The sequence below is a fragment of the Tachypleus tridentatus genome, chromosome 1 (assembly GCF_004210375.1).
Source record: "Tachypleus tridentatus isolate NWPU-2018 chromosome 1, ASM421037v1, whole genome shotgun sequence".
Taxonomy (NCBI): Eukaryota; Metazoa; Arthropoda; class Merostomata; order Xiphosura; family Limulidae; genus Tachypleus; species Tachypleus tridentatus.
This window is the reverse complement of record NC_134825.1, coordinates 14,649,061-14,719,803: the sequence shown is the minus strand read 5'-3', so window position 1 is coordinate 14,719,803 and position 70,743 is coordinate 14,649,061. Positions and strand designations below refer to the sequence as shown.

The 70,743-nt window shown below is 30.6% G+C and overlaps 2 protein-coding genes across 2 annotated transcripts in view; one reads left to right on the top strand and one right to left on the bottom strand.

Moving 5' to 3' along the window:
• The window catches only part of LOC143225567 (crustacean hyperglycemic hormones-like), a 4,860-nt gene extending 3,287 nt beyond the window's left edge, over positions 1-1,573 (bottom strand). The window contains exon 1 of the mRNA XM_076455298.1: positions 1,567-1,573. Within this exon, the coding sequence (XP_076311413.1) occupies positions 1,567-1,573 (7 nt within the window). The remainder of the gene's footprint in view (positions 1-1,566) is intronic.
• Positions 1,574-11,303: 9,730 nt separating this feature from the next.
• On the top strand, positions 11,304-27,417 carry LOC143225523 (crustacean hyperglycemic hormones-like). Its single transcript, XM_076455171.1, has 4 exons — positions 11,304-11,332; positions 12,513-12,589; positions 26,213-26,423; positions 27,211-27,417. The coding sequence occupies exons 1-4, from the start codon at positions 11,304-11,306 to the stop codon at positions 27,323-27,325; spliced, it is 432 nt and encodes a 143-aa protein (XP_076311286.1). The 3' UTR covers positions 27,326-27,417.
• Positions 27,418-70,743: the final 43,326 nt, after the last annotated feature.

Genomic DNA, 70,743 nt, shown 5'->3' with positions numbered 1-70,743 from the left:
GATGTTATTAAGTCGTTATGATACAAAAATGAAACACAGATAACATAACTTACAAAATAAAATTATAAATTTCTAATACATCGTTTGATCCACGTATAATAGGACTATATTCCTTTCTGCAAATGGCTGATTTTAATTTAAAATGGAAGATATATTTTTAAATTCTAACGTTCACTCTAGAACTAGTAACTGTAAGAGAAATAACAAGTTCTCAAACATCATTCTCGATATCATCACCTTGAAGATGAATCTGTGAACTAAACAAAAGTAATAAGAGAAATGAGTTTAATATTTTATAAGTCATAAAACAACTATAGATCTTTATGTAATTAAAATCTAATGATTGTAATTTAGCTATCAATTGTAAAATAGAAGGAATACATATGTTACTATTCGCTAAGCTTCGTGCTCGACGGCAAATATGTAATATCAAACTCTTAATTATTAGAAGTTAATAAATATTATACAGAGGCTCCCAGAGGTAGATTTTGTTCGATGCTATTTACTTCTAAAAATTGGATAGGGAAAATTGAGATTTAAAGACTCAAATCGTGTCAAACAATTGTTAGAAACCCTCAAATAATTTTTTTCTGGTAAAACAGTTCAACATATTAAGGATGTCTTTCTTCATTGCTACTTAGCAGTTTCCAAGTTAGAAGTACTTCAATTGTTCACAAAACGATACGAGATATGTAATTATAGTATTAGAAACATATGGGAATTAGTGGGAAGTATGGTATTGAACTAGGACGTGAATGTATTAATAATGACATTTAGAGATCAGTGAAGAGAAGATTTCTTCTAGGGTGACATTTTTCTTTATTTTTTATAATTCTCTTGGGTCTTATGAATTGAGCAATAAGAGGTTAATCTGATGACAGATAAGTATAAAAATTTAGAATATCTAACTGTCTTCTGATTCAGAATCTTCCATTCACCAGCGTCATGGTGTTCAACAAGAACCCTGTATGGTAAGTTTGCATTTTTCACTTTCGTTAATTGATACAATTGTACATAAGTGTATTATTTTACATTATAATTATTCAAAATTTATTAGAAACCAGTTTGATATGAACTCTTTGGTGACATAACTACTGATATTCTATATTCTCGTTAAAGCAAACTTAACGCTTAATATTTTGGTAAAATTACTAGAAACATTTTAATTAACACTAAAATAACACGCTTAGGATTTAGACCTTCAAACTTTACAAAAGACACTTTCGTTTATTTGCAGATGCCAATAACCATGTTTTTATCACTTCCATCTGCTGTATTAGTAACATTGCTTCTAGCTACTTCATGTTCTTCCCAGTTAAGTGAAAAACGTGGTTTTACTGACCAAGGATGTATGGGAACTTACGACAGTAACAAGCTTGCTCGGCTGAATAGGATCTGTGAAGAATGTTATAATGTTTACCAGGTTCCGCTCATTCACAAATCCTGCAGGTGATTTTTAAAAACTGGTTATTATAGAACTTTAATAACTTGACAGAGTCTCAAAAAGTCTAGTGTATACAGCCTTCGACTTTCACTCTGGGGGTTATGATTTGAAATTGCTCTTACCTGACATGCTCGTCCTATATGGGTTTTTCTCGATAACCACCAAGGTATAAAATATCTATCCTTACAATATTTTGGCCCATATACTTCGGACTAAAGTCATAAGAACTTAATACTAGGTGGAAATAAATAAAATCCATGCATGTTTTGTGACTTGTAACAGTAAAATAATCTGAAGTTTGATCAATATTCAGTATTAAATTCCATACTAATCTTGTTATAATATTCTATTGAAACATATAAGAGAAATATATTAAGAGATATCAGAAAAGGAAGTAAAGACAGTTTTATAGAGATGATGTCATGTTCAACAAACCTCTTCACCACCAGTGTCAAAACAACTACAGCGCTAACTCTATCTGGAAAGGACGGTTAAGTTATGTTGCTATTTATCTGTTCTTTCACAATTTACAATTTTAATTTTCCACTGTTCTATTTAATGATATATTTTATTATTTAGTTGAAGATTCTATAATGAATTCAAGAAAGATTACAACAAAATTAATAAAACGTTGACATATAATTATACTAAAGAATATATTTGAAAAATGAACCCTATCCTTATTCTCTTACAATAATTAATTTTTCTTATTATTATACAGGATATAATTGCTAGATGTATTAATCTTTTTGTTCAGATCAAACTGCTTCAAGAACGACATGTTCACCGACTGTATCAAGGTTCTACTTCTTGAATCTGAGGAACAACAATTAAGTAGCATGGCGGGAGAATTATTTGGAAAAAGGAAGTAGTATCGTCTTCTCAAACGGAATACATTAATATGATAACTTGGAAGCTTCTGATGAATTCATGAAATAAATAAAATATAAATAAAGATATTATTCCAAGGAATGTTAGCTCTGTTTCATACAACTAAATCATATGATTTTTATGTTGTGGGATTACAAGCTATTATATTATGAAAACAAAGTTCCAAAAACAATTTAATTTTTTGTAATATAATATCTTGGAAAAACATTAACAAATTCATTGAACATTGAAACACAAATATCAAAAAATAAACAACTTTAGATTATCATCAAGAAGAAATAAAAAGATACCGAAATAAATTGAAGTCCACCATCAGAGATATTTTAGAATATGAAAAAACTTAAATTACTGTGATCATACTTTTTAGGTCTTTCTTTACCAAGTGGAAATAAATGTGAGGTATCCTAACTTTTTCCTTAGTTAGAATATGCATTTTTTGTAGAATTTCTTTTACAGGAGATCGTGAAAAGTCTTTTCTTCAGTTTTAATTGTTTATTTATATTCCTATAATCTCTCAGTATTGTTAAAATTGAGATTAAGTATCTATATATCCAAAAATGTTTCAAAAATACACAGGCTTTCATAGGGTGTCCTAACTTTTTCACACGACTGTAACTAACAAGGAAGATAAACATTCTGAATTTCTTATAATCGGTAAAGAACATTATGTAATCAAATTAATAATATTGTAATTTAGCTATAATCAATTATAAGTTCATAAAGGACGTAAAGAAAGGAAAAAGAATCGTAAAGATAACTCTCGTTCGCTTTTATTTGCTTTCAAAATTACATAGAAAAAATAGATATTTACATTTAAAATGTCAAAAACAAGTTTGATTTTCCTTTTTTTGAATTTTGCGCAAAGCTACTCGAGACTATCTGTGTTGGCCGACCCTAATTTAACAGAATTGAACTACAGGCAAGTCAACTAATTCGTCTTCACCCTCCACTGCCAACTCTTAGGCAACTCTTTTACCAACTAATAGTCGGATTGACCGTCACATAATAATGACCATACGGCTGAAAGTGCGAGCAGGTTTGGTGCGATAGGGATTCGAATCCGCGACTCTCAGATTACGAGTTGAACTTCTTACACCTACCTGGCCATTATGATATGACGTTCAATTCCACTATCCATTGGTAAAAAAGTAGCCCAGTTTGACGGTGGGCGGTGATTATTACCTCGTGTAGCTTTGTGTGAAATTAAAAAAAAAACGTCAAAATTACTGTGACGATCGCTACGACAAGTTAAGACTGTTACGACTTTTGCTGGATGTCTATTTACGATGTGTTTGTTACACGGAATTCAAATCTATAGAGAACGTTATCCACAATTTGAGTTTAACTGTTTGATACTTACTGCTAATATCTGTATAAGGTTTAGGTGCAGGTTTGTAAATTATCGCTACTCTTTATTTATTTCTCTGGTGATTGTCACGAGATGTTTAGTTTCTGAAGTTATTGTAATCAAATGAAACATACCTAAAGTGTGATAATATGTTCTGGCTCATAAAATTACTGAGTCTAGACCCAAAGGAATAAAATCAAAATTGACGGCCAAACTGGTAGATACATTTGTGTCACTGATAAGAAGATGAGAACAAATATTCACTCATTTGATAGTTAGTGCTCAATTTCGGGCACTATGATGTCTAAAACATGGTGAATCTGTGTTTTTGGTCACATCTTTGTTAACATAATGTATTTGTAACATGATATCACCACTTTTTATCACGACATACTAATAAACCACAGCAAATACGAAAGTGACAAACGATAGTAACCAACATTAGCTATAGGATTGCAACCCCATTAGTCAGAACGGGCCTGTACTTTACAAAACCAACAATATTCTTTAAAATTTAAGGTGGAATTTTCTATCTCAAACAGCTTTCCTTTTGCCTTTTACTGATAAATTACGAACGGCTGGCTCATAGTTCTCGTGTAGCTTGGCGGAAATTTAAAACAAAGCAAACAGAGCTTTACATAACGAAGCGACTGAAACAACTATGGTGCCAGAAAAGGCATTGAAAGATGTCTCAAGTACGGTATTGAATTGCGACGTAAATATAATAATAATCACAAAATCACACCTTGAAATGGGAAAATATCTTCCAGTAGTAATTTTTCCAAACTTTTCCAATTCTCTTAGGCCCTTTGAGTTAATTCATAGATGAATGATTTGATAATATGAAAGTATGAAACCAAAATATATTTATCTGTTTCACATTCTGGTTGGGAATCAGCGATATTCTGTAATGTAATTTTAGTAAATTTATTGTTCAATAGATTGGCAGAATTACTCGTTACAGCAAATGAAAACAAAGTAACTTATGCTTAGATTCTAGAAGTTTAAACTTTATGTAAGGATAGTTCTTAAATTTTTTTTAAGAGTTAAAGTTGAAAATTTATATTTAAAGTTTATTCATCGAAATCACCAAGTAAAACATTAATAGAAATAATACTGAATAAGATATTTGGTGCTGCCATCTTTACTATAAATGCTCACATATACCAGTGTAGTATACTGTAAAATTCAAACAAAGTAATTCTGAATGGAATATATATATAAATACTTAGTAAAATATTTCTGATTAAATAGATTCACGTATTTAACAAATACGTAGCTAGAAGTTGGAGAATATAATTGAAGAAAGAAAATGTGATTAATCTGTTAACAACAAATGAATAGAGTAATTGTTAATATTTATGAAACAACTATATTTTATTAAGAAGAGCACAAAGATAATAATATAAAAGACCATCAGGTTATAATGAACTGTCAGTCTTGTATTTTTCTGTAAAATATATCCTATTTCCTATAATACTGAATAGATGACAATTTTTAACTTCAGAATCTGGTTGTAAGAAAAGAACACAAGAAACTAAATGATGTGTTAAAGATTACGTAATATTACACTCTACTCCAATACAAGTGTCAGGTATGATAAAAAGGAAAATTTAGGTGAAGGTAATAGGCAAACACAATACACTACAATTTAATAGAAAGTCATTTTACTGAAAATAGTACAGAGTTAAAGGTTTCTGTTACGTACAGAAGTCAAATGATATACAGAAGGATCACAGTTACCAACAGCACTCGAAATAAAATATAATATAAAGACAGATCTAGATGATACAGTAAATAATCTTACGAAACTCTTCACCAAGAAAAGAAATATACGTAGATAATTTATCTTTGATGGTGTTTGTCAAAATTCTATCAAATCTATCTGATACACATAAAATTATTTTATTGATGTTACTTCGAAATTGACATTGTTATGTATTCATGACGAAACTATATTTTATAAAGGTAAGAGTTTCGTTTTCTCCAAAAGCACAGGGGCATATCTGAAGACTTACACTACAAAAAAAGGTGGGATCCGATACCCGTAGTTCGCAGAACACTGAGCTTTTTGCGTAGCTTTGTGCATAACAAAAAGTCTTACATTCTCAATTACAACTTCAAAGTATTATTATTTTAAAACAAACAAAACTTAAATAATTACAATAAGTATATTTTCGTTATATTTTTCACGGGTATTCAAATTACTTCCTTCGTCATACTCGTTATTTAACATAAGAATCATGTTTGTTAGGTCGTTTAAAATATTGCCCTTGCTGGAACAACGGAAATTCTATGGATTTACAACGCTAAAATAGGGTTTTGATTCTGACGGTGCACACAGCAGATCACCTGATTTAGACTTACTGTAAAACACAAAATTTTAAATTATTTACTTTCATTTGGCATCTTCATACAGTTTCCGTTTATATATTCAATATATTTTCTTAATTTTTTTGTTTATATGACTGAATATCCAATCTTAACAGTTTTTATACAGAAAAAACGCTTTGACAAAATATATCTTTTTTGTTATTGGTTATTATTTTAAAGTTTATTAACAATAAAATATTTCATTCAATCTGGGATTCCTTCTATAGCCACCAATGGACAATCCCAATTCTAGAGACACATTATAATACAAAGTTTGAAAATCTCATTATTGTTTCCAGTTTTCTTCTATGGCTCTAATCAAAAGGGATTTCGGCCCAGCTGTCAGAGGAACTTACCAAAACATGTACCGTGTTTTATAGCTGTAAGCCATTCCCTTGATTCTAACATACATTCATCTAATTGAATATTCTATAACGAATTGTTTCATTTCAGTACAAATAATAACAAAACACATTTAAACCATAATATCAAAATGCATCACCCAAATCTGGGTAGTATTTCAGATTACTGTCTACCAACGCAAATATTATCTTTACTGTGGTACTCTTAAGTATTCCATGATTTTGCTGCAACAAGATGGAGAAAACAACAACATTCTTAGAACTTATTTCTATTAATGTAAAACAATATTGAAGCTACGGTTATATATTCATTCTAGAAATGTTTGAATTTATTGAAATATTAATAATAACGGAATTTCGGAATTTAAATAGGATCAAATGCTAATTATATAACTACAGAGTTATTATTTCCTTGTAATTTTCGGAGTAACTTATAAAATAAAATAATAAATTTCAAATACATTGTTTGTTCCAAGTTTAATACAATTGTCTCTCGTTTCAGGAAAAGGGTGTTTTTAATTTAAAATTGGATGATTTTTTTTTAAATTTTAACATTTACTGTAATAATAGTAACTATAAGGGAAGAAATGAGAAATTAAACATTATTATTGATATCATCACCTTGTAGATAAATTTAGTTTAATTTTCTAGAAAACTTAAAATCACTTTAGATCTTTATATAATGAGAATCTTATGGTATTCTAAATGAGCTGTTATCAATTATAAAAACAGGAGAAATTCACGTTCCTGTTGGTTAAGTTTCATGATTCGGCAATAATTACAAAATATCAACCTTTTTAATAATTACAAGTTCAAAAATAATATGCAGAGACTCCCAGAACTAGTTCTTGTAAGATACTATTTGTTTCCAAAAATACCTTGAAAAAACAGAGATACAGATTCCAATCGTGACAAACAAGTATAAGAAACTCTCAAATAAAAACTTCCTGCAAAACAATTCAACGGATTAAGGTTATTTTTCTATATTGCTACATGGCCACTTTTATAACAGTTTGCATGAAAGAAGTACTTTTATTCTTCACACAACGATACAAGATATGTAATAATAGTGTTAAATAACATATGGGAATTAGTTGAAAGTAGGATATTGAAGTAGGTCGTGAATGTATTAATAATCACATTTAATGTCCAGTTATGAGATTTTTTTTTCATTGGAATATTTTTTTCCATATTTTTATGATTCTCTTGGAACTTATGAATTGAGCAATAGAATGTTAATTTAAAGCTTAGAATATCTAACTGTCTTATCATTCTACATCTTCCACTCACCAACGTTACAGTGTTCTTTAAGTGTAAATCTGTATGGTAAGTCTGTTTGTCACTCTCTTTGGCTGTTACGATAGTTTCTTAACCGTGTCATTTTAAAACATTATAATTACTTAGAATTTATTTAAAATCAGAGTCTTTGGCGACATATCTATTGATATTTTATATTCTCATTTTAGCAAATTTAAACCTTAATAATTTGGTAGAATTACAAGTAACAGCTTAAATAACAATAATATAACTCACCATTAGGTTATAGACTTTCCAACTCTACAGAACATGCTTTTGTTTGTTTGCAGATGCCAATGACCATGAGTTTATCACTTCTATCCGCTGTATTAGTAACATTGTTTCTTGCTACCTCATGTTCTTCCCAGTTAAGTGAAAAACGTGGTTCCACTGATCAAGGATGTATGGTAATATACGACAGAATCAAGCTTGCTCGGCTTAATCGAATATGTGAAGAATGTTATAATGTTTACCAGGTTCCGCTCATTCACAAATTCTGCTGGTGATAATTAAGAGTTGGTTATTATAGAACATTAATAAATTTACAGAGTCTCGGAAGATCAAGTGTATACAGTCCTCTACACGCACTCTGTAAGTTGTGATTTGAAATTGCCCTGACGAAAGATGCTTGTTCCATATAGTTTAGCACAGGGCTAACCGACGAGATATAAAATATTTACCGTCACAAAAGTATTCGCCAATCCCAAATCAGTTAGAACTAATTGATAAAAAGTGGTTGAAAACGGATAAAATCCATGTATGTTTATGTGACCTGTAACGATAAATATAATGTGATGATTGATCAATATTCACTATTAAGCTATATATTTACCTGGTGTTCTTATTCTTAAATATTATATTGGAACATACAACAAAAATATATCAACAGATATCATTAAAGTAAGTAAAGACAGTATACCTAATTTGAAATAGAACCACAACCTTAACTCCATCGGAAAGGGAGGTTTACTTATGTTGCTGTAAATCTGTTCTTTAACATTTTACAATTTTTCTTTTCCACTGTTTTCTTAAATGATATATTTCTCTTACTTATTTAATGTTTCTCTACTTTCCTCAAATGTTTCCTCAAAGATTAAAACAAAATTAAGAAAATGCTTCATATATAATTATACTAAAGAAGATATGTTAGAAAAATACCTATACTCTTACAATAAATAAATTTTGTTATATATTTACGTTCTACAGAAAAGAAAAGAATAGGATAGAAGTGTTAAATATAATAAATCTTTTTTTTTCAAATCGAACTGCATCAAGAACGACATGTTTACCGACTGTATCAAGGTTTTACTTCTCTCATTCTGACGAACAACAAATAAATATCCTGGTGGGAGAATTATTTGGAAAAAGAAAGTAAAATCTAATTCTAAAATGGAACATGTTAAAAATATAACTTGATCAAATTTTCTATTGAATTCATGAAATAAAGGAAATATATTGAAATATATATATCTGAGGATTGTTGGCTATGTGTTATATAACTAAATTATATCAATTGGTCTTAATGTTGAAAGATTACTACAAAGATTACAAGTTCTATAATATAATGTTGTATTGAAAAATATTAATAAATTCCAGAACACAGAAACACAAATTATAAAAAAATCAACTTTATATTATCATCAACAAGGAATAAAATGAAATTCAAATTTATGTCACAGATATTCTAAAAATGAGTAAAATTAATTTAGAAGTAAAGTGTATATATTTTTTTCGGGACACAATACTGGTATATGCCATCCCTAATAGAAAAATCACTACATCAAATAATTTATTCAATTTTTTAAAGTTTTTTTGGTTGTTTCAATGAGAAAATTATCAAAATAAATCTTTAACTTCAACTTCAGGAATTATGAACTTATCCTTTCATATTCGTTTCAACACACGTTGTCGCCATATTTCCTTCCCATCTGGCGAATTATTCACTGATATTTCTTCATCGACGTATATAACTTCTCTTCAATGTTTTACACTTCTTCCATTTCTACCATGTTTTGTTTTCTCGTGACATTTTGCTCTTTTTTTTCTATTACAAAAATAGAACATTAGAAACATCAGACTTTTTTCACTAATAGACCAAACAAGTATTATGGCTATTATCGAAACACGTAGAAACAAACAATAATTACTGTAATATCTAAAATACAAACCAAGAGATGAAATCCAGACAATTTTAGCTACATAGTTTGTTAAGCTGCCTTTGTAGTTGTAGTTTTGAATTAAGTACAAAGCTACACAGTGGGCTATCTGTGTTCTGCTCAACTCGGGTATCAAACCCGGTTTTTAGAGTTGGAAGTCCGTAGACATACCGCTGAGCTACTGGGGCGGGCATGTCGTTGTAAGCTTATGAAAAAATAACATCGATCAGACTTCTTATATTACAGTGTATTAATTCAATCAATATTTAAATCATTTTATCCTAATCAAGCCACAATAAATGTATTTTTTATGTTAAAAAAAACATTTGTTAGCGTTTGGTACAATACCATAGAGTATAAGTTAAAGTAGGAAAATATTAATGAAACTATAAGCAGATGGATATAGAACTTATTAGCGGATAGAACTGACAATATTAAATATTTATATGAGGATTCTTGATCAAAAACATTTAATATTAGTGTAGAAGTGAAATAACTTATAACATGTCTGAAAATAATCTTAAAAACTCAAATACAATGAAACAGAGAAAAAAGTTCAGCCCTGAGGCTTTGAAAATTTACTCCAATAAATTACATACACAAAATTAGCAACCTATTTATTTTTAACTGAATTATCTTTCAAATATAAAAACATCTGAAAAAGGTGATAAGTACATGGTCATTGTAATCTGCAAGTAAACGAAAGAACATTTCCTTAAAGTTTAAAAGTGTTGAATCTAAGTATAAGATACATTGTTTTTATTCAAGCTGTAAAGTTTAATTCTGCCAAACTATTACTAAAATTAGAATGTAGAATACCGCTGGCTTGTCATCCCGAATGTGAAAATAGACAGATATTTTGACCTTTTCATTCTTCTTAGTCATCAAATTTTTACTCATTTCTTAACCCAAAGAGCCTAACAGAGATACAATTTTTTTGGAAAAACATTACTCCTCGAAGATATTTTCTCGTATCGAGGCTGTTATTTTGTGATCATTTATGAACTTGTAATTGTTAGAAATTTGATATTACGTTATAACCAACGAAGTATAAACAGCAACAAATTAAAGAAGGAGTATTTATCATATATTTACAAGTGATTAAAACTAAATTATAATATCATATTTGGCAGAAAATCTGTCTAGAAAGTGACGATATCGAATATAATATTATATTTTTCGTCATCTTCCATCCTGTTCCTTGTTCCGAAAAAGAGGTTAAATATTGATTTTGCAGAACATTGTTGATTATGTTACTGTATGGGATTGATCTTCCATAATCACTTCTTCTACATGATTATTCCACTTTACATTCTTACTGGATCGTGTCAAGCAAGGTAGAATTTCAACTTTCTTTCTATATTTTTGAGGAACACTGTCAAAGATCACTTAATTTACTTGAGTCAAAATTCCATTTTATTTTACTGGGTTCTATGGCTCATATTGCTCTCAGTGGAACAGCGTATGTCTGGGGACTTACAATACTAGAAACCGGGTTCAATATCCTTGGTTGGCAGAGTACACATAGCTTTTGGTGTATTTCTGTGATTAATTCAAGAACAACAACTACAATATTCTATAGTTTGTGAATTAAAGGTCTAACTGTATGTCTTTATCTACAGAGTTGGATATTTGATACACGAGTCTTTCATAAACCATGGGTTGATAAAGACAATGTACCAGTTCGTCAGAAACGTTAATCGTGTATTGCAAAATTCCAGCCTGTTTTCTTTTTTTAAATTTGTTGAACTTTCTGGAGTGTAAGAATCAATAACGTACGATACGTGTATGTAAAATGCCAGTACTTCTAAATTAAAATTAGAATATCCAGTTATTCGAACTCGTAATATGTGACGTACGTTACATACATGGTAGAACCGTTCAAGACAAATTATAACACGTGACATCAATGACAAAACACTTGAATGCAAGAACTTTAATTACGTTATTCTTCAGATAAATACCTTCTACTACAGGTTAATTTTGTTGTTCTCATAGTAGTTTACATCCTAGCCAGTTATGTGGCATTTCTCATGCTCTGATTGCCACATCACACAACTTGAACCCTTCTCTTGATGTCATTACATCATACTTATGTGGTTCATTTTACATTATGTTCATTATAGATCTTTTTATTTGAAAATAAAAAGGGTCGTTGTTACGTCATTCATCATGATTATATGTATTATTTTACACTATGTCCTTTATAAACATTTCTGGTTGAAAATAAAGTTGGTAAGTGTGACACCATATCATTATGTTTATATAGTTAATTTATTTTTCTCTTTGTTCACTGTAAACCTTTCTCTTGAATATGATCGTATAACCATTTTATGTTTCAAGCACTAATTCAAATTCGGAAGTGAAATATTTCTAGAGTGCGAATATATTGAACATTTATGATAAATATTTTCATTTTCATCTATAGTTATTTGTATATACACAAGATTACATTGATAAAGTTTTGGTGATGTCAGTTTAAACTTTGCCTTACATTTATAGTGTCTATGGTTTTCAAACTGAGGATCCAGGCAGAAAAGGCTGTTGTAGGTTGTTCATAAACCCATAAAAACTTAACACTTTCGTACATTGCAAATATATTTTATATAGATAACTCTTCTGGTATGAGTTTTATTTTTCAGTGCTGGTTTCCATATGGAAAGCAGTGTTTATTCGTCATCTGTCTTGAATCTCCATCCTACACCAACGTGGAAAGGAGGTAAGTGTGAGTCGATATATCAGTGTAAGAAAAGGTTACAATATCTGACCTAACTTACTTAAAACTGAAATAACACATTGACTTGTTGGAGGAAACAGTGCATTATTTACCTAGAAGAGCATCCTTCAGAAAATGTCCAAATTTGTCTCTATGGGTGTGACATCTCTAGTTAAAGGAAAACAGTCGTAGGAGAACGCAATACACATGAACCAAATACAGGCTTCACCCATCTCAAAGTTTGTGTCACTAAACTGGGTGTTAAAAGAGGAAGTAAATTCTCAAATGTAGATATCATGGCTGATCGACCTTTCCATAATAGGGTGAGGTATCCTAACAAAGACAATACATTTAGACTAGCCTGCCTCTCTTCCATACCAGACATCCCGGGAATCAAAATTCTAAAGAAGATATGATGAGGATTCTTCAGCCAATTAATATTATTTGGTTAGTCCAATACCTCTCTAAAACCAGTTCTCTCACAAAGTACCAGCAGGATTTTATAGGATGGAGAATCCCCAGCGAGATATAACGTTCTCTGACATACTTACCACTAAGTAAGAAGGATGTATGGAAATGCAAAGTTTGGACCAGCTGCTAATGTAGCTTCAGTGTCGTGGAAGAGTGACAGTTAAAGAGAAAAAACACTTGGGAATTGAAGGAATGAATTGTTCAAAGGATCTTGTAGGAAAAGAAGGAATGGATAGAGGAATTCAGGGAGACTTCAGCAATGTTCCATTGATTACGAGATCATAAATTGAAAAACATAAGTCGAAAAATAAAGCAAATTTCTATCATTTAAAAACACGTAAATTACCAAAAACACATTTTTCAGATGTAATAAAGTGAAAAAATACTAAGTTTCACGAGTGAAAAAATTATAGAGGGTGAGAGAAAACAAAAAGGTCTTGTCTAATCATTGATGGAAGTCTTTCGTTGCATTATAAGAAATCTTCTTTGTAAAGATGGCAGTTGCCTCAATAACGAATCTCTAAGACAAACGAACAAGGAGCATGGCTTATCTGTGTGAAAAGGCTTGTATTGTTTGAAAAGGTGTACCAGCCAAAAAATATACTAATCGGCTGAGAATCCCCTGTTATTCCATCTCCTATGGGTTGATTCCTTGGAGGTCTGGTATGGAAAGTAAGTAGAAAACTTTAGATGTATTTTGTTGGCTAATATGTTCTCTGCACTATCACGAGGAAGAAGATGGACCGCGTTCAATGTTTATGTTCATAATAACGATTGTGTTATACACTAAATAGGAAGCCAGCTGTGACAGTAGAGTGTATATTAGTTGAAAGTTGGTCATGTTTATATATATACAACAACGGAGCTGAATGAAGTTAAAACGTGGGGTAGGTGATAGTTTCAAGGCCAGTGCGAGCAAAAATATTTTTGCATAATGAAGGCTGCAGTTATGTGAGAACATAGAGATATTCTATCAAAAATAGTATGAAACCAGATATTTTAGAGTATATATAGTAATCTGATATAACTTTCTTGATGCGTATAGTCTTAAAACTTTTCAAAACGATGGTTAATAATCAATTTTGGGAAACCCATTACATTGTCTTCCCGAAATAAAGTTTGTTTCAGTCAAGCAAACATTTCCAATATATTGAATTCATCCAGTTAAACTGGCAGACGAACAGAAATCCTTTTTTCCCTGATCTTTTTTCTAGTTTCCGTTAACACTTCAACCAGTAAATTTCAAGTTATCTTAGCTAATTATTCTGTAGTATATTTGGTACATTTTTGTGAATCAAAACAAACCATTAACTATAAATATAACTGTGTAAATAAAACTGAATGCCAAATATGGTAAATGGTAATGACCGTGATATATAATATCAATCTTTATATTGCAAACAAAATATATAAATAAAAAGAAAGTTGAAGATGTATATTTAAAATTTATTAATCGTAACTACAAAGTAAAAATTAAATAATAATAACTGAATAAATTGTTTGATGTTGTAATCTTATGGAGAAAAAGTACGTTTGATTGGTAAATATGTATAAATACTTAGTAAAATATTTCTGAATTAAAACATGCACGTATTTAACAACTGCTCAGCTAGGAAAATATAACTGAAGAAAGGAAATGTAATCAATTTTTTAACAACAAATCAAGAGAAAAATATTTAATTTTCATGAAACAACTATATTTTATTAACACTAGCATTTGGATATAAAATAACACAAAAATTTTATAACACAAAAGGCCACAAGGTTAACAGAGAATTGTAAGAAAATACAGCGCATGGCATGTCAGTTTCGAATTTTTATTAAAACTCGGAAACATCTTGACAGAACATTAAATAAAACAGGTAATACTGAATAAACGACAATATATAACTTCAGAATCTGGTTGTTAGAAAAGAAAAGAAAAACTAAATGATGTATAAAATATTACACTATACTACACTCCCTCTCAATTCAAGTGTTAGGTGTGATAAAAAGTAAAATTTTCCTTAACGTAATAGGCAAACACAAAACATTACAATTTAACACAAAGTCATTATTACTGAAATTAATACAGAGTTAAATGCTACTATTATTTACAGATAACAAATGACGTAAACAAGGATCACAGCTACCAACGGCAATCGAAATAAAACATTGTACATAAACACATCTAAATGCTGCACTAAATAACCTTTAAAACTATTGGAAAACAATATGAATACAATATTCATTTACTTCGCAATATATATAGGATTTATATGCTTAAAACTAAAATTGTAGCACATAAAATTTTATCACACTCACACAAGAAATCAACATAAAATTAACAGATACTCATGTTGTATCAGAGAAAAGTGAATGCAACTCAAAACAATATCTCTATCCCATAGTTATTGTCACCCATTAAATAAAATAAAAGGCTTCTAAACGTTACAGTAAAACAAAACCCTTGACACCATATATATATATTTAATGAATACATATGTCAAAATATATTGTTTCATGAATTACCTTTTATCCAAGTTCTATATGTAATCAACTAAAAGATACAAGTATTAATGCCCGTTCATTGAAGTTTTCATAAATAGGATTAAATTAATTTTATTGACGGTTATGAATAATTATGTACTATTTTAAACATTCATTTTGAAAGGAATACATACATTAAATACAGGTATAAAATATCACATCTTTTAGGTACACGGATGACATTTATAGCTTTATTAATACTATTTCTTATACCTGAAGGTTTTACTTACACATAACAGAAAATAACACGAAGATTTATAACTATCATATGTTATAAGATATTTGAGATATGATATTTCTTGTTATAATATTTTATATGTTATATTAAGTCATTTTAATCAGATACAAAAGACAATTACTTGAAAATATATACAGTTAAAATTGTAAACAGTTAAATTTTAATACCCACAAGTAGCAATTCTACAAAGACAGGTAGAATACGATATTTATAGTTGTAAAATTTTTGTTGTAACTGTTATTTGATTCACAAACAAAAAAATATAATACTTTATTTTCCATTATATGAAGAGAAAGAGAACTTTTGTTCGACTAAATCTGAGTTTGAGAGAGTTCACGTTCAAAATATCAGAAATCAATAAAAGTGATTCAGCAGGGACTTTGATAACTTAGAGAATATTTGTAGCTTGAAGCACACTATATCGGCTCGGTATAACAATGTAGTTAAGGTGATCGATTCGTATTGTGATAGTTAAGTATTTGTTTGAGCTGCTACATATAATACAAAATATAAGAATTATTACACCACGGATACACTAAATGTCTGGAATTTATTCAAAGGAAAGCAGTCGCAAACAGAAAACTAAAACAACTGCAAGTGGCTGCTCTAACCGCAGAGAATAATTTTCCTTGTTCATTTTGTGGCTTTTTATAGAAAAAACCTAATCCAACAGTCTTTATTAGTTAACACAAGACAATTTACAAAGATGGTCACCTTTTCAGTTATACAAACGCGTAGATGGTTACCAGTTATTGACAGAGCACAGACAGATCATTACGAAACTGTGTAAATAATTATAGGGAAACTTCTGGCCATATGTTTTGTAGTTTTTCCTTTGTGTGTTGAAGTTCACACTGTGAAATGCTACCTAAATAGTGGTTTGCTGTATAGGCATCTGAAAATATGTAAGTTACGAAAACCGATTTATCACAGTTCAGTTACACTAAATATCAAAACATTAAAACAATAAACCTTCACTGAGTCTTACTGATTATAAACAAATTTATTAATGTATATTAATTTCCTTGTTCTTTTATTACACACTTTTATATGAAATTTGGTTAAAATATGTCAAAATTTCTCGATAGATTTTTAAGGTTTTCTGAAGTTGAAACTAAGACATTAGTAAATTTTGACACTTCTTATTGGGTATATTGATTTATAAAATATAAACTTATTTATCTTTGGTAAAGAGATTGGTTTTAACATTCACGTCCGAAACACCCGAGTCTATAAAAATAATTTTTTATTTGGTACTTGACAAAAAATAGTGTTCAAATATTAAACTAAAAATACAGGTGATGGCACTGTTAGTAAACTTAACATGGATGCAACTCCTTAGAGTAAAGATTTATCTAAGCAAATATGAAATAGGCATAATATGAGCTAAGTCTTGCTCTTCTAGTATAGCGTTTTAATGGCTCGTCTGTGAAGGCATATACAGTTTACAATGTTAAAACACACACCATAAAACATACATATTCAAGATATTGAAGATTACGACGAAAATGTACAAGCGAGTTACAAAGTTATTGTAATCTCAACTTTAAAGATATAACATATAGTTCTTACAAACTTAGGGTTAACGGTTCTACACGAAAATAAACTTATTGTTACGTGATGTAAGAAATATCTGTCTTAATAGCACGTTATAATTCATTTTGGAATTTCACGTTTTTATTACGATGTAACTACTTTTCTTATAAAGGCTGATTTGACCAAAACAAAACTCTTCTTGTTTAGTTAGATGAAAAGTAATATAAATGTGAAGCCAAAATATTCCAGTAAGTAATGCTAAACAAATATATAGTTCATACGAAATAACAATTCTGGCCATCTGTCGAGTATATAACAAAACTTTTCATTTACAGAAAGGGTCAATCAAAAATGATCAGAGAAAGGACCTGTTGGCGGTTCTACAATAAGTCAAGAGTTTTAGAAATTGAAAAATAAGTTATTGTGTGACTTTGCCTTTAGCATCTTAAAGAAACATCAACTATCTCACAATTTGCAGTTTCGTAAATAACAACTTTGAAAGACGGCTCTATGCTCAAAATTATGTTTTGATGTATATATTTGTCACGAGTAAAGAATAAAAGTTTAATGATAAAACTCCGTCAAAAGCTGAGAAGAAAATTTCGTTTCGGATTATAAGTCTACAGATTTAAAGCTGTGCCACTGGAAGTCAAGAGAAAAGCGGTTGGATTATATTCTACACTAACACTTTGGATCACTTCATATGGCTGAAATGTAAATATCTGGAGTTCGAACGATTTTCGCTCAAACAGTTAGTTCTTTGGTTTTTATGAGGTTATACAAATAAAACTAACAAAGCCAGAACTACACATATTCAAATAGTATACATCTCAAATTTGACAGAAATGTGAAACACGCACAATTTAAATAAAAGTGGTAATTTTGTTTTCAATGTCTTATGTTATAGCTTGTCATTAAACACTAGACACTTATGACGCGAAAGATTTGTCCCAATTAATATAAACATTTAACCATTAAATTCTTAAAAGCCCCTCTGTAGTTAATGGTTAAGAACCAGGTTCGGATACCCATGTTACAAAGTTATAATAAATACTGAGTCCTATATTCGGTGTGGAACTTAAAATTTCATCACAACAACAAGCATGTTTTTTTACAGTTGATATTGTCACACTTCACTTGAACTAATATCCTATTATCTTGGCTCTTTTCACGTCTTTACAAGCTCACTTTTTATCGAATAAAATATTTATTGTCCTCGTAGAAATAATAACGTCCGTAATAATAATTCACTAAAGTTTAACCGTTCTATTTGTATGGATTGAAACTTACTGTGTACATAATTATGTTGTATTAGGTTGAGGAATAATTCGTGAGCGTTTTTAAATAATTTCATTCAAGCATTACATGCAAGACTATACAATACTTCAATGCATGAACACATTACATATGATACTTTATTTCAAGTAATAAGCATATGAAAATAAACGAAATTGCAAGATATTAAACACCATCTATTAGAGCAAAACATTATCTACCAAATGATATGAAATATTTTGCGAAAGCGTTTCATTTATGAATATATTTTTTTAACTTGAAAAAACGCTCACGAATTATTCCTCAACCCAATATATTACCACGTATATTTTCAAATAAAAACACAGAAAGAAATGAATCTAAAAAGCTAGATTAAAACAATTTGTTTTCAAAATAGTTGAAATTAAATAACTTGTGGATTAGGATAGCTATAGAAATAATTAATATAATGGAGACGCTTGACTGGTACATTGAGACATCGGCAACCTTCCATTTTGGATTCCAATTTTAGTTTAATTTTTTTATGTTTCCCGCTTAACCACACCAACAAACTACAGCAACTCATAAAATGATGGCCCGGCATGGCCAAACGCGTTAAGGCGTGCGACTCGTAATCCGAGGGTCGCGGGTTCGCATCCCCGTCGAGCCAAACATGCTCGACCTTTTAGCCGTGGGAGCGTTATAATATTACGGTCAATCCCACTATTCGTTGGTAAAAGAGTAGCCCAAGAATTTGCGGTGGGTATTGATGACTAGCTGCCTTCCCTCTAGTCTTACACTGCTAAATTAGGGACGGCTAGCACAGATAGCCCTCGAGTAGCTTTGTGCGAAATTCAAAAGCAAGCAAACTCATAAAATGGTAATCGAAAGTAACCCACTCTACCTTTAAACACTCAGCTCTTTTACTTGCAACAAATCTTTTACAGAACGAACCAAAAATGTAGTGGTAGTTTTCCTGTACAGTAACATGGAACTTAGATCAACAGTTTATTGGCATAGCCCCTTCCAATAACTAAAGCTTCATCTAGCATCATTATCTATGGTTATTGTTTAAACTAATATCACTTGACGCTCTTGAACTAAGGTAATTTCATAAAACATCTAAAAAAGATTGTGCTAATCTATAATTGGTGTTAATTAATAATCATTAATAACCGTCCACACGTTTGATTCTTTATAAAACTTTAGCTATAAACGGATAATTTACATTGATTGGCCTAAACAATATTTGTGTATGAGCAAGTTATTTCACCTTATAAATTTGATGCACTAAATAAGCTATCTATGATTCAAATGCAAAAAAACAAACTATAAACGTCCATGTTTAGTCTTAGATAAAGCTGTAGTGCAAATGTTAGACCGATAGCTCACATGACTTTCTTCATATTTAATCTTTTGTTATTGAATATCTTTGTACGTGTGAATTTTATTTGCACGAAATGGTGTCTTGATTTATCAGAACTTTTAATATATTTTACATATGTTTAAATAGTGTTTCGACAAGGAAAAAGAGAATTACAAATAAAATAAATATTTTAGCCTACATATATGATATATATATGTGTGTGTGTGAAAATACACTGATGATACAATAACATAATGAATGACTTGTTTATCACGCAGGTCTATACGACAAAAAAACAAGTCGAAACCAAAATATAGATTTTTTTACAGGATATAGTTTAAATATCCGTCATATATTTCATTGCAATATATCAGGAAATTATAAATAGAAGGTGGTTCGTTTTTAACTTTGTTCAAAGGTACACACGAGCTATCGGCTCCAGCCTTTCGTAAATTAGCAGTGAAAGTGAAAGGTAGCAAGTCATCACTGTTCATCGCCAGCTCTAATGTTACTCTTGTACAAAGGAATACTGAGATAGATTGGAACATATAACGTCCTATCGGCTGAAATAAGGAGCAGATCTGGGGTAAGAAAGATTCGAAGCCGCCATGTTTAGATTAAGAGTAGAGTACCTTACCCACCTGCCATGCTAGGTGCAAAACGGTAGGAAACATAACATACATTTGGCCGATTAGATGCAAGTAACATAAAAATATTAAATTTATTGAAACTAAAGTAGGGAAGGCCAATAATATTAGCATTAAAACAGAGGCAAGTGAGTTTGAAATGTGGCTCACAAAATAAAACCCATGTAAACAAAGGAAGAGATGAAAACTGAGCTGATATTCAGTTACCATCGTGCCTGCAGCACAGCGTTATGTTTGAGAAAATATTCTGTTAGAAACCTGGCTTCAATACCTTCATGTAGCTTGGTGTTTAATAATAAACACATAAAATATCAACATCAAACTTCAGACAACATAAAATCAATTTTAATAATTCTTTTACATATTAATACATATTTTATAATTGAAAATACATACGAGTGTACGTATAAAGAGTTGTTGTTGTTTTGAATTAAGCACAAACCTATACAATGGGCTATCTCTGCTCTGCCCAACCACGGTTATCGAAACCCGGTTTTTAGCGTTGTAAGTCCGCAGACATACCGTTGAGACACTAGAGGAGCGCGTATAAACAGAAACAACGGAATAATCAACATATCCCTTTAGAATACTTAATTATGTTCAGTATTATGCATTTACGATTCACTTTCCATCTCTTTTTTCTTGTTTTTGAAAATGAACGAACATATTAACTGGTTTTATAAGCACATATTTTAAGCTAGCCTGTATATATCAAAGCTGATGATAGTTACTGCCTTTCCAAGATTAGTCGACAATAATAAATAATAAATATTTTACCCTTTATTATGTTAAAAATCATCGATTTTTACCCTTACAAATTACTTCTTTGCTTCCGCTCAAAGAACGATTCAAGTGTCAGCGTTTAGAAAAATCTATTATTTCAAATACAGTTTTTTATAATAGTATGTTATTCCCAATTTATGACTTTTTCCCACCAGTCCTAGGTTTTTTAGTCCACAGGTATTTTTAAGTGGCCGTGGAGAGTGATGCACCATTAAATTTAGAAAAAACAAAAACATTTAAATCAAAGGGTAAATATGAGTTTCACAAGTCTAATTCCTAATGCAGGTTACCGTATAATACATAAAATATTTTAGTGTGTTCCTCCTATATATGCTGTTTGTTTTACTATAACAAAAAGATGAAGTAGAACAGTAATTTAACCACATTTCAGTGGTATCTTTTCTAATCTAAAACATACACGAAACTTCTGTTATATAAGTATTAAAAGAATGTTTAGGGATTTTAAATAATCCATAACAGTAGAATTTTAGCAATAAAAGTAGACTAGAACTGGATTATTTATAAGCATAATAATGACAATTTCATTCGATCTTTCTAATTTGTTTGTAGTTACTGCCGTACCTAAATTAACGTCCAAGTAAAATCATAGAAACAAATGCTAATATATTACGTGTAAGTGAAAGGATATTGTTTGAATAGTTATATTCACTTTAACTAATAAGTATTTGAAAGTTTTACGTGAACAACATCGTATGTACAATTTCGCAATAAAATCTGTTTTGAACGTGTAAATATGATAATAAATATTCAGATCAGTCACAATAAATATTTTAAACGTCTTTCAACTTCTACTTATTAAAGGATTAAAGTCTTAAAACATCATTTAAAAACTACTTGTTTTAGTTTATTATGATACATGGAATAAAATTGACAGAATTCAATTATCAGTATGAAATAAACTGTTTGATTGAACTTTTGACATTACTTTGTTTCTCTGAGGAAATGGCTTTTTGTTAACATTAAATTGGTATAATATATTTGTAAATTCTTACTTTTATTTTAATAAAATGAGCTGAATGGAGAGTAACAAATAAATAAATTGTTTTCTGGTTGACATCACTTCAAATGTTTGTGAAATATACATAAGGAATAAAAATAATTGGTTTGATATTCTATATGTTTGAAAACCAGTATAGATTTTTAGGGAATCCAAGTTTGTATAAAATCAAATTTGTTCATAATAAACTATAAAGAGATTAGAGATACATATGTTATTGTTTAATACAATTTGAGCTACATAACATCAAACTATCAACACTTATTAGTTCATTGATTACCCACAGATGATACACCTTCCCTGAGACTGTTGTTGTTGGGATCTAGTCGTTTCTAAAATACATATAGAGAAAAAAATATTTATACTTGACCACTAAACACAAATAACTGTCAGTAATAAAATTCGTCAAGGAAAAACATACTTCAATAGATTGGCGTTGGTTTCTTAATACTAAGATAATCTAAAAACAATTCTGAAAAAAAAGAAATGAGTTGCTATAGAATGACACGTCATCACATAATGATATAAAATACTAATTATTATTTCCATAAACACTTGGGAGTACATCTGAATTACTATTGTGAATTACGACTTGAATATACTAGTAATCATAACATTTACTGTCTCGGGAGGCGGAAATATACATACTAAGGTTAATTTTTCCAGTTTATTTTGTGAGATCGTTTCAATGGAATGATAGGTGGTTAATTTAATGACTTCCATACATAAAAGTTGATATTCCCCAATTGGAAATCACTATGCTAAATTAGGTATATAAAAGATAGGATTACTTTTAAGCATGTTGTTACGTATTTTACATTTAGTACGTATCGACATTCAATTACCTTCTAAATTCAACTTTCAGGCTGTTTCAAATGGTGATACGTAACATATTAAATCAAAGACTGGTCCAAAGTCAATTATAAAAATTAATTAGAGCTATAAATAAATAAACAGATTTGTAAATTTATAACAATGAAATACCTGAACAAATTTTAGAAGTAATTCAACAAACTTACGTTTTATCTTCTTAAACATTTTTTTTTGTTACGTGTCTCCTGTTGTACTGGGTTTAAAGAACTCTTTATGGTAAAAAGAAATACTGTAAATCGTATACTTTTAGTGACGTCGGTAAAAATTATATCAAATCTATCTGATGTATATGATACAATCTAATTTAGATCAATTAGAAACTGATTTTCTCAAGTATTTATATTGGAACTATGTTCAATAAAGATGAGATTTTCTCTTCCCACGAAGGAACAGTCGTACATCTGAGGACTTATACTTCTAAAAAGTAGATCTCCATACCCGAGGTTTGCAGAACACAGATAGTTCTTTGTGTAGCTTTGTGCATAACAAAAAACACACAAAACGTTCTTTCATTCTCAAATACAACTGACAAAATATTGTTTTATTAAAATCAAACAGAACTTAAATAATTACGATAAGTATCTTTACGTTGTATTCAAATTATTTCATTCATTCGATTTTGATATTTAATAACAATCATGTTTATAAGGTCGTTTAAAATATTAACACTACTGGGACAGCGGTAAGTCTACGAAATTACACCGCCAAAATCAGGTTTTTATTCTCATCAGGAGACACAGCAGATTAACCGATGTAGATTTGCTGCAAAAGCATAAATATTTAAATTATTTAGTTTCAGTTTACATCGTATCAGTTTTTCAGTTCACATATTTAATATATTTTATTAATTTCCGTGTATATATATAGTTCTGAATATTCCATATTGACAGTTTTTATGCATATAAAACGTTTTGACCAAATATATATCTTTTCTTAGAGTAGTTCAGGTATCTGTGGTGTAGCTTTACACTAAATTTAAACAAAAAAATAAACCCTTAATTCTGATATTCATTCACCAAATTGTAAGCTATAAACTAATCTTTTTTTATTAGCAGTTAAAATTAATTAACCTAAAAATTATTTAAAATACACAAAGTTAAACGAAATTATTAAAATGCATCCCCATAAGTGTGGTGGCTATTTCTTTCACATTACTTGTCGATAAACGTAAATATTATTTTTAGTGTGGTCCTTCTAATAATTTTATGTTTTAACTGGAACAAATGGAGAAGAAGAAAAAAATTTGTAACAATTCTTCCAGAAATTATTTCTATTAATTTAAAACAATCATAAAGCTACTATTGTATGTTCGTTCTAACAATGTTGGCCCGGCATGGCCAGGCGTGTTCGGGCGGGCAACTCGTAAACTGAGGGACGCGGGTTCGACTCCCCGTGGCGCCAAATATCCTTCCCTTTTAGCCGTAGGGGTATTATAATGTGACGATCAATCTCACTATTCGTTAGTAAAAGAGTAGCCCAAGAGTTGGCGGTGGGTGGTGATGACTGGTTGCCTTCCCTCTAGTCTTACACTGCTAAATTAGAAACGGATAGCAGAGATAGCCCTCGAGTAGCTTTGTGCGAAAAACAATCTAACAACGTTTGTGTTGTTTTTTTCAATTAATATTAACGCCATTTCAGAATTTAAAACGGATGAAATGCTGATTACATAATAAGTGATGCTCTTAAGTGGATATCAAAAAATAAATAAAACATAGATAACATACTTTATACAATAAACTTTTAAATATATTATTGGATTGAAGTTTAATACGAATAAATGGCTGATTTTTAATTTAAAATGGGAAATATTGTTTTTAATTCTAATGTCTACTGTGTTACTAGTAACTGTAACAGAAATAACGAAAATCTAAACATTATTTTTGATATCATCACCTTATAGATAAATTCGGCGACTAAACAAAAGTAATGAGAAAAATCAATTTAATATTCTGTAAGTCATAAAAGAACTGTACATCTTCATGTAATTAGAATCTAATTGTATTTAGCTATAATCAATTGTAAAAAGAGAAGAAATACACATGTTACTATTGAATAAGCTTCGTGCTTCTCCGGTAATAATGTAATATCAAACTCTTTATAATAAGAAGTAAATAAATAATACACAGAGACTCCCAGAGGTAGTTCTTGTTCGATGCTATTCGTTTCTAAAAATGGAATAGAAGAAAACAGAGATTTACACTCAAATCGTGACAAACAACTATAAGAAACTCTCAAATAAAAATTTTCTGGTAAAAGAGTTCTACATATTAAGGTTGTCTTTCTTTATTGCTACTTAGCCACTCTTGCAGCAGTTTCCAAGTAAGAATTACTTCAATTCTTCACACAACGATACGAGAAATGTAATTATGGTGTTTAAAACATTTGGGAATTAGTGGGAAGTATGGTATTGAACTAGGACGTGAATGAATTAATAATGACATTTAGAGACCAGAGAAGAGAAACTTTCTTCTCGGGTGACATTTTCTTCCATTTCTTTATAATTCTCTTGGGTCTTTGAATTGAGCAATAACAGGTTAATCCGATGACAGATAGGTATAAAACCTTAGGATATCTAACTGTCTTCTCATTCAGAATCTTCCACTCACCAACATCACAGTGTTCTTTAACCAGAAATCTGTATGGTAAGCCTATTTCTCACTCTCGTGGGTTGATTTGATGGTATTATAAGCGTGTTATTTTACATTATAATTATTCAGAATTTATTAGAAACCAGTTTGATATAAACTCTTTGGTGACATATCTACTGATATTCTATATTCTCGTTACAGCAACCTTAACGCTTATTTTTTTTTTGCAGAATCACTAATAACAGTTTAATAAACAATAAAATAACTCACGCTTAGGTTTTAGGCTTTCAAACTCAACAAAACATTATTTCGTTTATTTGCAGATGCCAATGACCATGTTTTATCACTTCCATCTGCTGTATTATTAACGTTCCTTCTAACAACTTCATGTTCTTCCCAGTTAAGTGAGAAACGTGGTTTTACTGACCAAGGATGTATGGGAACTTACGACAGTACCAAGCTTGCTCGGTTGAATCGAATCTGTGAAGAATGTTATAATGTTTACCAGGTTCCACTCATTCACAAATCCTGCAGGTAATTTTTAAGAACTGGTTATTATAGAACTTTAACAGTTAGACAGAGTCTCAAAAAGACCAGTGGATACAGCCCTCGACTTTCACTCTGGGGGTTGTGATTTGGAATTGCCCTTACCTAACATATTCGTCCTATATGGTTTTCCAATGGGCTAGCCATCGAGGTATAAAATATCTATCCTTACAAATATATTGGTCAACACCAAATTATTTAGGACTAAAGTATAAAGAGATAAAAACTGGGTGAAAATAGATGAAATCCGTGAACGTGTGTGAGCTTTAACGATAAAAATAATGTGAAAATTGATCAGTATTTGCTCTTAAATTTTATACTAACCTTGTGTTCTTGATTTTCTAATATTACCTAGACACATATAATAAAACTATATCAAAATATATCATTAAGTAAGTAAAGACAGTTTTATCAAGATGATGTCATGTTCCAGAAACCTCTACTTCTCCAATTTCAAATAGAACCATAGCCTTAGGCTCCACCGGTAAAGGGCGGTAAAGTTACGTTGATATAAATCTATTGTTACACACTTTACAATTTTCTGTGGTTCTCATAAATAACACATTTCTGTTATTTCCTTGAAGATTCTGTACTTGATTCTTGAAAGATTAAAATAAAATAAAATAAAATGTTTCGTATATAATTATACTAAAGAAGATATGTTAGAAATATACCCTATTCTGTTACAATAAATAATTTTGTTATTAATTTATGTTTCACAGAAGAGAAAAGAGTAAGGATATAAGTGTTAAATATCTTAAATCTTTTTGTTCAGATCGAACTGCTTCAAGAACGAAATGTTCACCGACTGTATCAAGGTTCTACTTCTTGAGTCTGACGAACAACAATTAAATAGTATGGTGGGAGAATTATTTGGAAAAAGGAAGTAATATCTTCTGCTGAAATGGAATATGTTAGCTTGATAACTTGATCCAATCTTCTGTTCAATTCATGAAATAAAGGCAGCATATTTAAAGATATATTTCTAAGGATTGTTGGCTATGTTTTATAAAAGTAAATTACAGCCAATTTCTCTTTATATTGTGACATTACCACCTATCATGCGATGGAAGTAAAGTACCAAAAATTGAAATTTTTTGCAATGTAATATATTGAAAATATTAATAAATTCACAGAACATAGAAACACAGATTTTAAAAAAATAAACAACTTTAGATTATCATCAACAAGGAATAAAAAGATAAAGTTCAAATTTATGAGCACAGATATTTTAGAAGTTAAAAAACATTCAGAAGTACTTTGTATATATATTTTTACAAGTTACACAATATTAAATAACTTATTTATTTTTTCTTTTGATGTCGTATTTTGTGGATACTATGAGTGAATTATATACATAAATCTCTAACTTTAACTCTAACACAAAAAATTATGAACTTATCGTTTCATATGCGTTTCAACATACGTCGTCACCATATTTCCTCTCCATCTGTCTAATTATTGACTGATATTTCTTGATCAGCTTATATAACTTCATTTCAATGCTTTACACTACTTCCAATCCTACCGAGATTCGTTTGTTAAGTTACATTTTGTTGTGTTTCTTTCCTGTTACGAAAACAGTATATAAAAAAACAATATACACATAAGAAACATTAATCTGTCATTTTAACTGGCTACTATCTAGCCACGTGGAAAAAAGCAATAATCACTGTAATATCTATAAAACAAATAAACAGATTAAATCCAGGAAATTTTAGCTCCATTAGTTTGTTACGCTATCTTTGTAATCTTATGGAAAAAATAACATCAATCAATGTTACACTGTATTAACTATGTAAATAATTTAAAAATAATCAAGCCACATTAGATGTATTTTTAGATGTTAAAAAGGATTTGATAGGGACTGATATAATGCCATAAAATATAAATTAAAATAGGAAAATATTAATGAAACTATATTCACATGGATATAGAACTTTTTAGCCGATAAAACTGACAATATTAAATATTTTTATAACGATACGCAATCAAAAACATTTAATATTAGTGTAGAAGTCAAATAACTTTAACACGTCAGAATATAACCTTATAACACCACAAATACAACGAAACAGAGAAATAAGTTTAGCCCGAGGCTTCAAAAATTTACTCACGTAAATTTCATACATAAATTTAGCAACCTATTCGTTTGAAATGAATTACCTTTGAAATATGAAAATATCAAAAATGGTGATAAATACACTATCATTATCATATGCAAATAAACGAAATAACATTTATATAAAGTTTAGAGCTCTAGAATGAGAGCATAATATACTTTGGGTTTCTATTAAGCTGTAACGTGCAATTCTGCGAAAATATTAAACAATTGACTCACTAAAATTTGATTATAGAATATTGCTGGATTGTGAACCAGAATATGAAAATGGTTAGATATCGTTGGGTTTTTATACTTTTCTGTCATCAAATCATTCATCTATTACTTAACTCACAGGGCCTGATAGAAATGTAAAAATATGGAAAAAAATTACTCCTGTTTGATGTTTTACCGACTTGAAGCTGTGATTTTGTGGTTATTATTATATTCACATCTTACTTTAATACGTACTTGAGACAACTTCTGTCATAAATGTTGTTTATTTCTTATTTTTATGTATAGAACAGAATTATTTCTTCAAGCAGGTCAGCTTTAAAAGTGGATAAGCAGCAATAAAGAACAATTTTATTCTTGACTGCTTGTTGTACTTGTTTTTCACACCGTGAATTTATATCTTTATTTTTCTGTACAAGTTTTGGAACTATTAGAATCGAATAAAATATCTTTAGATAACTTTTTCTTCTGTAAGTTATTTATGAACATAGGATGTTTATCTTCCTTATTAGTTATATTTAGAAGAAAACCTGTCTACAAAGTAAGAATATCGACAATAATATTATAATTTTCGTCATCTTTCATCCTATTCCTTGTACTAAAGTAAAGGGTGAATTTTAAGAAAACTAGAAGCAACAAGTTAAGAACCAGACGTCACCTGAGAAAAACTAATTCATTTCTAAAGATAAATCAAACAGTGAATTTGAAACTGATAAATATTTTTTATTTATTATATTACCAACCTGGTATTAAATGTATCATAACAATTTAATAAAATCTTTTTGTAAACGTGGCATTAAATGTTTAATCCTTAAGAAATTGAGTGCAGATGAAATTTAATAGATTCATGGAAACGTATTTGAACATTTCCTATCATGCGTAAATTTAGAAACTACTTTTAATCTCTAAATTAAATATCATTTGTTATGGACTTTAAACTTTCACATATTTGTTAGTTGAATGAATATAACAACATAAACAAATCCCACCGTTAATATACTAGTGTTGTTTGTTATATATTAACCTGATATTTTTTTCAGGTAATATAGTTTGTATGAGCAAGATAAATAGAAAGAATAACACTGTTGTTACTAAATAATGAACGTCTGAACACTTTAAGTTTCTAAAATGTCCTTATTATTATTCTTTCAACAGAGCCAAACATTCTTGGAAAGAATATATGACAACATCGTCATTTAAATTACCACAATGGAGAAAATAGATCTAAAACGTTTAGGTAAAGAAGGAACTAAAAATATGATAATCAGCAACTTTAGTATTTTTTATTTTCTAAAAAATCGGTTCTCATAAATTTGAACTTATTTCACTTTATCTTTTATTCCTCGTTGATGACAATCTAAAGTTGTTTAAATGTTTTCTTTTATATCTGTGTTTCTATGTTCTGTGAATTTGTTAACGCTTTTCTGAGATAGTATAATACAAAAAATATTTGTTTTTGATACTTTATTTTCAAAATAATATAGGTTGTAACATTATAAGATAAAAATCATATGATTTTATTTTATAAAACATAGTCAAGATTGGAGAAGATACTAGTTCCTTTTCCAAATAATTCTCTCACCAAGCTATTTAGTTGTTGTTCCTCAGACTCAAGAAGTAGAACTTTGATGCAGTCGGTGAACATGTCGTTCTTAAAGCAGTTCGATCTGAATAAAAAGATTGAATATAATCAACACTTATATTCTATTCTTTTCTCTTCTGTAGAACATCAATAAATAATAAAAATATTTATTATAACAGTATAAGAATGGGGTACATTTTTCAAATATTTTCTTTATTATTATTATATATGAAATATTTTCTTAATTTTATTTTAATATTTCACGAAAGAAGTATAGAATCTCCGAAAAAAATAATAGAAATGTTTCATTTATGAGAAAAATGGTAAATTGTCTTCCATTATCTCCACAAAGCTAACTTTACTGGTATCTGTTGATATAGTTCTGTTTCATGCTCCAATACAATATTATAACAATAAGCACAAATGATTAGTGTAGAATTTAATAGTATTGTTCGTTAAACTTCACATTATTTTTACCTTTACGGTTTACACAAACACACATTGATTTCATCCATTTTCAACCCATTTTTATCTATTACGATTTTAGTCCTAACTAATTTGGGGTTGGCCAATAATTTTGTAAGGATAGATATTTTATCATCGGTGGCTAGCCCTTTGGAAAATGATGTAGGACGAGGATGTTAGTTTAGGGCAATTTCAAATAACAACCAACAGACTGCAAGTTGAGGTCTGTATCCACTAGAAATTTATATGCAAAAACGGCTCGTTTGGGTTGAGAAAATATTTTACATAAAAGAGCGAAGAAGGTTTCGACCTTCTTCGGTCATCGACAGGTTCTTTGTGAACTGGTTTCTAATAAATTCTGAATAATTATAATTTTGTAAAATAACACGCTTACTAAATTATCATAACAACCAACGATAGTGAGAAATAAGCCTACCATACAGGTTTCTACTCAACAAACTCTGTACCTTGGTGAGTGGAAGATGCCGAATGAGAAGACAGTTAGATATCCTACGGTTTTATACTTATCTGTCATCAAATTAACTTCTTATTGGCCAATTCAGAAGGCCCAAGAGAATGACAAAAAATGTATAAAACATCATCCTGGAAAAATTTTCTCAACACAGGACTAAAATGTTGTTATTATTAAACCTTCACGTTCTAGTTCAATACCCAACTTCCAACTAATTCCCATAACTTGATAATTACATATCTCGTATGTTTATGTGAAAGTGATTTAAGAGTGTCCCTGAAACAATGAAGGAAAACAACCCTTATCTGTTGATTTGCTTTGCAGGAAAAAATTTATTTGAGGGTTTTTATTGTTGTTTGTCACATCTATTTTTCTCAGTATAGTTTCTTAAAGCAATAGCATCCAACAGAACTACCTTTGAGCGTCTATGTAAATTATTTGTGAACTTGTATTTATTAAGAGTTTGATATTATGTAATTGGGTTCCTGGTATGGCCTAGCGCGTTAAAGCGTGCGCTTCGTAATCTGAGGTTCGCGCCCGAGTCGCGCCAAACATGCTCGCCCTCCCAGCCGTGTGAGCGTTATAATGTACGGTCAATCCCACTTTTCGTTGATAAAAGAGTAGCCCAAGAGTTGGCGGTGGGTGGTGCTGACTAGCTGCCTTCCCTCTAGTCTTACACTGCTAAATTATTTACGGCTAGCACAGATAGTCCTCGAGTAGCTTTGTGCGGAATTCCAAAAAATTACGTAATTGTCGCAAAAGCACGAAAGTTAACCAATAATAACATGCGTATTTCTTTTATTTTTACAATGAATTATAGCTATTTTGGGATACTATTAGATTCTAATTACATAAAGATCTACGGGTGTTTTATGACATATGGAATATTAAACTAATTTTTTCTTATTACTTTTGTTTAGTCCACAGATTCACCTAAATGATATCGTAATGATATCGAGAATAATGTTAGATTTTTCGTTATTTCTGTTACAGTTACTAGTACTACAGTGAACCTTAAAATTTACAAAAAAAATATATCACCAATTTTAAATAAAAAATCAGCTATTTCCAACGTATTAGAAAGTAATAATTTTATTTTATTAGTTCTGTTATCAATGTTTCATTTAGTACATCATAACGACTTAATAACATCTCTTTCTAAACGTATTATTAAATAATTTATCTCTTTACTACATTTGTGATGATGTATATGATTATTTTTATTACATGTAAATATTAGAAAAATATATCATTTTTCTTTTGCGCACTTTAAACTTTCGCATATTTATCAACGAAAATGAATATAACTCTTCACGCACAAGCCATTCTTAATATATTAGTGTTTATTTACTGGATTTCACTTTCACCTTTTTCTTTTGCATTAGTTATTCCGAACATTTAGAAGGAAAGAATAACACTGCAGTCATTATGTAGTCAGCATTTCATCCCTTTTAAATTCCGAAATGCCGTTAACATTAATTTAAAAAAACAACAACACAAAACAACCCAAACTTTGTTACAATAAATATATAACAGTAGCTTCATGGCTGTTTTTACATTAATAGATAAAAGTAGTGAAAGAAGTGTTAAAATTTTGTTCTTCTGCATCTTGTTCTAGTAAAAACATAGAATACTAAGAAGAACCCCACTAAAAATAATATTTATGTTGGTAGACAGTAATCTGAAACAACACACCACACTTTGGGGATATATTTTAATGGTTTGGTTTAAATGTGTTTATTTAAATAATTTTAATTATTTATTACTCTTCACTGCTACTAAGAAAAATAATTTGGTTAATTTAGAACTTACAATTAGGTAAATGAACATCAAAATCAAAGGCTTTCCTTCTTTTGATTTCGCGTAAAGAAACAGGAGGGCTGTTGGCGCAAGCCGTTTCCAATTTAGCAGAGTAAGACTAGTCGTCACTACCAACCGCTAACTCTTCGCCTACTCTTTTACAAACGAATAGTGGAATTGATTGTCACATAATAACGCCTACTTGGCTGAAATAGTGAGCACGTCGGGGATTCGAACTCGCAACTGTTATATTATTATTCAAGTGCCTAAACCATCAGATCGTGGCAGGCCTAAGAATCAAGGGAGTGGCATACAGATATAGAAAACCGTACCTGTCTTCGTATATTTCTGTGATAGCTTGGACCTAAATCCCTATTTGGGTGGATCTAAAGTAGAAAATATGGAAAGAAGAATGATATTTTCGTATTTTGTATCATAATGTGTCATTAAAGTTGATATTTACCTCTGGTGGCTATGGATGAAACACCAGATTCAACGAAATATTATTATTAATAAACATTAAAATAATAATCAATAACAAAAAAATATATATATATAATCAAAGAGTTTTATCTGTGTAAAAACTGTGAAGATTGAGTATTCAGCCATATAGACAAGTCAATGAAGAAATTATATTAAATATATGAATTGAAAAACTGTGAAGATGTAACATTATCATGGGTGGTCATCAAATCTCTTTCCTTTCATCTTAATTTTTATTTCTGGAAAAAGAAAAAAAAATCGCACTTGGCAAAATCTGGAGAATACGGAAGGTATCATAGAAAGTTTTTTTTCTGACAAAAATCCTTGAACAGACACAGCAGTTTTTGAAGAACAGTTATCATGATTAAAAAACAAGTGACCATACTCCCACAGCTCGTAATGGTTTCCTCTGACTTTCTCCCTGAAGCGAATAAAAGACCACTTCATAAAATACCTAGTTAACTGCCTAGCCATGTGGTACGAACTCTTAAAGAACATAAAAAAAACACGTGAACATTATCTTTAAAATTCATAGAGACTGTCGTGCCTTTTTCGGATGTCATGATGATGAAGACATCCACTGAAATGACTGAATTTTCGTTTCAGGGTCATAACTGTGTATCCTTAACTAAGCAGTAGTAATAATGACGTTGATAAAGTTAGGATCAATTTATAACCTTCTTTTTAGATCCTTGCACACTTGTCGACGGTGAAACTTTTGGTCATTCTTCAAAAGCCTTGAAACAAATTTTCCAGACACTCGACGCATGCAGAGTTTTTCAGTTAAAATCACTTGAAACGAACCAAATGAAATGTTCAGTTCATTATAAATTCGTCGATCACTTCAGATTGTTACTTTCACCTTTGTGACAGATTCATCAGTCGACGATATCGACGGTTGCCCAGAACGTGGGTGATCTTTGGCTGATTACCGACCGTCTTGGAAGCATTTTATCCACTGATAAACGTAAGCTTTACTTAAGCAGTCATCACCAAAGACATTTCTTAACATTTTGAGAGTATCTGTTCCTTTTTTACCATTTTTCACACAAAACGTGATGTAAACACGTTTCTCTTCTTTTCTGTCCATTTTGTTACAACATGGGCAAGATATAAGTCGGTTTATGAACACGTTTCTTGTAACACGGGTATAAGACCCAGAGAAATGGCTTATTTGTGAGGTAGATCTATATTTGTATTTTGTACACACCTCATAGAAGCTCACTGCCTCTGTTCTGGCATCTGTAATAGAATAAGTCTCAAAACGCTTTGATCAGACCTCGTGCATGCTTCGGTTGACATACAAGAAAACGTGAAAATTAAAATTCAGTTATTTCTTACACTTTAAACTTTTAGCATTTGCATGTATAAATTTGTCTTCTTTACCAGAAACAAGCTTTATGCTATTAAATATAAAGATAAAGTATTATTTTTACACGTTTTAGTTAGATGAAATTTTTATATTTAAACTGATGTTTCACAATAACAACACATTTTCAATAAAGTGCTAAATGTTAATAATTCCTTATAAATAGTTCAAATCAGGACTATTATAATAATGTTGAAAAAATTCTAAAAAAAACAAAAAAACTTAAAATGAATGTCCGTGAACTTCAAGAAAAACCGAATTGAAGGATAAGTAACGTGATTTTGTTTGATTTTTTAAACCTTCCTAATTTCTACATAAAACTGCCTATAAGTGTTGTATTAAGAATAATAAAAGAAAATGATAACATAAATCTCTCAATTATATAAATACTTTAATGAATGTCATCGAGAAAGATCAATTATATTTGTCTCAAAAATAATCCTCTCTGTTGAGAGGAAACCAGTGTAAATGAATTGCTTCTCTCATGTTGATCTCAATACCACATGTTACTGAGGGAAAATATAGTTCGTCGTGGTTCAAGCCACTACAGCTACTTCCTCAGACTTCTTTCCTTCTAGTGAATAATTAAAAGCTGCTACTTGGAATCTCATAACGATAGAGATTGTCTCTATAACGGAAGAAAATATCTCTCAATCCCTGATTATGTTAAATCATCTCACCAGGAAGACCTTCCACAAATCTGTCAATGATGATGTCGTCATAATCTTCAGAGACCATCACAGGTTAGCTTTACCATGCAGATGGTGCAATACTTATACGCAAGCTACCAATCTATCTGTGAGTCTTGCATTCAGCTTTTATACTCGACTCATTTTATTATTCTATTCTCCACTGAGGTGAACATTCAGGACAACTAAATTATATCTCCTTAACTTTCTCGTAGTCGTTACTTGTGATCGAGTGAGTCCAGTGTTGGGTGCTGAATTGTCTTGCCAGAAGTCCAGCTGTTCCATACTGCAGTCCAAAATATAAAAGGCGGGTTATTTGTATCCTATTTTAAAGGTATTCAAAGACGTAATAAAACTGTTTCTTAATCGACTCTTCAATCATTATGTGGTTATGAGATTCTTGCTTTTGTTGGTTCCGTGTGATCGGAATGTTTAGGTGTTTCGTGTTTTTCAGCTTTGTAAATTTGCAAATAGAGATGGAACTGTGTTTCTCATGACAGCATTGATCTTGGAACATATCTCTCTCTCAAAGTGTTGTCGCTTATTCAGATGATACAGCGGTATAGCATGTGTTATGACTTATCCGCTATCCATGGCCTCATACAGAAGTATAAACATTTGTTGTAACTAGCCTCGTACAGTTGAAGGCTCACACGTAGTAGCTGTCAGCATATGCTATAGAAAGTACGGAGAGAGACCAGCACATTTACAGCTACATACCTTTAGACCACTTGAGTTGTTCAAATAGACAGAGAGAACCTGTATTAAACATTTAAAGATATTTTCTGAAGATTTGTGTAAAATCAAATTCGTTTTCCATGTTACCAACAAATTAAAACTCTAACAACTAGATATTATAAATATATTTAGTTTAAAGTATAATACAGTTATAATAGGATGATTAAATGTACATATATCTTTTATATATTTGAAAAACTTAAACAGATTATGGTGATATGAAGCAGAGGACTTTCAAATGATTGTAAAAAAAAGAGTCACAATAAATATTTCATAGTCTGTTAAAACATAATCTGGAAATATTAACCCTTTCAGACGAAAAAAAAACCAAAAACGTAAAACATAATTATAGTCATATGATACTCTGTAGCTAAAATTAAATGAGCTGTGGTTTAGAAAAAGTAATATATAACATTTTAGGTTTATGAGAAACAGAAATAATAGTTTAAACTATGGTTGAAAGAAGCAGAAATTTATCACGTTGTAGTATAGAATAAAACAAAATGTTATGTAGTGATTTACAGAGAAAAGTTATGTTACGTATATGATTCACATAAAACTAATTTCTAACTTTGTCTGTTTTAGAAAAACAAAATTTTACGTATCAAATCACGTAATAATAATTCTTTAAGCTGTGACCAATCTTTTAAATAATCCAAGTACAGTACTGTTAACAATTTCCACGTATTAAAATTTATCCCGGACAAGCCTCCCGTTTATTATTTTAAGATGTACAATGACAAGTATCTTAAAACTCAGTAAAATGATAATTTAAAGTTAAAAGTTAAATAAAGGTCGATATGTGTATATATTATGATGTTTCCTAACATGATTGATAAACACGGTTTTCTTTTTTGAAACAAATATACTTTAATATACAAACCATAACACAATTTACAAGAACGGTTACAACAAACGATGATCTATGTAGAAAAGACTGACAAACTTACAAACAATATGAGTCGTTTTTTCTAGTCTGGATTTCGTTGATATCTCAAGGAGAGTTCACGATGAGCGAGTTAATTTCATGTCGATACAGGTACAATTCATCTAAAGGGTATCTAACTATCTCTGCGTTCTTTGTGGAATAATATAATGTTTTTACAAAAATGTTCATGTCCGAAGTTAAATTGTCTGAAATGTTCGAAATTTATACACGTTTGTGGTCAAATAGCTCACGTTTCTGACAAGTAAGCGTTTGTCACTGTTGTAGTTTCTAAGGCTTATTCAATACCAATTGCAGCAAACCAATAACATATATTGTCTCTTGCCGCGTTACGTTGGTTACATTTACATGAGTGATGGTAGTCTTGGAAACTTTATCACGCACAACGTTACTGACAATACAATAGTGTCTACGTACATATATATATTGTTGAATTTTACACTCGAGAATCTTCTATAGCTTTAACGTATAGGCATGAACTTCACAATACAAATGTAATGGCATAATTTATATACATTTGTAAATATAACTTAAATGAAACAAACATCAAATAGTAAATCTATCACAAACATTATCCTTCTGAACTCAGACTACTCTTGTCTTATTGCATAGCGAAAAGTGTGTATTGTATTAAGTAACAGGTGACAGAAAGAATTATTAAGAATGGTTTATAAGATGAAACATTTAAATTATAATGTAATTAAATGAAACATTTTCGATTGTGATGGTAGGAATATAGCGATAGCATGTTGAGATGCGGTAAAAAAGTGATAGATTCGAATAGGAAGATTACGTTGAGCTCACTTTGCACCTTTGTAAGAGAAAGAGTTATATGTGTAAACACCAATCATATCATTGGGTTACGAGTGGCTACACTAAGATAAAGAACTCATATTTAGTTTTTTTTTTCATTTTGTTAACAGTTCTAATTTAAGGACAGATATGGTTTGATATTAACAATCTAGGTACAAAGTAACAAATACTCGCCAGTTTACTTTTTAACTTCGGATAACATTTTGAAGTGTACAGTTTTAACAGTATATTTTACAAGTGTATGATAATCCCAATATATATATGTGTGTGTGTGTGTGTGTGTGTGTTTCTATTCACCTTTTTTATTGGGCCTTACTCATATAGCACGATTCAATTGGGACCAAATAACTAAAGGTGTTTGTACAATTTGTACGATTCTCTGATATCTATCTTACTAAACGACCACAATAAGCTACAATAAAACGAAACCTTCAAGTACGATTTACACACGTTTGTGGTGACCATACTTTTTATAACATGTTAATTAGACAAGAGAACTTACTTTCTGTAAAAAATGATCTACATTCAGTTTGTTATGTACCATCATGTATGTTTTTATTAACGAAGTACTCACAAAGTAATGTGCGTCTCATGATTTTAGTCCGTTAAATATTTCATTGTCTTTCGCATTAAGCTTCTAAAAATATTAAAGAGTAAATCTCATGTATTTACTTTGTGTTGTGATGCATGTCTTCTGCTTCAGTTATTTAAAGCATGTGAATAACTTTCATACAATCATCTTGGTATTTAATTTAATTTTGTCATAATAAGTTAACTAAACTAATCTTTTTATTTGAATATAAATGAAAAAAATATAGCAACAGGATTTTAAACATCTTATTCTAAATATTATATTTTAAAAATAATAAATGAATAAATTTGTATACAAAACACTGCTTGCTAAAGTAAACGTTGGATAGAAACATACCACCACTCCATACATAATGTTTATAATTAAGTTACTCGAAAAGGATGATGTTTTCTCATCATACAGTTTAAAAGGTCAATCCATTGTCTTTACCAGTTTGTTGTTATAACGGAATAGTGTGAATACCATTTAATCCTAAAGCTGTTGCGGGTCTATTAAGGTTGAAAGAGAAGTATGTCTGGAAATATTATTTTAGTGAATCAGTAAAAAATAACCGTTTTTGAGCTGTTACTTTCATACGTCTTTTAGATGTGCAAAACACATTGTTTCTTCATTTTTTCTCAAATAGAACAAAGTCCAGCCAGAGCGATTAAGAATATGGTTTTACAAATATCTTTTATGTACCAGTAAGAAAAAATGTCGAACAAAAACTATTTGATTTGATTTTGAGAAAGTAAACTTCAGACCTTACAAACCAGATAAAATCTCACAAAAGCATATGTATAACACCAGCATACTTTTTTGTTATTTTCTAGGAAACTAAGGAGTAACTTGTAATAAATTAAAATGTTTAGAGGAAATATGATAATCATTGACTCAACCAGAAAAAAAAGAAAAATCATTTCTATAATTTTCAGAGAACAATCCCGAAATGTGAGAAGATTATAAGGATAAACCAAATGAAATGTTCCTTCCATAAAATTTATTTCCGAAAGAGTATGGGATACTAACATGCTAAATATGTATAATTCAACAAATTTGAATATTTTAACGATACAGAAGAAGTAGTTCAAGAGCAAATAACCAAGAAATTATATTGCACAAAGGAATATATCTCTAAATTTCAGATAATATGTATACAAATTAGAAATCAAAATTTTAACGTAAAATCTTTTCAACAATTGATTTTCACACTTTGAAATTTAATAAAGAATTTTACCAGGTTCATGTCATGTGATGGTGCAATTATTCATAAAAACAAAAAAAGATGGAGTAAGATGCAAGATGTGTTACTTATTTAACGTACGACCTCTTTAATATTTATGATAATTATCTATATCATTCGTACTTTAAGTTCAGTAGTAATTAATTTTGCCACAACAAGATATCATACACGAGCGATTAAATTTTTATTTTTAAATTTTTCATTGAACATCATTTGAAGATTATTATTTCTTTTTCAAAAGACCTTTGTAGTGTTTGTTATCAAGATTACTAGTAACTAGAAAATATTTCAAACAGTGTGAGTAGTGATATCATGCTCGATAAACTTTGAATATCAGGAAATACAAACTTTATCACGTAGTTACACACATACAGACAGTGTAGTAAATGTTGGATAAGCTTTCATACAAATTAGATTCATTCCAAGGCACTATGTAAAATTTAAAATAGTGAACAATCAGTCAAAAGTTCACTTTAGTTATATCATGTATTATTTTTTTTAGACACAGAAGATACAATTGGTGAATAAAAAACAATGTTATTATATATCAGATAATTTGTGCCAAAAAGGACATTTATTTCCATATATAGTTTTATAAATCAGTTGAGTTTCAAGAATGTATAGCGACTATTCTTGGTACTTCTGTGTCCAGAAGGGAGTTTTTCTTAATAATTGTATATAGTTCATACATTTACTTTGCCTCTTTCAGCTTATTCTTGACTTCAGTCACATGTTTTGATACTCAATACACCAAATAAGTTCAAAGTACTTTAGTTTTAGAAAATGTTCAAAGCATGACCGCATGTTTGGAAAAGCTTTCGACTGTTTGTATTCACTGAAACAGATAACGGTTTTGATTGACTGTGAGATACTCAATCTGACTGATGATTTTACTGAAACAGGATAGTGGTTGATATGGGAGAAAACAATATTGAAATATAAGCTCAACAAGTAAATTATAATATATTTTTATAATACATATGTATTTACTGGTACTAAATCTATTTAGCACAAAGATTTAAAACTCCAAATAATCATATGTTTTAAATTTAATATTTACTATAGCTTATCTATAGTTGTAGTGTGCCACTGGATTTCAAAATATAAACATTACGTGAAATCTAAGAGATTTGCCGTTTTATTCTATAATACAATGAATTATACGTTTGTACGTACTCGAATAGCGACAGAATTAGCTGTTTCTGATTAGTGTTGATAAAATCGGTTAAAGTACAGATATATCCCAAGTTTTAATACCACCATGTTCAAATAACAAAATGTGTAAACTTTTATAACAGAGAAAATGATCTTTTTGTAATTTAAGAATTTCTAGGTGTTTTTGAAACTATTTCAAACAAGTAAGTCAAAATAATACGAAGAAAAGCAAATTCATTTTAATGAGGTGAGACTTTCTAAATGTAGAACTTATCTTAGTGCTAAAACTAATTAAAATATTTCTTATTGGTTCATTAAAACTCAATTTCTAAATAATATTCACTTAATTTAAAAGATTTCATTGAAAGGAAAGTTTTCATTTTGCGAAAAACATTGTTTCATCTTATTCTTAGGATTCTTTCGTATATTTGATTTGTATTTCGCGCAACACTAAGTTAATAATGAAAGACTCGAAAGAAAGCAGCTAATGACTACCGCCCATCTTTTGGAATACTTTTTTTTTCAACAAATAATGAGACTAACCGTCTGATTATAACACTTCGACGGCATAAAACGTGAGCATACTTATTGTGAGTCGAGCACCTTAACTACTTGTTCATTCCAGTCTGTCTCTGAAGAAACAAAGGGGATAAAGGATAAGTTCTGCTACTGAAACAGAATCAATATCAAAGACGATAAAATATAATCCATAAAATACGTACATATAAAGTGATCAGAGACAGGAGTTTTAGAAAACTGTAAGTACCACAGTAACCATCGATAGTCACTTGATACATTGTAAGTAAAATGCATAGTAAGAAATACTGTATTAAAATATTTACTTATTTTACAAAATATATACAGTGTGGCTCATAATTAAAGTATTCATGTTTAGAACAAGCTTAATGAATAACTAAATATGTAGCCTCGTATCATAGCTTAGAAAAAACATTTGTTTTGTTTTTCTTTTGTGGAACCTACATTATGCTCACATAATATGGACTACACACTGGTATGAGATGTATACATATATTAGTATTAAAAAGCAGACAAACAATGCACAGGCAAGAGTTCCAGTGAAACTATAGACGATATAAAGAAAACTGTGAATACACCATTTTATATTTTGAATGAGACTCATGCCACATGACGACAGTCTTCCAATTCCGAAACCACCAGAGAAATGAACCTTAGACGAACCAGATGAAGAAACTGCAATGCAGGGAACTGGCAGTGTTATTGTTTCCGGATTTTGAACCGTGCTTCTCAGACGATCCAAATCTCATAACACAGTCAAAATTAAACGATTACTGAAATGTTGCTGAAGTACATTCAGTTCAGCAAGTACGACTGGAATATATGTGAAGATCTGAAAGTCGTTGCTCTGTTACTGGAACTATAGCTCGACTATAAAAAGTACTGTTGTTTCATCTGTGAATGGGATAGTCGTGACAAAGAGACACATTATTTTAGACAGAGCTGGCTACCCCGTAAAAAGTTAGTTGCAGGACAAAAAAATGTGACGTATGAACCGCTTGTCTAATCCGAAAAGATATTATTGCCTCCTTTTCACATAAAATTGGAATTTATGAAGAATTTTGTGATAGCAATGAACAAAGAAGGCGAAGGTTTTCGTCATTTAACACAGTTGTTCCCAAGAATAAATAAGGCCAAAATCAAAGAGGTCATTTTTGTTGACCCTCAGATCAGACATGTTATGAGTGAAAAGCGGTTCGAAGATTTCTTAGTTGGGCCGGAAAAGATTACCTGGAAAATCTTGGAAGACGTTGTTAACAATTTTCTTGGTAAGTATAGAGCTCCACATTACATTCAGTTAGTACACAAACTTCTCAAAGCATACAAAACAATTAATTGCATCATGTCACTCAAGATTCACTTACTCCACTAACACTTGGACTTCTTCCCGCAAATCTCGGTGCTGTCAGTGAAGAACACAGTGAAAGGTTTCACCAGGATATTTTTACAATGGAAAAACGATATCAGGGCTACTGGAATCCGTCAATGCTTTCTGACTTCTGTTGGACACTCCAACGTGATGCACCGACATTGAATACAAACAAAATCAGAAGCAAAACAGTTCTAATAATGTTGAACTTAATAGCCTATTAGAAACATAAACGCAATTAAATAAGTTATTGTCGGTAAAAAGTTAACTGTATATTTCCCAGAGTTCCTACGTGATGAAGCAACACCAAAACTATATTTGTACATACCGCCAGGTACCTGTCACAATCAGCAAAAACTTTTGAGGAAGCAAAACTTTTCAAGCCAATATTGTGCAGTGTTATTAACACCAACACTCGGTTGGAAAATAAGACAAAAGTCCGGTTGGAAGAAATAACTGAAAATATGAAGCACATCACATGGAAGTGTTGAATTTTTTTCACAAGATATGATGTATTTGAAACAGAAGAAATGCAGGAACTTAAACTCGACTCTCAAAGCAAGTATTAGTTCTGATGACAATATAAAATCTAGATAAAGGTTATACGCAAACTCAATAAATTACAATTTAATATAAAATCGTTATTAGTCAAAACAGTATAAATTAAAGGTTTCTTTTAAAGTACAGAGGCAATTGAAATACAAAAGGATGACAGTTACCACATGATATATAGATATATTTGTATCCCTTATAAAGCAACCACAAAACTATTGTGAAACTATATGAAGAAAATATTCACGTTTTGCTTAGATAAGATAAAACACATTTATATACATAAAATCTAAAATCGTAACACGCATTATTATAATAAAACAAGAAGTCAGTAAGAATTTAACAGATATTAATGTTGTATCAGAATAAAGTGAGAGCAAATAACAAAAATATCTGTATCCTATAGTTATTGTACCCATTCTATAAAATAAAAATGATTCAAAACACTTCTGCAAAAACAAAACTATTTATGTATTTCATGGAAACATATATCAAAAAGATGTGACAAAAAGATGTAATTTTATTCAAGACACTAACTGATATATAATTGGCACTTACAATTAACTTAACAACACAAATAACTATCACATGTTCTTATATATATGGATATAGTTATATTAATATTTTTTATTTCTGTGTTTTTAATAACATGAAAATTTACAAATTCAAAAACTGAATTTAGAATTACTTTGTTTATCCACAAATAGCTATCATATGAGTGTCCTTTGTATGATGTTATTTTAATGTTTACTGATTTTATCACCCAGCATACTACTGTACACTGGTTCGAGCTGTTTAAACAGGTTTTAGGGAAATGATATATTTCATAAATGTAAAACACTGCAGTATCTTACAGTTGGTTGTTACGATCGTTTCGTAAGCTTGTGATTTTAGAATATTACAACTACAGAGAATTTATTTGAATCGAGTATGATTTAAACTCTTTATTGACATATCTACTGATATACTATATTCTCGCTATAACAAACTTCACGTTTAACAACTTCGTAGAATTACAAGTAACAGTTTAAATACCTCAAGCTTAGTTCATGGACTTTGAAACTCTACAAAAGATACTTTTGTTTGCAGATGACAAAGACCATGTGTTTATTACTTCTATCTCCTGTATTAATAACATTGCTTTTAACAACCTAATGTTCTTTCCAGTTAAGTGATAAACGTTGTTATACTGACCAAAGGTGTGTGGGAACTTACGATAGTACCAAGCTTGCTCGTCTGAATCGGATCTATAAAGATTATTTAAATCTTTACCAGGTTCCGCTCATTCACAAATCTTACAAGTGATTATTACGAACTGGTTATTATAGAACTTTAATAATTTGCCAGAGTCTCGAAAGGTCCAGTGGATACAGCCCTCGACATGCACTTTGTGGGTTGTGATTTGAAATTGCCTTCACCTAACATATTCCTCCTATGTGGTTTCACACTGGGCTATCCTTCGAGATATAAAATAACTATCCTTACAAAAATATTGGCCAACACGAAATTAGTTAGTACTAAAGTTGTAATCGATATAAAGAGTTTGAAAATAAAGAAAATCCGTGTATCTTTTTTATTCGTAAAAGTAAAAAATTGTTAAGATTCTTAAATATTCACTATTAAATTCAATACTAATCTTGTGTTCTTATTGTCATAATATTGTATTGAAACGTATAACAACAATATATCAATAGATATCAGTAAAGTACGTTTCATGGAGATGACATCAAGTTCCACGAACTTCTACATCCCCAATTTCAAATACAAATACATCCGTAATTCCATCGGTAAAAGGGCGGTAAAGTTATGTTACTATGAATCTATTTTTTAACATTTCACAATTTTCTACTGTTCTCTCTAATGGTATATTTATATTATTTCTTTGAATATTATGTGCTTCTTTCAGAAAGATTAAAATAAAATGAAGAAAATACTTCATATATAATTATACTAAAGAGATATTTCACAAATATATCCTATACTGTTACAATGAATATTTTCGTTATTTATTTATGTTCTGCAGAAGAGGAACGAATTAAGATACAAGTATTAAATAAATTCAATATTTTTGTTCAAATCGAACTGCTTTATGAGCTACATGTTCACCGACTGTATCAAGGTTCTACTTCTTGAGTCTGAGGAACAAGAATTAAAAATCACGGTTGGAGAATTATTTGGAAAATGATGTAATATCTTCTGCTGAAATGGAATATGTTAACAGGATAACTTGATCCAATCTTCTGTTCAGTTCATCAAATAGAGGAAATATCAATGAAGATATAGTTCCAAGTAACGTTGGTTATGTATTATAAAAATAAATTATATCATTTTTTCTCTCTTTGGTAAGTATACTACCGAAATTATGATGGAAACGAAGTATCAAACAATTCATTGTTTTGTAATACAGTGTATTGAAAACCAGTAATAACTTCACGGAAATAAGTAACACAACCGTATAAAAAATGAAACAACTTCAGATTATCATAAACGAGGAACAAAAAAGAATTAAAAATATATTCAAATTTAAGAGCACAGATACTTTAGAAAATTAAAAAAAAATAAAAATACGGGATCATATGTATTTTTTTTCTTCTTTACTTCAACGTTTTAAATCCATTTTCTCTGTTTTTTCTAAAGTAACACTAAATATTTTGTTTTAAGATTGGCCAATGTTGTCATAGTTTCTTTCTGTTTGAGAATACACCACAGTGGATCATTGTCAAGTTAAGTACCGAGTTTTAATACCCGTTGTGGGAAACAGAAATAGACGATTATGAAGATTTAGGTTTGACTAATTTTTGTTTATCTTAGAGTATAAATTTTCTGTCAAGACAAGAATTCGTTTAAGATAAATTTTAAATGTTTATGTTTCTTAAATGTAAATAATGATTAAACATAAGATAAATAAATGAAACACTAGTCACTTAGTTTTTTGTTTTACTATTTGTAAATTCAACTAATAATGTTCAAAGGTAATATTATATTTTACAAACTGTATTCTGTCATTACTTCCATATTAATTTAATATGCAGTACTGGTATCTAAAAATACAACCGATTTTACTTACCTTCTATCACATTAGAGTAAAACAGATAAAAAGAGAAACGAATGACAAAACATCCACACAACATTTTCACAATCTCTTTCAGCAACATTTAGGCTTAGTTCTCAGACCGAAATTTCTAAAAAATAAAAATCAATATGACAACTTAGTGACAATTAAACTTGAAATTTACCACTTTAATAAATATTAAGAAAGTTCATTTTCTCCCTTTAAGATATGAAACTTCAATATGCAATCCCGTAGAGATCAAACAGAAATACTTTTGTTTAAATGCCTATTTTACACAAACTTGTTCCACACAAATATTTCTAAGTGAATATAAAATTCATTTTTATTCCAATTTAAATTTTAGTTTAAATAAGTTAGTAAATAAGAAGGTAAATTTCTCTAAGATTACATGTGAAAGAACCATGTGAAAGATGTCATTAGAAGATATCAACAATTTTGTTTAATAAATAAAAACCACATCACGCATTCGGTTGTACATAATTACTACTGCCCTACATAAACTTTTGGGCTGATTGAGCGAGTAATCAGGAAATTAATATTGGATTAAAATGATTTTAACATCATTCTGGCTAATGAATTGATGATTTAACTCTCAATCAGAGTAATTTTGCTTGTCTTGTTGTTTGACTTATTTATCCGGAAATCTTCTTCTCTTAGATTTGTGGTAAGTTCGTTCTATATAAGCAGTTTGTTTATCTATTCTGTATTTGATACTTATAATTACAAATTTCAAATTCTGCAACGTAGAATGTATTACATTTTAATAAATGAAAATGTTCTTTGATGTTCACAAGTACATTTGTTGTAAATTAGAACTTTTGCAACAATAAAAATTTGCTATAAACGTATCTGTTTTCGAATAGGTTGATCAGTTGTGTCATAAATTCCGAACAAAGTTTGCTGAAGCACTGAAATACGTAATCCGGTTAGATCAATTGAATAAAATCACTCTCGGTTGCTTAATCTCATGTCACAAAATATACAGTCTCATAAAGATTATAACGTTAAACAGAATAAAGTTTTATAAAGAAAGATGTTTTTTGTAATAACATCTTTAGAGATATTTAACCATTTGAGCAATAGATGTGTTTTTTCTTTAAGCAACCGTTTAAGAGTATTTATCTTTCAAGTATTGACTTTTGTCAGTAAAACTGTTTGTTTTCAGTATAGTTTCCCCAAAATTATGAGAGTGAGCTCTATGGTATCTTAGCCGGAGTAAAGGATTAGTCAAAAGTACAAATCCTTGAAAACTTGTTCAACATTCCGTGGTTTACTGAAGAATTAAGTATGTGTGTACGTAATGTCAACTACCTGGATAAACTATCAAGTCAACTCTGTCCAGTTTATACTATACGAGTAAGTATTATCACAGTAGCATTAAGAAACGTAGATATAATGTGTACCGATACAAATATTATTGTAATATTATCGATCTAATTAAAGACGTTCTGTGTGAAAGAAAGGGTAGAAAGTATTTGCTGATCAGTTAGAAGTTACGGAAAAACCGACAGATGGCAGCATAAAAACACGATAGTCATTTCACAGCTATAGCCAAGGATCAAGTACAAAGAGAAACACCAAGATCCAAGCGTGTAGTTTGTAAATTGAATAATTTTATATAAATTAAAAATGTGCTTCTCTGCTTTGGATGCCATCACGTGTTGTGTCAATTCTAAACACTTCGAAAACAAAATTTTCACACAAGTTCGAATCCCTAAAAAAAGAGGTCACAAAATATTTTTGCTTCGGTTGTTTAGTTTCTTCACTTCTAAGTTTCCTAACAAGCTAGGGCGCTCGATTCGCAGTACGAGCTACGCGGATTCGAGTCCCTAACACACAAGACATGCTTTAAGGACGTTATAATGTTCAGTAAATTCAACTATTCGTTGGTAAAAACAGTAGTCCAACAGTTAGCGGAGGGTTGTGATGGCTTGCTGTTTTCTTTATTTTGTATTATAATTTATTGGTAAAAGTCTCCGATTCTTGATATCACGTAGGTTAACGTATCACTATTTGATATAACAGGATATTCTAATTTAGTAATTAATTAAATGTTAATATGTATCGAATTTATTTTATTTGACAACAAGATTGATACAATTTTTTAACACAAAAGTATTTTAAAATACAAACAAACAAAAAACAATAAATTTATAATAACAATTATTACTGCTACTTATTACAAATGATAATTTATATACAAAATTTCACAAAGTTATAAATAATACTGAGTCTTATATTCGGTGTTGAACTGAATATTTCATCGACGATCCAGGTTCACAACAAGCATATTTGTTTACAGTTGATATTGTCACACGTCACTTGAACTAACATTCTATTTTCTTTTCTAGCCTCACATCCTTACAAGCTCACTTTTTATCGAATAAAATATTTATTGTCCTCGTAGAAATAAGAACGTCCGAAATAATTCACTGAAGTTTAACCGTTCTATTTGTATGGATACAAAGTTACTGTGTACATAATTATGTTGTACATTAGCAGGTATATATTCAAATAAAAATATAGAAAGAAAGAAATCTAAAAAAGCTAAATTGAAACTATTTGTTTACAAAATAGTTGAATTGAATTTAGTTCTAGAAATGGCAAGAAACAAATAAATTAAAAAACTGTTGGATTAGGATAGCCATAGAAATAATTAATATAGTGGAGACGCTTGACTGGTACATTGAGACATTTGCAACCTACCATTTTGGATTCCAATTTTGGTTTCATTCCTTTATATTAACCGCTTAACCGCACCAACAAATGACAGCAAGTCATAAAATGGTGATCAATAGTGATACACACGACCTTTAGGGTCTCAACACTGTTATTTTGAACAGACCTTTTTTTAACAGAACGAACCAAAAGTATAGTTGTAGTTTTCCTGAACAGTAACAAGATGGAATTTTGAATAACAGTGTAATGGCATAGCCCTTTCCAATAGTTAAAGCTTTATCCAGCATCATTATCTATGGTTATTGTTTAAACTAATGTCACGAGACGCTCTTTAATAAAGGTGGTTTCTTAAAAAGTCAAGAAAATTTGTCCTAATCTATAATTGGTGTTAATTAATAATCACTAATAACTGTCCACCCGTTTGATTCTTTAGAAAACCTCAGCTAGAACCGGATAATCTACTTTGGTTGGCCTAACCAATATTTATGTATCAGCACGTTATTTCACCTTATAAATTTGATGCCCTAAATAAGTTATCTATAAACCAAATGAAAAAAAAATCAATAAATAAAGCGACCATTTTCAGTCTTAGATAAAGCTGTGGTACAAACGTTAGACCGGTAGATCACATAACGTTCTTCATATTTAAGGTTTTGCTGTTGAATAATTTGTGATTTCTGTTTACAAGAAATGGTGTATCGATGTAGCGGAACTTTTAATATATTTTATATATGTTTGAATAGTTCTTTTTACAAGGATAAAAAAATTACCGATAAAATAATTATTTTAGCCTATATATATGATATATATATGTGTGTGTTTCTGTGAAAATAAACTTATGAAACAATTAAATAATGAATGACTTGTTTAACACGCAGGTTTATACGACAAATAACAAATCGAAAATAAAATATAGATTTTTTTTTACAAACAGTAAAATAGTAATAATAATGGTATAAGAGGGATTTGAATCCGCCATTTTTAGAGTAAGAGTGGAGTACCTTACCCACCTGCCATGCTGGGCACAAAACAGTAGGAAACATAACATACATATTGGCCGATGACCTGGAAGTAATATATAAAATTAAATTTATTAAGACTAAAATTAGGAAGGAAATAGCTGTTTTTTAACATTAAATTGGTATAATATATTTGTAAATTCTTACCTTTATTTTAATAAAATGAGCTGAATGGAGAGTAACAAATAAATAAATTGTTTTCTGGTTGACATCACTTCAAAAGTTTGTGAAATATACATAAGGAATAAAAATAATTGGCTTGATATTCTATAAGTTTGAAAACCAGTATAGATTTTTAGGTAATCCAAGTTTATTTAAAATCAAATTTATTTATAATAAACTATAAAGAGATTAATGATACTTATGTTAATGTTGAAAACAATTTGAGCTACATAACATCAAACTATCAACATTTATTAGTTCACTGATTACCCACAGATGATACACACTGTCTAAGATTGGTGTTGTTGGGATCTAGTCGTTTCTAAAATATATATAGAAAAAAATATTTATATTTGACAACTAAATACAAGTAACCGTTAGTAATAATAATCGTCAAGGAAAAAATACTTCAATATATTGGCGTTGGTTTCTTAATACAAAGCAATTCTAAAAGCATTCTGGAAATAAAAGTAATTGCTAAAGAATAACACGTCTTCACGTAAAGATATAAGATACTAATTATGATTTCCAAAAACACTTGGGAGTACATCTTAATTACGACGTGGATATACTAGTAATCATAGCGTTTAATGCCTCGAGAAGCGAAAATATACAAACTAAGGGTGATTTTGTTTCTAGTTTATTATGTGTAATGGTTTCAATGGACTGATAGGTCGTAACTTTTATGACAAATAAGAAAAAGACCAAATGATGTCTAAATTTCCTCTAATTTTGGAACTTCCACACACAAAAGTTGATGTTCTCGAAATGGATATCACCAAGCTGTCAAATAGCTGAAACATATCTAATTGTTACTATGAACAATAACTTTGGTGTATAATTAATAACCGTTATAATAGATTGTATTGTTGTTCGTATATTAAAATATATTTGTGTTAAGACAGAAAGTTATGTGTATCAATATTATTGGCAAATATCATACATTTATTACGTATCGACATTCAATTACATTCTTAATTCAACTATCAGGCTATTTCAAAAGGTAATATATAACATATTAAAATACAGACTGGTCCAATATCAGTTATAGAAAGCAACAAATGTTATTGTTTATAAATAAATAAATTTGACAATTCGTAACAAAGAAATACTTAAAGCGGTAAGTCTACGAATTTACAACTTTAAAATTAGGTGTTTGATTCCCTTCGGTAAACATAGCAGATCACCTGATGTAGATTTGCTGAAAAACATAAAGATTTAAACTATTTACTTTTAGTTTACAGTTTCTCAGTTTTTCAGCTCATATATTTAATATATATTTTTAATTTCTTTATTCTTATATTCATTTACCTAACTGTAAGTTCTAAATTAACCATTTTTTGTTAGCAGTGAAGAGTAATTAACCACTATAATTAACTAAGAAAGACACATTTAAACCAAATTATTGAAATGCATTCCGCCAAGTGTGGTGTGCTATTTCAGATTACTGTCTACCAACGTAAATATTATTTTTAGTGTGGTCCTTCTAAGTTTTCTATGTTTTTATTTTAATAAGATGGAGAAGTGGAAGAAAATTAAAAAAAGAATTATTCAGTAGTTATTTTTATTAATGTAAAACAATCCTGAAGTTGCTGTTATATATTCGTTCTAACAATGTTTGGATTGTTTTTTGTTAATTTAATATTAACGGTATCACGGAATTTAAAAAAAGAGAAAGAGATTAAATGCTGATTACATAATAATGGCAGTGTTATTGTTTGTTTGTAATTGCGACGTGACATGGCCAAGTGGGTTAAGGCGTTCGACTTCTAATCTGATGACACGGGTTCGAATCCCCGTCGCCTTAACCATGTTCGTTCTCGCAGCCGTTGTGGTGTTATAATGTGACGATGTATCTCACTATTCGTTGGTAAAAGAATACCCCAAGAGTTTTACACTGATATTTTAGGGACGGCTAGCGCAGTTAGCCCTTGTGTAACTTTGCGCGAAATTTAAAACAGAAACAAACAATTCTTGTAACAGTTTGAAGACACAACTGTAACTAAAAATTTGAAAGTGAAATCGGGCAAACAAACAATAACATATAAAGAATGGGTTGTATGTGTGTGTTATTATTTTCATTAACAAATATATGAAAACTTAAATCGCCAAACACATGATATACAATTTTAAAATGAAATCATTTTTTTAACTTTTTACACATAATAGAAAATAATCATATACATCTTAACAAATGTATCAGTTTTTATTCACCACTTGCTAAATGATGTTTAAATACATAATACCACATTTAGTAAGAGGTGTTATTAAGTCGTTATGATACAAAAAATGAAACACAGATAACATAACTTATAAAATAAAATTATAAGTTTCTAATACATTGTTTGTTTCACGTATAATACGACTCTCTTTCTCACTGCAAATGGCTGATTTTTAATTTAAAATGGAAGATATATTTTTTAAATTCTAACGTTTACTGTAGCACTAGTAACTGTAAGATAAATAACGAGTACTCAAACATAATTATCGATATCATCACCTTGTAGATAAATCTGTGAACTAAACAAAAGTAATCAGAGAAATTAGTTAATATTCTGTAAGTTATAAAATAACTATAGATCTTTATTTAATTAGAATCTAATCATATTCTAATTTAGCTATCAATTGTAAAAAAAGAAGGAACACATATGTTACAATTGACTAAGCTTCGTGCTTCGGTGGCAAATATGAAATATCAAACTCTTAATTATAAGATTTAATAAATAATACACAGAGACTCCCAGAGGTAGATTTTGTTCGATACTATTTGTTTCTAAAAATTGGATAGAAGAAAATAGAGATTTAGACTCAAATCGTGACAAACAACTATAAGAAACCCTGAAATAAAAATTTTCTTGTGAAACAGCTCAACATATTAAGGTTGTCTTTCTTCATTGCTGCTTAGCCACTCTTACAGCAGTTTTCAAGTAAGAAGTACTTCAATCATTCACACAACGATACGAGAAATGTAATTATGGTATTAAAAACATATGGGAATTAGTGGGAAGTACGGTATTGAACTGTGACGTAAATGAATTAATAATGACATTTAGAGACCAGTGATGAGAAGATTTCTTCTAGGGTGACATTTTTCTCCATTTTTTATAATTCTCTTGGGTCTTTTGAATTGAGCAATAAGAGGTTAATCTGATGACAGATAAGTATAAAAACTTAGAATATTTAACTGTCTTCTCATTCAGAATCTTCCACTTACCAGCGTCACAGTGTTGTTTAACTAGAAACCTGTATGGTAAACCTGTATTTTGCACTTCTTCACTTTCGTTAATTGATACAATGGTATCATAAGCGCATTATTTTAGATTATAATTATTCAAAATTTATTAAAAACCAGTTTGATATAAACTCTTTGGTGACATAATTACTGATATTCTATATTCTCGTTAAAGCAAACTTAACGCTTAATACTTTGGCAAAATTACTAGTAACATTTTAATTAACAATAAAATAACACACGCTTAGGTTTTAGGCTTTCAAACTTTACAAAAGATACTTTCGTTTATTTGCAGATGCCAATGACCATGTTTTTATCACTTCCATATGCTGTATTAGTAACATTGCTTCTAACAACCTCATGTTGTTTCCAGTTAAGTGAAAAACGTGGTTTTACTGACCAAGGATGTATGGGAACTTACGACAGTACCAAGCTTGTTCGGCTTAATCGAATCTGTGAAGAATGTTATAATGTTTACCAGGTTCCGCTCATTCACAAATCCTGCAGGTGATTATTAAGAACTGGATATTATAGAACTTTAATAACTTGACAGAGTCTCAAAAATCTAGTGTATACAGCCTTTGACTTTCACTCGTTATGATTTAAAATTGCTCTTATCTAACATGCTCGTCCAATATGGGTTTTTTTTGGGATAACCACCAAGGTACGAAATATCTATCCTTACAATATATTGGCACATATAGTTAGGACTAAAGTCATAAGAAATTAATACCAGGTGTAAATAAATAAAATTCATGTATATTTTTGTGACTTGTAACAGTAAAAATAATCTGAAGTTTGATCAATATTCAGTATTAAATTCCGTACTAATCTTGTTATAATATTCAATTGAAACATATAAGAGAAACATATCAACAGATATCAGTAAAGAAAGCAAAGACAGTTTTATAGAGATGATGTCATGTTCAACAAACCTCTACACCACCAGATTCAAGAGCAACTAGAGCCCTAAATCCTGCCCCCCGCTAATACAGCGGTATGTCTCCGGATTTACAACGCTGAAATCAGGGGTTCGATTCCCCTCGGTGGACTGAGCAGATAGCCTTTGTCGCTTTACTAAAAAGAAAACGCAAACTCCATCTGGAAACCACGGTTAAGTTATGTTGCTATAAATCTGTTCTTTTACAGTTTTAATTTTCCGCTGTTCTATTTAATGATATATTTTATTATTTATTTGAAGATTCTATAATGATTTCGAGAAAGATTACAACAAAATTAAAAAAAATGTTCACATATAATTATACTAAAGAGTATATTTGAAAAATGAACTCTATCCTTATTCTCTTACAATAATTAATTTTTCTTATTTTTATACAGGATATAATTAATAGATGTACTTAATCTTTTTGTTCAAATCGAACTGCTTCAAGAACGACATGTTCACCGACTGTATCAAGGTTCTACTTCTTGAATCTGAGGAACAACAATTAAATCGCCTGGTGGGAGAATTATTTGGAAAAAGGAAGTAGTATCTTCTGTTCAAATGGAATATATTAACACGATAACTTGTAACTTGATTCAAGCTTCTGTTGAATTCATGAAATAAATAAAACATAAATAAAAATATAGTTCCAAGAAATGTTAGCTATGTTTTATACAACTAAATCATATGATTTTTATGTTGTGAAATTACACGCTATTTTATTATGAAAACAAAGTACCAAAAACAATTTCGTTTTTTTTTGTAATATAATATATTGGAAAAACATTAACAAATTTATTGAACATTGTAACACAAATATAAAAAATTAAACAACTCTAGATTATTATCAACAAGAAATAAAAAAAAAACTAAAATAAATTGAAGTCCACGATCAGAGATATTTTAGAGGTATTTCTCGTTGGCCTTCATTTGTTTTCAAAATTATTTCGGAAAAATAGAGATTTACATTCAAAATTTCAAAAACAAGTTTGGTTTTCTTTTTTTGAATTTTGCGCCTAGTTACTCGTGACAATCTGTGTTAGCCGACCCTAATTTAGCAGAGTTGAACTAGAGGTAAGGCAACTAATTAGTCATCACCCTCCACTGCCAACTCTTGGGCTACTCTTTTACCAACTAATAGTCGGATTAACCGTCACATAATAATGCCCATACGGCTGAAAGTGCGAGCATGTTTGGTGCGATGGGGATTTGAATCCGCGACTCTCAGATTACGTTTCGAACGCCTTACACCTACCTGGCCATTATAATATGACGTTCAATTCCACTATCCATTGGTAAAAAAGTAGCCCATGTTTGACGGTGGGCGGTGATTATTACCTTCCTTTCCTCTAGTCCTACACTGGTAAATGAAAAACGGCTGGTGCATATAGCCCTCGTGTAGCTTTGTGCGAAATTCAAAAAACAAAACCGTCAAAATTACTGTGACGATTGCTACGACAAGTTAAGACTGTTACGACTGTTGCTAGATGTCAATTTACGATGTGTTTGTTACACGGAATTCAAATCTATAGAGAACGTTATACACTATTCGAGATTAACTGTTTGATACTTACTGCTAATATCTGTATAAGGTTTAGGTGTAGGTTTATAAATTATCGCTACTCTTTGTTTATTTATCTGGTGATAGTTACTAAATGTTTAGTTTTTAAAGCACACCTTAAGTGTGATAATATGTTGTGGCTCATAAAATTACTGAGTGTAGGCCCAAAGGAATAAAATTAAAATTGACGGCCAAACTGATAGATACATTTGTATCATTGATAAGTAGTTGAGAACAAATATTCATTCATTTGCAAACAGAGCTTTACATAACGAAGCGACATAAACAACTATGGTGCCAGAAAAGGCATTGAAAGATGTCTCAAGTACGGTATTGAATTTAGACGTAAATATAATAATAATCACAAAATCTCACCTTGAAATGGGAAAATATCTTCCAGTAGTAATTTTTTCCAAACTTTTCCAAACTTAGGCCATTTGAGTTAAGTTATATATGAATGATTTGATGATAAGGAAGTATGAAACCTAAAAATATTTATCTGTTTCACATTCTGGTTTGCTATCCAGGGATATTCTGTAATGTAATTTTAGTAAATACAGTGTTTAATAGATTGGCAGAATTACTCGTTACAGCTTAAATGAAAACAAAGTATCTTATGCTTAGATTCTAGAAGTTTAAACTTTATATAAATGTTCTTTCGTTTGTTTACAAATGACAATGACCATGTATTTATCACCTTTTCCTGATTTATAATGTATGAAAGGTCATTCAGTTAAAAATGAATAGGTTGCTAATTTTTCGTATGTAATTTACTGCAGTGAATTACGGAAGCCTTAATGCTAATCTTATTTCTCTATTCATTGTATTTGTCATGCTGTAAGATTATTTTTTGACATGTTATAAGTTATTTGACTTTTACACTAATATTAAATGTTTTTGATAACGTACCCTCATAAAAATATTTAATGTTGTCAGTTCTATCGGCTAACAAGTTCGATATCATTCTCATTATAGTTTCATTAATATTTTGATATTTTAGTTTATAATTTATTCAATTGTGCTCGAGACAATCAAATCATTTTTTAACATACAAAAATACATCTATTGTGGCTTGATTATTATTAAATGATTACTATATTGATTCAGTTAACAACGTGTAATATAATAAGTCTGATCTAAGTTAACATACAACTAAAATATTCTGATGTGATGACAAATTGTGGTAAAAGAACACACCAGTTATTGACTCTATCCATATATCACTTGATTCAGTTTTGAAACCAGTTCTTCAACACGTCGATCTCTTCTATTGAACTATAGTTTGAGAGGAGGAGACAGTATATACTATATTTATTTAATCAGTTCCAAAGAGTGACTGAAAGCAAGTAAAAATTAAGGTTGATGCACTTGAAAATATTTCAGAAGAAGGTAGTTCATATTTCATTAGTGACGAGTTAGTATCTCAACCACTGTCTATAATAACAATGTGAAAATGTCTGAATCTGATCTGTTAGAACAAAGATATTCCTCACAATAGAGATAACACTTCTAAAGCTTCTCATCTAACACAGGATATTTTAATGTGACATCTCTAGAGAGCTCCTTTAGCACACTAATCAACAAAAGCGTACACTTTACCAAACTATCAATTTCGCTTCTCGATGGTCATGGATGGACAATGAAATAATTTGCAGAAAACAAAATGTTATTCTTTTCATTTTTATTTATATTTTGCCAATAAAAGTGAAGATGGTTAGATAAAAGATAAAGTTGACAATGATTGTTTTTAACAATGGATTTACTAAAGTCGTACAGTAATGAAATTTATTAGGATTACAAAATTGTTCTATGAGAGAACAGAAATTAATTAAGACCAGGAATTTATAGATTTTTTGATTTCGTTTTTATTGTTACCGACGAATAGAAGAATTATGCAAAAATCGTAAATTTATAAATATACTCTTCAAAAAAAGAAACGCAAAAGGCAAAATTTGAGACAAATTGTTAACAAGTTTATTCCGGGTAGTTCTGTATGACATGTGTGAAACTTTGCACATTCACTGCTGAACATCCAAAGTCTGCAAAGGCGAAGTACACGCTCACTAGTTGAAGTTTAACGTCACTCAACGTCAATAACGAGTATGCCCCCCGTGAGCATCAATAACTGCTTCGCCTCTCCTTCCCATGGAAGCGATAAGATGACGAATCACATTTTGTGAAATGGCTGTCCACTCAGCCTGGAAAGCTGCTGCAAGCTGAGGTAGAGTTTGCGGTTGAGGTTGTCGCCGTCGCAGACGTAGGTCCAACTCGTCCCAAAGATGTTCGATGGGGTTAAAATCTGGTGATCTGGAGGGCAAGGAAAGAACGTTGATGTTATGGTGTCTCAAGAAGACAGTGGTGAGTCGGGCTGTGTGAGGACGGGCGTTGTCATGTTGAAAAACGTCGTTGACGTTCACCATGATGGGTTGCACATGGGGCCTAAGAATCTCGTCGACGTATCGTTGAGCCGTAAGATTCTCTCGAATGTGCAAAAGGTCTGTTCTGGCATTGTAGACGATGGCAGCCCACATCATGACGCTGCCACCACCAAATCTGTCAAATTCCTGCACACAGTTTGCTGCAAGACGTTCACCTCGGCGACGGTAAACGTGGGTCCTTCCATCCTGCCTACGAAGCATAAAACGTGATTCATCTCTGAACCAAACATGCCTCCATCGTCGATGAGGCCATACCCGATGTGCTCGAGTCCACTGCAGCCGTGCTTGACGATGTTGCTGGGTGAGGATGACGCCTCTTACTGGACGTCGAGGTCGGATTCCTGCATCTCTTATACGGTTGCGTACGGTCTGATCGGAAATCCTACGCAGCCTTGGTATGGTTGAGGCAGTAGACGTCGCAGTGATGGTCCTATCCCGAAGGTGACGTAACCGGATGTTGCAATCTTGTGCGGGCGTGGTCACAAGAGGTCTGCCAGATCGTGGACGGTCACGAGTTGATCTATGTTGTTGATGACGATTCCATAGCCTTGTGGTGGTGCGTGGGTAAACATTCACAGCTCTGGCAACACCTGATCGAGATTCGTCTGCTTCCAAGCGACCAATGGCGTTGTTGCGTTGTGCTTCAGCCAGTCTTGGCATAACTGTATTGCGTGTTGGTGGCTTAACACTGAGCTATGGAAACCGAGAACCCGTCACGTTTATAGGGATTTTGCACATGTTGCACTTGCAGAACATGCAGATCTCTTAAACAAATTTATTGGACACGAATGCGTTTTGGCGAAAAATCCGATGCTTTCCTCCGTTTTCAAAGTGCACAACTTTTATTGTCATTTTGGTCTGACAATCAGTGCCTTAACACGTGTAACATCACATACTCTGAGCTTGTAACGTTATTACATATATTTCTCTTTCAAATAAAAAAAAATATCCCTTTTGCGTTTCTTTTTTTGAAAAGTATATTAATCAGCAGGTACCTAGGTTAACTAAGTTGCTAAACTGAGGCTCAATATACTAGTTAAGTGTCTCCTTTATCTTAATCAATTATATAGCTATTCTGATGCACAAATTCTTTAACTGATTTTTATTTTACGTTTTTCCGATCTTAATTCAGTTCAACTCTTTTTAAAAACAAATAGTTTTACATTAGTTTCTCAGATTCGATTTTTTTCTTACTGTGATTTTGTTTGAATTTTTCTGTCTTCGAATTGTGTAGTATTCTCTATTTCTATTTCCAAAACTTAGTCCAACTGTTTTAAAATCCCATGTTAATGTTGAAAATAAAGTATGTGGTAAGAAACATCCAATGTTGTTTTCACAGGATATTTTTCTATAAACCTTCAGGAAGCAGAATAATCAGGCTTAAGAGTTATATAGGAAAAAATGACAATTTTTGAATCAAGTCTCGGTACACAATCACAATATCCCCGAAATATGTTTGCAAAGTTTTAGGTCTTTCACATACAGAAATAGGATCTTTCATTATTATTGACAAAAAAATCTAAAAAATAATATCTAAATTCACTCCCTCAATAATTCCCTTAGTATGAATGTAAATTTCAAATCTCTAGGTTCGTTCCTCTGAGCCATCATCATACACACAAATACTCACTCTGTCTGAACAGTCTACTTGTGAATATTTATTCTTACTTTACACTGAAATAACTTTTTATAGTATAGCAATTATTATTATTTTATATATATTTATGCCCAGTTAACACTTTAATTACTTTTGTTTTGTTAGTTTTTTACAAGTTTTAAGTCTGATTGTTACCCTGACATGCTTACATTGTTTCAGTTTAAATATTATAAATTCATGATATAAATACTTGACTTTAATAATATAAGAATAATATAATGAAATCTCCATTATTTCATAGAATACCAATTAATTCATTTATTTTTATTAAGATATAATGCGTTTTGTAACTTATTTAGATGTTTTATCAGAAACTTAAGGAAAGGGAAAGAGATGAGACTCTACATTTGTAGTTAGAGAGTTGTTTGAAAAGTTAACTGTAAAACAACAATGTATTGAGATTCATAAAGAGGAAGGTTTGAAAATGTAGAACAAGAATTTTAGAAAAATTGCGGTTAAGAGTAATAGTAAAGACGTTAAAGCTATAACTGGATATGACCACTGGATATTTAATCACAACACAAGTTGATCAACATCATTTTAAACAAAAGCATGTATTATTAAGCACATTATACAAATATAACAGGAGATGAACAAATAATGATTTATAAACATAAATAAGTGTTATACTGATGGTAGAAAATACTGAATATTTAGACAAAACATAGGTTTTTTGTTTACATAGATGTTAAGTTTGAAATAACGAATAATGCCTTTGGTTGTGTTGAGGATATCCCACCTATCAGTCAAAATCGAAATAATTATGTTAATCTAGTCAGTTGTCATGGAAAATCATATACACATATCCTGGTAAAGTATATATTTCTATTTAATATCTTTTTCCTTTTTGAAAGGTGGAGGTCGGGAGTACAATTAGTAGAAATATTATGGGGTGTCTTTTATCCATTTGCTTTCTACCTCAAGGTATTTAATAGTAACTGTCTTCCCAAAACAAAGTTTACACATTGAAGGACAGTACAAGTTGAAACGTTGTGGGTAGATGTAAATACTTATATTTGTACCATAAATTTCTTATGATTTTCCATGCCGTCTGACTAGAATTACATCGGTATTTGGATTTTGTCTGATTGATTAAATATTCCCAACTCATTCGAGTGCTATAACTACAGGAATTATCAAAAAAAGCTATAATTTGAAACTTGGACCAATAATGGTAATGATATATTTTATTCATCATTGTTTTATATTGCTGATAATCATCGCGTATTAACAATAAATGTATGCTATAGTTTGTAAGATATTTATATATACATATAGTGAAACAATGCTAAAAGTCAATTTTCTAATCTGAAGCCAAACAAAATCCCTTCTTTAAGTTTCGCTTCTAAGAAAAGTTGTAACATGTCCATACAGATACTTGAAAGAGTTAACATCTTTGTCTAAGACCTATACAAACTGATACATCAAACTCACTTTCATCTGAAGTGGAGCTAATAGGACTTTGTTTTTCTTAACCAAACTTTCACGTTCAACGTTTTCTATTGTGCTATGAGGCCAACTCTGGTGCTTATTTAGTTCTTTGCTTGTCCCATTTCACACGAAAAACGTGAGACATTGTATAACAGGACTGTTAATCCAACAACAATGAAAAGACTTTCAGCTGTCCACAGAATAGTCAAACACATTCTTTATATTTGAATTCATTAACAAGAAGTTTGAGATTTTGTATCTTTTCTTCAAGTGAACCAAATGAGTAATAGTAAAAATACATATATGTTACCATTGTAAAGGAAAACACGTTTGAGATTTCTGTTGGAGGAATCAATGTAGAATTGTCGTTTACTTAGTTCACAGACTTCATCTCCTAACATCGGTATTAATGCAGTGATACTGTTGTAATAAACCAGTGAAGTTTCTAGAAATCGAGAGAAATAATTCATTCCATACTTTTCGCAAGACGGTTCACTGATTTATTGCAACAACATTGCTGAATTAGTACCAATGCTACGAGCTGCAGTATGTGATCTAAGATAGTGGCCATTGTTCACTGATACCTTCAAAACAGGTCCAAAATGTGTTGTTCTTCAAAATAGTAACCTATATGCATCTGTTCTTATTACTCAATCATTTCACTTAAAGAAAATACACAAAATTCTTGAACTTCTTGAAATAAGGTCAATACAAAGAATATGGTTAGTTTTTTGTGTAATCTTAAAAGTCCTTTGAATGTTGTTGTATCAAAAAGCAGTCAGACAAAGTTTTCACTTTTTGTGTGAAATTGGACAACATAATACAAAATGAGCACTGAATAAAGAAGTAATGGTCACACAAAGTCAGCCTCATACCAAGATTGAAAACACTGAATGTGAAAATCTAGTTGACACAAAGAAAGTTATATTACCTCCACTTCATATAAAAGTGGGTTTGATGGATTAGGTTGTAAAGAACTTAGACAAAGATGGTGACTGTTTCAAGTATTAATATAAGCAATTATTTCTCAGCACTTTTAGAAACAACACTTGAAGGGATTTGGTTTAGTCTCAGATTATGAAATTGATTTAAGAGGAACACATGCTTAGCAGAGAATTTCCAAATTCAAATTTCGATAATATTGTCAATAATATGCTTGATAAATCCAAAAGGTCGAGTTGTAATAAGAGCCTAAAAGTTAATTTGTTTCGCTTGCATATTGAAAATCTCCATGAAATTCTCGGAGCTTTCAGAGAAAAAACAAGGTAAAACGTTTCGTTGTTGAAACAAGATGCAATATCTAAATTTTTTTTCTAAAAAAAGCTACTCGAAATCTGTTTGTGTTAGCCATCATAAAATTAGAAATGAAAGACTAATGAAAATGCAGCTAGTCATCATCATCCACCGTCAACTTTTGGGTGTCTTTTTACGAAAGAATAGTAAGATTGATCATAATATTATAATGCCCTCATGCCTGAAAGAACAAGCATGTGTGGATGAACAAAGATAGAAACCCACAACTCGCAGAGTGCGAGTAGAACTTGCAATACGTAAGACCATAACATATAGCTTTAGAACTAAAAGACGTAGATTTTAAAAAATATCAGGATGAATCAGAATACATATTTGTTTGACATCAACGTTCTCCTCTTTTGTTAATTTTTACTTATTTTTTGTAAAAAAATACAATAATAAAATGTTCATTGAGGTAAACGAAATAAAAAGTTGATTTGAGCAAGAGTTTTGTTTTTTTCCTAATTCGTAAAGACATTCTTACGTGGTATGAAAAATGGATATTATTTTCAAAATATATGAAGCTGAATTAGGGGAAATCGTGTTACCCAATATACTATTGCTCTTGGAGAAATGTACAAACACAGTCTTTTAATTTCTTGTGCTATAATGATGCCAGCCTTTATAACCTACACTTTTCAACACATTCTAACACGAAAGGATGCTGTGTGAAAAATAAGAAAAACAATTGTTTAATGAAAATGTTTATTCTACATCAAATACATTTTGTTGAGTTAGTCTCTGTATACAGTTCCATGCAAAAGTGTTAGGACAAAATAACATTTTGTCAGTTTTACATTTTATGGAGCTAATTCTTCCATGCCATTACTGATCGTAAATTTCAACACTGTGAAATGATTCACTGATGACGTTTGACACTTCAGTGAGCCAGGATGAGAATACTTATCCTTTTGTGGAATTCTCATATACTTGTACCAAGGGCACATTACAAAGGTTCTGTCTGAATGAACACAGTGATCAAATTTAGGGCCTAAAATAAGTGTTATAGTACTACATGCAAAGTATTAGCTATATAGAAAAACTAGCATATTGTACCAGTATATGCTAAAAGGAATCAATTTAATATCAACCCACAAATAAATCTTGATAAAAACAGTAAAAACACATATATGATGTTATCTTGTCATTCCACAGCAACAAAAGAGGAGAGAATTGTCAGTAAAGCAGGGAGTTTGCATAAAAGCTGCATGTGATGTAAGGTGGATTCTCCATCAAATTGCTGCAGATTTGAAATGTTCTCCAGACACTGTCAAGTACACACTAGATTGTGAGATTTATACAAATATAATTGAAAACAGTAAATGAAGAAACAGAACGTGTAGATTCTATGATAATGGTGTTAAGAACCTTTGATTATGCAGCATTCTGGACAGTAGGAAGACTACCACTGGTTGAAACAAGAGATAAACGACCACGTACCAAATGAAAGAAAACTGTCCAGATCTACAGTATCAATAAGACTCGATCGTAATGGACATTTTTATCGTGTAGCAGTTAGAAACCTTTAGTTTGTTCTTCATATATTATAAAGAAACTGGACTGCTGATAATTGGAAAAAAAATATATGGATAGATGAGTGATAGTTTGAAATAGTTGGATCAAACTGTACCTTGTATGTCCAGCGGAAGAAAGGTGAAAGGTACTTACTTCAATGCGTAGCACCTGAAATAAAGCATGGGAGAGTCAGTGTGATGGTTTGGGGGTGTTTTTCTGCTGACATGACAGGAGATATTTGCAAGAAAAATATGGACGAACGCAAGTTCCATCAAATACTGGTCCACCATGGAAGAGTCAGTGGTTTGCAAATTATCGGTAATAAAATTCTACTTCCAAGAAGATAATGACTCCAAACACTCATCCAACCTATGCAGAAATTACTTAGTTGAGAGATGAGTTGCTGGAGCTATTCAAATGATACAATGTTTCCCACACAGCCCCCGTCTCAACCCAATTGAACAGATATGGGATTGGATAGACAAAAAGTTGACAAATCAAGCGTAACTTCTAATGAAACTTTATTGGAGTGTATTAAAAATTAAGAGTAAAATCTTGCACTAATGGCTGAACAACTTTCCATGGTTATTAAAGCAAAAAGAAGACACAGAAAATATTCACTATTTGCTGAACTCAGGCGCTTTCACTAAATTTCTGTTGCACTAAATGTGAAGAACAATAAAATATTGATGTTTTACCTGAGATTTGCTTTCAACTATTCTTTGAAAGTGGCCTTAATTCTGATTTTTGACTTTGTACTAACAATTCTGCAGAGTAGTGTAAGTTGGAATGGATGGACCTAAATGTAACAAACATTTTTGCAGAATAAAAGTTGATAACATGTGGAATTATGGATATTACAAAATATATAAGTATGATGCTATAAGATGGTGCCATTTTAAGTTGAAGTTTTCACACCGTAAGATGAACAGCCAAGAATGACAATGAATTCTTACATTTAATGATACTAGTTTTTGGTGTATGTCACAAAGACATAGGTTCAAAGCAAACCAAAAGAGCCTAGTAAAATAACAGTAATTTATACCATACCTGTAAGAGTTCAAAAATGGTGTATCGCTTATCTAAGTTCACCTCTAGACACCTGTCCAGAAAGTCTTGAAACACTGGTAACAGGTTATCTATATTTTCAATGTTTGGTTTTCCATTTGTTAATATCAAATCAAATAATTGAAGAAGAAGTGTGACTTGATTACTAAATCAATGACGTAAGTTAAGAACACAAAATGATTCTGATAAAAATATACGTGAATATATAATGAAAGCACTTATATTTGTTAAACATTATAACCAGTATTGGTTAAAATACAAAAATACTAACTACTTCATGCAGTATTTCCGAATCCCTGTCATTTGACAACGATTACATCATCATGTACGTATATCTGGATAATATTCCCTAATAATGTCTAAATATCTCGAAAGATATTATTTTACAGAAGCTGTACACCATGAGTGAATTATCTAACGTGTTTTATTTACAGGGGGTTAACAAGATGGTCGTGATGTTATGATAGAAAACACCATTGTTTAAGTATTTTAAAGATAATAAAATAATATAATACAGTCCAGAACATTGAATAATTAACCGTTTGTAACTGCATACAGTCTTGTCAAATATTCATTGTTGCTGTCTTCCTTTCACTGCATCGTTGTCTTCAATACATCTACATGTTTGAATAATGTGAAATGTCTTGATTTTGTCTTTATTATAGCTATTCCCTCCAGTTGGTTAAAGACACTTTGGACGAAGCAGACAATTGTGTTTAAAGTTAAAAAATGTAGCTTTTAAGAATTAGGGTATTGTGGAAGAATGATAATTGTTATGATTAACTTCATCAGAGAAAAATTTGTGTTTAACTAAAGCAAAGCATGAATGCACCTAAATTATTAAGAGATCTTGAAAGTTTTGGTGAAATACTTTAATTTTATTCACTGGAAGTCTCTCTCAGATTCATTAACTCAAAATGTTTTATTATTATCGTCTTTAATTTTCTATCTAATTTGATGCGTTTGTAATTTTTAAAACTTAACAAATGTGAGGTACCTAAAGAAAGAGAAAATTTAAATTCAAGCTACTCCTATTACTTAGCTGTAAGCATGGGTTACCAAAAAATACCGTGTGAGAATTTTCCTGATAATCAGGAGGTTTGCCATTAACCAATTCAATGGCTGTAATACTAAGTGGACCAGATGACAAACTCAGGTTCATACTCTTTCCTTCTTATTAATTCTGGATCCATCCAGCAACGAGTGACAACCAGTGATGTTCGTTTTGTTGTTCTGGGGAGATTTTAGTATATGTTCCAAAATCAGCTATGTTATGGAAAGAACCATAAATAAAGGTATTATGTGAGAGAAAAATATTAGCAATAACTTGTAAGTAACTGCTAGTCAGTCTTAAAAATTAAATTAGCTCTAATTTAGATTTCTTCTGCTCATATTGCAAATTTCGATTGTAAAATGCAAACATTTAATCATCCAAAAGCACAAATAAAACTTGTCAACATACAAAAAGTTGCTAGAAATCTGTTTTTATATATATTTTTCTTACTTCGTTTCAGAACAAATAGCTCATAGTAAAGTATTTTTTGAAGTTGCTGGTGTTAAAAAAATGTAAAATAGAACTAAATAATTAATTTGTTTTATAATTACGAAATAATTAAAGCCAACACTTAAAAATACAATCTGAATGTGAAATGATTTCCTTTTTCCCACCGAACTTTTTACTTCCTCATATTTATAAAGTTTTAGTTATTAATTCAGAAAATAATCTATGATAATTTCTTGCAACAAAATGGGCTAGTTGTTCATTTGCTACAAATTGTACTATTGGTTGTAAGTACACCTAAAACCTGCCTTTTGTGTCAACTTATACTCCTATTACTTAACAGCATAAATAGTGGCTGTGTTACATAGTTGGATTTATTTCATTATTTATTGTGAGTTTACAAAGAAATCAAATTAAGATTTGAATATACTCAATGCTTTATATAATTAGAAAAATTATTTTTGACAGCAATTTTTTGTCAATAATGTTTGAAAAATTTATATTGAATTGAAAATAAAAAATAAACAGCCGCAATATAAAATAAAAATATGAAATATAATACAAATTAGTTAAGATGAATAAAGAATAGGTACATATTCTCTCAGAAATCAATTAAGAAGATGTACTGAACATGAGAATTGGAAACATTCGTACATACGTATGTATAATTATGTTCTTAAACAAAATACTTTTTATATTATCAAGTATACCACTGTTATCATATGATATTTCAACATCTTCATAATATATAAATATATGCATATATTTGTGAAGTAATCTACGGAAACATGAAACTGTTACAATCAAGCTAAAATTCTTAAAACTGCACGTGTGAACAAAGGCATGAAATGTTTTAAAACTTACCCAATTTTATGCTCCAATCATTCCCAAGTAAAATGTTAGCACTTTTAGTATCTCTATGAATTATATATATATATATATATGTGTACAGTTCTCGCCAAAATCTCAAGGCCAATGAACATAAAGAAAAAATATGCATTTTGCGTTGTGAGACTCAACCACTTATTTGAGTAGAGCTTCGAAAGATGAAAATAAGAAAAGGGAAAATAAAAAAAAAAATTTTAAACATTTAATAGGAAAAATGTGAACAATGTAAAATTAGCCTAAATAATAGCTGGTCAAAAGTTTAAGACCATACTGAAATGCAGCGTTAATCGATAAACACGTAACGAAAATTAGACATTTTGTGTTGAAGCATTAGCGTTGTCAACATCTCCCACTGACATCTCCTGTGTTACATTGGGTAAAAATATGGCAAAAGCTAAAAAATTAACAGAGTTTGAACGTGGCAGAATTGTCGAGCTGCAATAGCAAGGTCTCTCTTAACATGTCATCGCTTGTGAGATTGGGCGTAGTAAAACTGCTGTTGCAAATTTCTTAAAGGACCCTGAGGAGTACGGAACGAGAATTTTAAGTGGTCGGCCTAAGACAATTTCGCCGGCATTGAGCAGGAGGATTCGACGGTTTGTCCGGCAAGACACCAGCCGATCATAGAAACAAATTAAGGCCCTTACGGACGCAGAATGCAGCTCAAGAATAATTAGATGGCATCTACGAGAGAAAGGCTTGAAAAACCGTAAATGTCTTCAAATGCCTCGCCTCCTTCCACACCACAAAACAGCTTGGTTAAACTTTGCTGAGAAGCACCAAACATGGGACATAAAAAAGTGAACGAAGGTTTTGTGCTCTGATTAGAAAAACTCAACCTGGATGGTCCATATGGCTTCCAACGTTGCTGATAAGGATATCCATCCGGATATTTTTTCTACACGATATTGTGGAGGAGGTTCTCTCATGATTTGGGGTGCTTTCTCTTTCCATGGAACAATGGAGCTTGAGGTTATACAGGGGCGTCAAACAGCAGCTGGCTACATTGGCATGTTGGAGAGAGCATCCTTATTGACTGAAGGCCCTAGCTTGTGTAGAAATGACTGGATTTTTCAGCAGAACAACGCTGCAATCCACAATGCCCACACAAAGGACTTTTAGATGGCGAATAACGTGATTTTTGGACCATCCAGCGTGTTCGCCCGAACTGAACCCCACTAAAATGTTTGGAGGAGGATGGCAAGGTAAGTCTATAGAAATGGACGTAAATTCCAAACACTGATGATATTATTGAAGTCAATTTCAGCCAACCTTCTGAGATCTCTTATTGGGCATTTCCTAGCCTGTTAAAGACTTCTTTTGGTATGGTTTTAAACTTTTGACCAACTGGTATTTTGGCTGATTTCATTAAGAAGTCCATTGGCCTATCTAAGATGGGTATTGAAAAACACCTCAATGGGTCAGATATGTTGAATTAAAGACGTCTCTTGTGTGCTTAACCACCCACTTGAGTTACCTTCTGGAGAAAATGAAGAGTATAAAAGACGGACTCCTGTTGAGAATGAGCTAACAGTAACCAGTCATCTGTATGATAATGAAAACACATCTTGAGAACAAAGGGATGTCGAGACAAAAGCTAAATCTATTCAATAAAAACATAAGGGGTAATATCAAGTCTAAAGATTAGTGTGCAAAACTAATAAATTACCCTATATGAATAAACTAGGTATATGGTCAAAACTGTGCAGAGGAAAGGTTTTGAAAAGCTATTGAATTTACAACAAAAAAATTAACAAAATATCAACATATAGTCTTACAAATCAGAGAACTGATTGATAAAGTGATATAACTAATGAAAAATAATACACTTTAATTAATCAATACCATGTGTCAAAAATAAAGCTTTTATCCATAATATTTTAGTATTGACTATAATTTTACCTATAAGTCACTGTTCCATTTTTTCAACCTATTACTTTCAATCTTAATCTTGGGCAATTTGCTTTATTTTTGTATATTTCTTATTGGGCTTTCTCTCTGAAACAATTCTTCTTAATGGATTTCCTCATCCGTCACTTTCTTTTCATTTACCTTGGATGACATCTTATTACTTTCTTTATTTGGCTTCTTCAGAGGAACAATAGTTTTTAACTTCTCCATGTTTTCCTTATCTGTCAACTTCTTGTCATTTGATTTGGTGGACATATTCTTGTTACTTGTGATGATACCTTTACCATCCAGTCCAAGAGGAGAGCTGTTCTTTACTTCCTCTATTTTCAAGGCCCGATATGGCCGGGTGGGTTAAGACGTTCGACTTGTAATCTGAGGGTCGCGAGTTCGAATCCTGTTCGCACCAAATATGCTCGTCCTTTCAGCCGTGGGGGCGTTATAATGTCTCGGTCAATCCCACTATTCGTTGGTAAAACAGTAGCCCTAGAGTTGGCGGTTGGTGGTGATGACTAGCTGCCTTCCCTCTAGTCTTACACTGCTAAATTAGGGACGGCTAGCGCAGATAGCCCTCGAGTAGCTTTGCGCTAAAAAATAAACAAAGAAACAATCCTCTTTTTTAATAGATTTTACGTAGGGGTAAAGGCAAATAGTTATTAATTTTGGAACTATGAAATACTTGGTGGCGTCTGCAGATAGATGCTAGAGAGGGCTCAGTCCCAGGGCGTCATCTGTGATGACGAGGAAACCCACTTGTAGAGACAATTATACACGTTTGGGTTGAGAATTTTTTTATGTAGAGGAGCGAACAACGTTACGGT

What these genes read in the sequence shown, in the direction of transcription:
- LOC143225523 (XM_076455171.1), top strand. Translation starts at nt 11,304, where the DNA reads ATGGCTCATATTGCTCTCAGTGGAACAGC. An exon ending in ATTGCTCTCAGTGGAACAGC is followed by an intron (nt 11,333 to 12,512) that starts GTATGTCTGGGG and finishes TTTATTTTTCAG; the next exon opens with TGCTGGTTTCCATATGGAAA. An exon ending in TACACCAACGTGGAAAGGAG is followed by an intron (nt 12,590 to 26,212) that starts GTAAGTGTGAGT and finishes GTTTATTTGCAG; the next exon opens with ATGCCAATGACCATGTTTTA.